Consider the following 72,089-nt stretch of genomic DNA (forward strand, 5'->3'; position numbering starts at 1 on the left):
ATTCCTTCACAAGTTTATGCCGGTGGGGGCATACTTTTAATGGGCAAACTTTTATGCCGGCCCCGACATAAACTTGTGAAGGAATTATTAAAGTTATGCTGGATCCGACATACTTATGCCAAGTCTGCTCATAAGGCATAAGTATGCCGGGTCCAGCATAACTTTGGTAATTCCTTCACAAGTGTATGTCGGTGGGGGCATAGCGAAATTTAAATTCTGCCTTGCGATTTTTTTTAAAAAATTTTAACTGTGTGTGTGTTCGAACCTGGAACCCATGAGTTTTAGTCGAAGGGCAAAATTTAAAGATTTCAAATATGAGGGGCAAAATTTAAAAACCACCCCAAAAGAAGGGCAATTCTGCGAATTGCCCTACTATGTATAAGCACCGATTGGGCCCATATTTGTGTATGAAAACCTTTTTTACACTATTATTTATACAAGGTTAGTACATTATGTATAATGTTTTTCCCTAGATATAATGTTGTGTAATGTTGTATATTGGCTTACGTAACGTAAATATTTTCAAAATTTGTGTATTTCCTAGTTAGAAATAAAGAAAGACCACGATATAAAAGAGAGAATTCTTAATATAAAAATCAAGGATAAAAGACATAAGGTTCCTACTTTCAAAGTGGGGCATGCCTCTTCACAAGAGTCATAGGCAAATATGAAAAAGACGCCAGCACAATTGACAAAAGCAGTGTCACTAAAGCAATAAAAAACAAAACAACAAAGTTAAACTTGTTGTGAACTTGAAGTTCCCACATCGCTCGCACACGGGATTGTGTGCGTGCTTATAAGCTGGGCCTGAAGCCTTTATTTGTATACGCGTTTTAAAGCCGTGAGGTGCGCCAAAGCGGACAATATGTACAAGCAGTTTATAACACGTTATCAGCACGAGACTCTGTCATCTCGAGCAAATACTTTACAAGCCTCGAAGGTATTGATTTCTTTGTTTTCCATTACTAATGGCAAATCTTTCTAGACGTGAATTTGTAGCCTTAGATATATCCGGCAATAGCTATATGTCTTGGATTCTTGATGCCGAGATTCACCTTAATGCGATGGGTCTGGAAGACACCATCAAAGATAAAAACGAGGCATCAAATCAAAACCGTGCTAAGGCAATGATATTCCTCCGCCATCATCTTGATGAGAATTTAAAAATGGAATATCTCACGGTTAAAGATCCTCTTACGCTGTGGAATGATCTGAAAGATAGATATGATCACCTGAAGATGGTCATACTTCCACAAGCACGTTTTGATTGACTCCATTTAAGGTTCCAAGATTTTAAATCTGTTAAGGCATACAATTCTACTATGTTTAAAATTATTTCTCAATTGAAATTATGTGGTGAAAATATTACTGATCTTGATATGTTGGAGAAAACATTCTCCACTTTTCCTGCCTCGAGTATGCTCCTGCAGCAGCAATACCGAGAGATGAAGTTCAAAAAATATTCTGATCTAATCTCACATCTTCTAGTGGCTGAACAACATAATGAATTACTGATGAAAAATCATGAAAGCCGACCCACTGGTACTGCCCCATTCCCTGAAGTGAATGAGGCAAATTTTCGCCATTCTAGGCGTGGAAGAGGTCGTGGCCCCAGTCGTGGTCATGGTCGTGGTCGAGGAAGGAATTTTAATCATGATTCTCGTTTTGCACCATATAATACCCTTCAGCACCAGCAGTGTAAAAGGAAGGATGAAAAGCATGAAGTTGTGCAAAAGAAAAATTCAGAAAATAATTGCTTCCGATGTGGAGGAAGAGGGCACTGGTCACGTACCTGTCGTACGCCAAAGCACCTTGTTGAGCTATATCAAGCCTCCCTCAAAAGGGCAGAAAAGGATGCCGAAGCAAATTTTATTTCTGAAGATAATGTTGAGCCCATGCATCTAGATGTGACAGATTTCTTTGAACTCCCTGAAGGGAAAATAAATCATCTGATCGGTGATGGATCTGTATTAACTTAGATATTTCATACATGTCATTTGTATTATCTAATGTGGTTATGTTTCCATATATATATATATAATAAAGTGTGTGAAATACTTTGTCTAATCAAAATATCTACTTCGATGTTTACTTTGCCTATTCTTTCGTTTTGAAGAATATATGAAAAATCCTCAAATGTTATTTGGATCAATGACAAATCATGAAGATATTTGTGTGATTGATAGTGGAACAACGCATGCTATATTCAAAGATGAGAAATACTTTTCTCAATTGCGTAGAAAAAGGGGAAATATTAATACAATTTCTGGCAATTCGAAATTAATTGAAGGCTCCGGAAGAGCTACTATATTTCTACCTAAGGGGACGAAACTTGTTATAGAAGATGCACTATTCTCTTCTAGATCCCCAAGAAACTTGTTGAGTTTCAAAGATATCCGCCGTAATGGGTATCGCGTTGAGACATTAAATGAAACAAATGATGAATATCTTATCATTACAAAGAATGTCTCCGGCCAGAAATGTGTTTTGGAGAAATTACCAACTTTGTCTTCTGGCCTGTACTATGCAGAAATTAGTACAATGGAAGCACACTCAATCGTAAACCAGAAGTTTAACGATTCAGGAACTTTTGTGCTTTGGCATGACCGAATGGGTCATCCTGGATCAATAATGATGAGACGAATTATTGAAAATTCAAAAGGGCATCCACTTAAGAACCTGAAGATTCTTGAAAGTAGTGAGTTTTCATGTGTCGCTTGTCATCAGGGCAAATTGATAACCAGGCCATCACCAATGAAAGTTGACATTGAATCCCCTGCTTTTCTAGATCGTATACATGGGGATATATGTGGACCTATTCACCCATCTTGTGGGTCATTCAGATATTTTATGGTTCTAATAGATGCGTCTTCGAGATGGTCTCATGTGTGCCTCATATCGTCTCGCAACCTGGCGTTTGCGAAATTATTGGCACAAATAATACGCTTAAGGGCACACTTCCCAGATTATCCTATAAAGGCTATACGTCTTGATAATGCTGGAGAATTTACATCCCAAGCTTTTGATGATTATTGTTTATCAGTTGGGATAAAGGTTGAACATCCTGTAGCACATGTTCATACCCAAAATGGCCTTGCTGAGTCATTTATTAAGCGTGTGCAATTGATAGCAAGACCATTACTTATGAAAACACGGTTGCCTACAACCGTCTGGGGTCATGCTATTTTACATGCAGCATCTCTTGTTCGTCTTAGACCGACTCATTATAATAAATACTCCCCGTCACAATTAGTGTTTGGTCATGAACCAAATATTGCTCATCTCCGAATCTTTGGCTGTGCTGTATATGTGCCTGTAGCACCACCACAACGCACTAAGATGGGCCCCCAAAGAAGGTTAGGAATATATGTTGGGTTTGAATCACCCTCCATTATTCGCTATTTTGAGCCATTGACGGGAGATTTATTCACTGCCCGATTTGCAGATTGTCGATTTGATGAAACAAATTTTCCACAATTAGGGGGAGAGAGAAAAGAAATCAAAAGAGAAATTGCGTGGAGAGTTCCATCACTATCTCATTTTGATCCACGTACCCCTATATGTGAGCAGGAGATCCAGAAGATCATCCACTTACAGAAAATAGCAAATCAAATGCCAGACGGATTTACTGATTTGAAAAGAATAACTAAGTCGCATATCCCTGCAGAGAATGTGCCTATTCGAATTGATGTTCCAAAGGGACAATCTACTAGTGTCATAGCCTCTGAATCTCATCCACGCCTGAAGCGTGGTAGGCCATTGGGCTCCAAGGATAAAAATCCAAGAAAAAGAAATACAAACAATGATCAGAATGACACTATGAAAGGATCTCATGAAGAGATTCAAGATCTGATTAATTCTGATATTCCTGAAGAAATCAGCAAACCCGAGACTTTAGTGAGTGAAGAACTATATCGTTCGAAAATTGTGGTGAATAGTGTTTTTGCATATAATGTTGCACTAAATATTATAAAGGGCAGTGAGGATCAGGAACCTCAATCTGTCGGAGAATGTCGACGAAGATATGATTGGCCAAAATGGCAAGAAGCAATTCAATCAGAATTGAATTCACTTGCTAAACGTGAGGTTTTTGGACCTGTAGTCCAAACGCCTAATGGTGTAAAACCAGTTGGTCACAAATGGGTCTTTATACGGAAAAGAAATGAGAGAAATGAAATTGTGCGATACAAAGCACGCCTTGTTGCACAAGGATTCTCTCAAAGACCCGGCGTCGACTATGAAGAAACATATTCACCAGTTATGGATGCTATAACATTTCGATACCTCATGGGTTTAGCTGTCTATGAAACCCTTGAAATACATCTTATGGATGTGGTTACAGCTTATCTTTATGGTTCACTTGATAATGAAATTTATATGAAAATTCCTGAAGGATATAAAATGCCTGAAGCATTTGGTTTAAAGTCTCGGGAAATGTATTCAATCAGATTACAAAGATCATTATATGGTTTAAAACAATCAGGGCGTATGTGGTATAATCGCCTAAGTGAGTACTTGATAAATGAAGGATATATAAATGATGCCATTTGTCCATGTGTTTTTATTAAGAAAACAAAATCAGGGTTCATTATACTTGCTGTTTATGTTGATGACATAAACCTCATTGGAACTCCAGAAGAGCTCCAAAAGGCGATTGAATATTTGAAGAAAGAATTTGAGATGAAAGATCTCGGAAAGACAAAACTCTGTCTTGGTCTGCAAATTGAACATTTCGCAAAAGGGATCTTTATCCATCAATCTGCCTATACTGAGAAAGTTTTAAATCGGTTTTACATGGACAATTCGCATCCTTTAAGTACTCCTATGGTTGTTCGCTCACTTGAAGTGAGCAAAGATCCGTTCCGACCTCAGGAAGAAAACGAAGAGCTACTTGGTCCTGAAGTACCATATCTTAGTGCAATAGGTGCACTTATGTATCTTGCTAATGCTACAAGACCTGACATAGCATTTTCTGTTAATTTGCTAGCAAGATATAGCTCTTCTCCTACACGGAGGCATTGGAACGGGATTAAGCATATATTGCGATATCTGAAGGGAACTAGCGATATGGGTCTGTTTTATACTAACAAAGGTAGTACAGATCTTGTTGGTTATGCAGATGCAGGTTATTTATCTGATCCACATAAAGCTCGATCTCAAACGGGCTATCTGTTTACATGCGGAGGTACTGCTATATCATGGCGATCGACCAAGCAGTCCATTGTTGCTACTTCTTCAAATCATGCTGAGATAATCGCTATTCATGAAGCAAGTAGAGAATGTGTGTGGTTGAGATCAGTGATACATTTCATCAGAGAAAGATGTGGCTTGAAGTGTGATACAAAAATACCCACAGTATTATATGAAGATAATGCTGCATGCATAGCTCAATTAAAAGGAGGTTTCATAAAAGGAGATAGAACAAAGCACATTTCACCAAAGTTATTTTTCACACATGATCTCCAGAAGAATGGTGATATTGATGTGCAACAAATCCGTTCAAGTGACAATCCTGCAGATTTGTTCACTAAATCTTTGCCAACTTCAACTCTTGAGAAGATGATATTCAAGATTGGAATGCGAAGACTCCGACATCTGAATCTTGGTCTTCGTCAGGGGGAGTGAAATACGTGTTGTACTCTTTTTCCCTTAACCAAGTTTTGTCCCATTGGGTTTTCTTGGTAAGGTTTTTAATGAGGCAACTCTCAAAGCGTATTATTAGATATGCGCACTCTTTTTCCTTCATTAGGACTTTTTCCCACAGGGTTTTTTCTAATAAGGTTTTAACGAGACACATCATCTATTAATGGATATCCAAGGGGGAGTGTCAAAAATATCCCAAATAGTGGATATCCAAAATATCCCAAAATATCCCAAAATATCTCAAAATATCTCATGTCCTGTTTCTCTATAAATAGGATGCACAGATGCAATGTTGAAAGAGCAGAAGTAATATAAACTGATATCTCTCTACATATTCTCTCTACATATTTCTTCCGTATATTTACTTTATAGTTATTATTTTATAACACGTTATCAGCACGATGCTCGCGATGAGGGGGTGTGTTGTGAACTTGAAGTTCCCACATCGCTCGCACACGGGATTGTGTGCGTGCTTATAAGCTGGGCCTGAAGCCTTTACTTGTATACGCGTTTTAAAGCCGTGAGGTGCGCCAAAGCGGACAATATGTACAAGCAGTTTATAACAAAACTCAAGTTATTATGTATTAAGCCAAAAATCAAATCTTTTTGGACCATGCGTCTATGTATTTTTCCAGTACAAACTTTCTAGTTAGAAATAAAGAAAGACCACGATAGAAAAGACAGAGTTCTTAATATGAAAATCAAGGATAAAAGACATAAGGTTATTCCAGGAAACACAATTATAGAAACTACACTTTCCTACTTTCAAAGTAGGGAATGCCTCTTCACAAGAGTCATAGGCAAATATGAAAAAGACGGCCAACACAATGGACAAAAGCAATAAAAAACAAAACAACAAAGTTAAACTCAATAATGGAAGACATAGACATTGTACTCCACAACAGCATCACCGGTCTTGAAATCAAAAGTATGAGTCTTTGCCTGAGCATAGCCACGAGAAAACCTGAAAAGCCCACTTCCGCCAACGATTGGCATCTCGCGGACAGCCGACATCACCGAGTTCCTGCCCAAAACACTTAGGCTACTCCCATTATACTTGCCTTCAACAAAAGCAAAGTTGAGAACCATCAATAAACCAACATCATTGAGTGAGGCTTGTGCATAGATCCCTTGTGCTCTTCCAACAAGTTTGGAGTTTGGCTCTGGTCCAACGGTTAAAGGGTCATCGATCATGGCCATAAGGCCGAATCCAGTGGCCGACTGGTTGGTCATGGCAGCTTCCACTATTTTCACGGCGGTGGGGTTTTTCCCACTTACTATGTCATGGAAGAAAAAGTGAAGGTGGCTAAGTTTCTCTTTCTTTAGACCCATTGATTTCTTCGATAGTTTTCTGGAGAATTCATGAGAGTTCCCATGCGTAATGATTGAAAGGACAAGGAGGAGGAGTATAATGGAAGAAAGTTTCTGAAAGTTGCAAAGTTTAGTCATGGTTGCTAAGCCAGTTCAAGAATGGAGCTAGGTACTACATATATATATATATATATATATATATATATATATAGTGGAGGAGTAACAAGTTTATATATATATAGTGGAGGAGTAACAAGTTTAGTCTATGCGCGTGCATTAAATGAGTCTAAGGCCCGTTTGTCCGTACATACTAAAAAAAAATCATTTTTTTTTTAAATTTTGGAGTTAGAGTTGGAGTTGTGTTTGGTCATAATTTTTGAAATTGTAATTTTTGGTGAAATGTAATTGTAAAAAAGTGAAAAAAGTGATTTTTTTTTTAAAAATAAGTTTTTTGAGGTTTTAGTATTTCGAAATACAACTTCAAGTTTATTCAGAATTCTCATGGCCAAACGCCGATTCCCGAAAAAAGTGAAAAACGAATTCAGAATAAAGTGAATAATTCTTATGGCCAAACGGGAGCTAAATATATATATTACGGAAACAAAAAAAAAACTCTTAAAATTTGTGGTTTGTTATATATATATATATATTTCGTTAAATTAACAACTCATAAAGTTCCCAATATTATTATGTCTTAAATATACCACTAAACAACTTAACGGTCCAAATATGCCCCTCGTATTAATTGTGAAAGCCCCGTAAAGGTATATTTAAGAGGTATATTTGAAAATTTTCAATTGCTTAAAAGGGCATACTACAAATCATCACAGTTTTTAAATAAAGATAGTATAAAGTTTTCCTGATTTTCTCTTTCTAACCATAGGAGGCAATTTTCCAGAAAATTGGTCAAAATTTAAAAGATTTTTTTATCCTTTCTTGAAGAATCTCATGAATAATAAGCTTTGGTCTTTTTTCTTTTTCATCATCTGAAGATGATTCTGTAGCATATGGGTCTGAGATTTTAACTTTTATTTTTCTTTGGATTTTGATTTCTTGATTTTCATCAATAAAGTCTTGTTTGGTTGGAGATTTCATGGTCTCAGAGTGAAAAAATGGGTGTGTGAGATGAGATGAGAAGACGAATAGATTATATTAGGGTGTTTTGAGGCATATAAAAGTTCTAGATTATATTTGTAAGGGGAAAGAAAAAGTCAAATTATGTCTAATTTTGAGAAATTAGTGATTCAGGGTGTGGAAAGTTTGCCTCAAAAGATTATTACTCCAAATTTATGTGGATCCTGTCATTATAAAATTTCACTTTTACGATCTTAATGAAATTATTTATAGTCACATAAATATCTAAGATTTAATTTATATGACAAATTTTAAAAATATTTTTTTGTTCTTAAACTTTGTAACAAGTCAAACAGTTCCATATAAATTAAGACGGGAGTATAATTTTATAATTTATATGTATTTTTTTAGTTTGAACATGCATTTTATGATTTTTATCTCTATTTTTTTATAATCTTTGAAATACTTTTTCTATAACACAATTTTTCATTATTTTTTTATTTTATTTTCTTCAATGGTCCTTTTATAAAAGTCCTTTAAAATTTTATTTTTTTATGAAAAACTTAAGAATATTTCAGTCATTTTAACTGAAAGGGTATTTATTAGTTCTTTTTACCAATTACACTAATTTCATATTATCTAATTCAATAATTTTAATAAAAAAAACGCAATTGCTTAGTTATAAAATCACTTTAAAGTCTAAAAGTTCAACTACTTTTAATAAGTTAAACCCGAATATAGCTTTTGATTTATTTTGACTTATAAGCACTTGAATTGTAAATTATTTGATACTTAGAAAATGCATAAATAAATCAAAATGTATTTATTTGTTAGTTTGATCAACTTATAATTTTAGCCAATCACCCTTTAAAGTGTATCATATATGCCTTTTACTTTTGGGAAAACCATACAAATACTCCTAAAATGTAAATATTTTATCCGAGTACCCCCTCGCCCAAAACCCTTCCTTCATAATACCATCGCAGTATATTTATATATCTTGATTGTATCACTGGGGACTAATAAAAGGACTGAAGCAGACCTACATAATACCATCTCAGTATATTTATCTACCACTATGGTATTACGGATGACTTATGAGTGTCTCATTGAAGGACTGAAGCAGTCCTCCATGATACCATCAAATATATGTATATAAGATGTTGGTATCATAATTTTAGGGGCATTTCGGGTAAAAATTTAATGGCATGAAAGTAAAGGGGTAAGAGCGGGTAATTATTTTATTTTTCAGGGGAGCGACGTTCTTTCCCCTTTACTTTTTACAAGCTCTTGCTCTCAAATTTTATCATGCAAGTTAATGATGGCAAGGAAAGTCAGTCTATAAAGACAAACTAATTCTCTCCTAGCCCATGAAAATATAATCCATCCAACTTGTTCATATTTGGCCGGGTCATTAACCGCTCGTTTTGACTCTCTTAATATAGCTCATCTAAAAGTTGACTTGATATTTAGCCCAAATTGATCTTGAAGAAATTTTGTAAAAATATATATTCTTTTTGTTTGATATATTATATATATAGATACTTAACCAAATAATAAGAAGAAAAAGTAAAAAGATATAAATTCATATGAATTGGTAGATTGAGTTATGACTCGTTTATTAGCTCATTTTAATCCCAATTCCAAGTAGCTTTTTGGTGGCTCAAATAATCCACATATTTATTAATATAACACCGCCCAAATCCTGTGCAACTCTCTCATTTAACAACTTCAATAATTACCATATTATAAGTGAAAGACACGGGTTAAAAGGAGACTTTGACTATGCGAAATATTTCTTCCATCTTTATAATCAATCAAGGAGACTTTTAAGTCCACGGAAAAAGAAAAAAGGAAATTTACAAGACCAGGCAGGAAGTTTCGCAGTACTATATTGTTCTCATTAGATGATTTATAAGTCCAAGTAAAACCAAAAAGAAGAAACTTCTAAGTCCTTAAAGATTTGAATCTTAAGTTTCTTTTAAAATCTTTTTTAAAGAAAATACTGTTTTAATTCTTCTATTATGTAATTTTGCGTCTCTTAATCGGACATTAAATTTTCTATTGTAAATATGTTTGTAATGATAATAAGATTTTTCATAAAACAAGTTTGGTGTTTGATTACGAAAAAATATCTTTCAAGGAAAATATTTTTACCAAATAGAAAAAAAAATGATTTCCCTAATTTCTTGGCCAAAAGTCATTTTTAAATATGTTTTCTTTTATTTCTTTTTCTCTTTTAATAGTAACGTTTATGTCATAATTAGTTTGCTTGACATAAACGCATAAAATACTTATAAAAAGGAAAAAAAGAAAGGCTAGCTACTTTTTCACAGTAACGATACTTTAGAACTTAAAAGAAACTACTCAAATTTTCATATTAGTAAATTGTTAGGTTGCATGACCTACTTCCTATCCTATGCGTACCTTATTTTTGCTTATAGAATGGAACACGTTACTCTACATGTTCTATGCTAATCGTCTTGCTGAATTTAATCAACAGGTAAGTAAAAGACACATGATATTACGTGGAAACCACCCGGCTCAAAAGGTGATAAAAATCACGACCTAAATAGAATTTCCCCAACAACTTCACTACAACAATGAGCCAACTGCGAGTTACAAATTACAACCTCTGTAGTTTAACCTTAAACCTCCGCCTTGCTACCCAGCCCCTGACTAACAAGCTATGTCCAAGTAGTAAAACTTCCTACTTGGAGTTACAATGGTTTGTATTTACTTTTATGCTTCTATGAAAGTGGATAAAGATACAACTCTATAAATCAAATCTAATACACAAATCTAGACTTCAGAACTGGAAAACATTATTCAGTAAAACAACTCCATTGATCCTTCTCTGTGTAATAGGGACGCAACCTTGGATTCTTGAATATGCTAGATATATATCTTGATAGCACAGTATTCTGAACTCTCTCTTTGTGGGTGCGCAAACTTCTTCTTGGAAAGACCTAGTATTTATAACAATGAAGCTCTGCAGTTCGGTTAACACAAAATCCTTTCCTAGTCAGTCAATTACATGTAATAGGATTTGTGTAATGTTTGGGTTCTTGCCTTGTTGAGTCCGCTCCTTGTACGTGTAGGAGGCTTATTAATCCCTACAAATATGGCAAGGAATCTTTCATACTTGACCGCCAAATTCTTTCCATAAATTTGCAAATCCTAGTTATTGTAGGACTTACCCTGGAACAAGTGCAGAACCAAAATGACTAAAAAAAAAAAAAGACTTAACCAAAATACCCCAGAAAAAAAAAAGGTACAAAAGTACCTTTAACACATTAAAACACTGCGTTAAAGGAGCTCCCTTTTTTCTTTTTTCTTTTTTTTTTTTGTTAAACTCTCTTTGGTTTACATTTCACACTTTTTTACGTACTTTAGCCATAGATTAATCATGCTTCAGGACTCCGGAACTTCAATATTTTATATAGATCCGGACTTATTTTTGTGCGATTATTAAGGTAGGCTCAACACATCAAGGATACGTAAAACTTTGGATTGTTGTTTTAGTGGTTGAAAAGTGCTCGAAGTCCATATTTGTTTGAAGGTAGTCAAAATTGCATCATTCATACCAATCTCAAAATAATTAAATCTCATCATTCATAACAATATGAAAATACTTAAACTTGTTCATTAATAACAAACTCAAACTTGTTAAAATACAATCATCAAAGAAAGAAAAAACTTAAAATACATTCACCAATTCTTGCCCTTGAGTCAACGCAAAACTAAACATACTAATATTCTTCAAATTAACAACATCATCATAAATTAAACATATAACTAAAATCACAATATTCTTAATCATCATCAGAATCGAAGTCTTCAATATCGTCCTCAGATAAATATCTTGGGTTTCTTAAGACAGATCTTCTTTCTGTAGATGTTAGTACCCTACCGGTTGATGATGCTTGTTCTTCAGCCAACTTGCCCATGTCGAATCTACAACATTGTGCTAGCATTCAGTTGTTCTCTTTCCTAATCGTTTGTACCGTAACCTCGCAAGAATCTTGATCAGTTCGAGGCATGCTCGATGAAAATTTTGTTGGGATTGTTAGCACATTTCTCATTTTTTATATGGAAAGGGGTCAATACAGTGTAAAGTAGCTATCAATGAATCTAGTGAATTGATTACAGTCGAATTAAATATAGTCACAGCTGAATTGAATACAACGAAATACACTTTATTGCAAACACTTTGTAGCTATGAACGCTAATTAGTGAAACTATAGCTACGCCTTGAAAACAACGTCCAAACTATAGTCATTTATGAAATTTTTTATAATATAGCAAAACTTACAAGGTGTAAATAACATATAAGAGGTATTTACCTACCATAAACCATTATTTAAATTAATTACTATTAATAGCTATACTTGTATTTGAATGTACAATCGAATTGAATATAACGAAATACACCTTATGAAAAACACTTTTGTAGCTACAAACATTATTAATTAAAGAAACAATAGCTACCCTTTCCAAACAACGTCCAAACAATATTTATTTGTAAAATTTTCTCAATATTATAATATATTAACCATAAATTTCAAAGTTTATTTTATTTTATTAAATTTATATTATGTCTGTCAAATTATGGAAAACAGAGTGAAAAGGTGAGAGTACTCTAGTACGTAATACTATATTTAAAGCTGAGGGCATGTGAGCTGTTGGGTTGGTGAGACCTGAGAGTGGTCATGATGTTAAGATGCTTTAGAAACTTCCTTCTCTTTTTCTTTGACAACTCCTTAATGTTTGGAATCAATTTTTTTCTTGCGTTTCACATACTGAATACAAGAATTTCCGGAATAGTTAGGTCAAATGAAACTCGTTGTAAGAGAAACAAAAAGTAGTTGACCCTTCCCATTTTTAGAGTTGACTAGGTCCGTTATGGGCCAAATTTTCCAACGGAAACATCCAGACTATTTCTTAACAAGGACCAATTTATTGACGGCAAAAAAATTCAATTTCAAACCATTTAAATTCTTTGATAATTTCCCAAAAAAAAATTAAATTTTACAACCCAATATGACTAGCTACTTAAACTATGATTTGAATAGAAATACGTGGTTATAAAAAAAAAGATATAACATTTGTGTGGTTAAAATTCTTATAAAGGATAAATGCAAAGTGTAAAGTTAATTCATTCAAATGTAAAAGTATCATATAAATTGCAACGGAGGAAGTATGGAAAGCACGATACATTCAAGCAGGCAGATCTTGAATTTTTAGAATATGGGTTCATCACTAAAAGAAAAAGAAAAAAAATGTGTGAAGTGGGAGTTGATTCCCTAATACTCTAGGTAAATAACTCAATCTTCAACCAAGTGCACCATATATCCTTTTTGTACTATAGGTACCAATAGATAATATTATACCAATTTTAAAAAATGTATAATACCTAATTTTACGGAGAAATCATGAGTTCACATATCCCAAATTTTCATCCTAAATTCGCCCCTGCATTCAGGGGTGTCATCTAGTAAGTACGTAGTAATCAATGAAGCAGGAGTAGCATCATGAGGTGTCAAATTCATATCTTAACAAAAGTTAAAAAAAAAAACAAAAAATCTAGGTAATTCTTCTCATCTGCCTAAGAGCCAATTTTGGCGAAGCTCGTAAAGACTGCTTATTTTCTTTTAATGGTATAGACAAGCTTTATCTAAGCAACACCGGAAAAAAAAAAAGTAGTTCCCCAACTAGTGATATGACAAGTACTAGAATTTAATGTGCGTTGTCAATTATCTTGAACGGTTTCTATTGAACTAGTGGGAGGTTACCTCATGGGCGGAGCCACCTTAGGCAAAGGGTGGTCAGGTGCACACCCTTCTCCGGAGAATTATGTTGTGTACATAGGTTAAATGTTAACTATTGTAGGTATATATTTAATTTTGCACACCCTTAACACAAGTGAGAAGCAAATTTGCACACCCTTCGCTAAATTCCTGGTTCCGCCACTGGGTTACCTGCGCTATGCACAGGCCCAATGTCTGTCTTTGTACATCGTATTATGCTACATAATTTTCTTAAGTGAGATACTTGTTTCCAACATTAAAAATGCTCACTGCTTGAGAAACGCAGTATTCACAGTTATTTCCCTCTGTTTGGATGGTTGTTTCCCGTGATTCATTATGGGCGATCAGTCGAAGTTTCTATCAAGCACGGAAGCTTCTATCGATCAATGCTATTATTAACAGTGTGGTCTATAAAAAAAAAATGGAATGGCTTTTCTTTTTATTTATCTTGAATGGGGAATCATTACACATAGTATGCGGATCTATTCACTTTATCAATAACCGAGCCGGATATGGTGTATCATAAGGATTTGCCTTTTCTAAATGCAGCTGTTCATGCTACAACACCGGGTGAGCTTCGCTGCGCTCAATTTTTGTTCTCTATTCCCTGCGTAAATAAAATAGTCAGTATTAGAGTACAACATAGAGTGTACTAAATTTTCAATACTTCAGCAATTACTGGAGAAAGAAGACATTACCAACTAATGATTGATCTTTAGCTCCAATTACTGAAAATGTTTGTATTCCATTTTGTGATCGAACCTGCAAGAAAGTGAAGCCAAATCACCAAAAGCTTTAGATTTTGGTGACAGTTAAAAATGTTTTCCCTATAAAAATAAAATATCAAGAAAGCAAGAAGTGTGTCATATTTGAAGCACAACTTTTGGATAAGAAATTTCAAAATTTTAGTTTTTGATCAATTTTAGTTACCAACTTGAGCAGCAACAAGATATGATACGAACAATTAAGCTCTTGTCATGCATCCAAGCATTGTCAAGTGATGGCTCAACGGTGACTGTTTCCAACAATGCCAATCCTTTTTAGATACGAGGTTGTGGTTACAAATGGCGCTACTACATCATGAAGAAAAGTGGAAGCTATAACCTGTTTCTCCAGAATTATTCACATACAGAGGAAGCTACAAAGGCATATAAGGTTTCACATTAGTTGGGGATAAAAGTTGCGAGCACATTTAATGCACAAATTAGAGTAAAGCTCATGTGTGTACCTGCAGATTAGTAAGAAGTTAGAAAAATGCAGATGTTGTCAGAAGAGAATCTTATATTGATAATTTCTATTCACAGAAATAACACGTGCGGCATAGTGGATGAATATTCCGCAATGAAAACAAAACATAAACAGATTTTGTCAAGCAGTAAGTGTAAACCGATATTGCAGAGTTGCTGAACAAAAAGAAAAAGAAATTTATGCAGACAAACCATGATATATGAATCAATGGGAGTATGGGGGTAAAAATGGACTTCAGTAGACGTGCAAGTTTACCTGTCGATGACAAATTTTCACTTCTCTATTTGCAAAGCATCCATAGCAGCATAGAAATGTGTCTGAATAATGGTTGAAGTGAGTACATTAAAGAAGCATCCAATCTGTATAGTCATTGTAGTTTTAAACTTATTGGTAGCATGTCATACCTGCTGGTGACTCATGAATTCATGTTAGGGTCTGAATAGTTGCAATCAAACAGTCATTGTTATTACAAGCGGCGGAATGATTGAATGTTCTTACAAAAAGCTGAGATTTAGTTGTGCGCATAAGTTGGAACATCTTATTTTAGCAAGCATGTAAGGTAGGTAAGCCATGGGAGTTGTACCGCGAAGACGGTGATTGTAAATATAGGCTGAAAGCGATCTAAAATTATTGAATGCTGGCAGGAGCTTATATTGCTAACAGTTCTGAAATTAGTTAGACGATCCGGTGTTGTGATCTTCAGTACGCAATAGCAATATCGTCCATGAAATAAAAGTTAACCTGCAAGATCTTAATGAGGTTAGTTTGTGTCTAACATTATTACTACCGATCTGGAAAAAAGAATTAACAAGAAGGGATTGGTAATTGGGAGAAGAAAAAGAAAAAAGAAAAAAAAGGCTATCTGCTTACTACGCTTACTACGAAGTTAGATGCAAGATAAAGTGATAGTATTTACGATGTAGCTAACAGAATAATATCATCGTATGATGGTAAGATGTCTCACACAGCTGAGTATATGAATTGTAAAACATAGAACATTATGTCGAGGGAGAGTTTTTTTTTTTTTGAAGCTCAGCTGCACATTCAAAAGCTCCTGGAAGAGCAGCAGCCTCAAATCATACCACTCCTATTTACTCTTGCCTTTTTGTTCGCTACTGTAGTAATAGCGTTGCCTTTTTTTTTTTTTTCTGCGGATACCAATCTATACATTTCAAGTCTCAAGTTTCGTCTCAGTATCTCGTTAGGCTGAGTAGGGATGATAGTTTTAAAATAAACAGAAAGACTACTCAGAGTTCCACCTCAGTCAAGAAGCAACAAAAACAAATTGCTTTGAAGAAGTTACAGTGGGGATATTCTAGCTGGTAACTGTAACAGCTCATGTTAATCTGAACATTTAAAGATAAAGAAGCTAAAAAATATATATATATAATAATTAGCCATTCCTTTGTATCACATTTCCTTGCGCTAGTAAAGCTTCATATTTTCACACACAAAACATTCTACATGACACCAACACAAATTACACCAAGCAACACCCACTATAATACATGAAAGCCTATCTATCGAAATTTCAGGAATATATATCTCACCAATCGTAGACAAAAATAATATGCCTAAACGAGAAAAAAATTATGTATAGGACTAGCCGGGAAATATATAAAATGAAAACCTAACACTATCCATCCCATGAGAACATAGCAACACTTGTCGATCCTTCTATCTGTGTCTGTGGCTCAATGTACAAGGGAAAACTTCGAAGACCCTGAACTGCTTCCACGTAAATGAATAGACAATGTGCCTGCTCCCTTTTGAGATTTGAATCTGTCCGAAGGCCTGTTGTCCATTCTGCAGGAAGATCCTGAGTGCCTCAAAGCCTTAAATCTTCAAGAGGATATATTTGTCCGCGACACTCTCCAAATGCCGTCATGCTATGTACATATCACTGGAAATTCCAGATGTTAGAGCATGAGCCTCGAATTATATGAAAACAATCTTCACTATAAATCTAAATCCAAGCAAGAGAACCTCGATCATTGGCACCTTGAGGACGACCTCTAGTTGGCGTAGGTGGTCTGTTAGCATTTAACTCCTATAACAGACATACGTTAACGAGACCAGCATAGATCAAAACACAAAAGATAAAGGGGGAAAAAAAGATGAAGAAAATAACGGAACCTGCATCCAAGTGTCTTCTATATGCCGCTCAGGTGAATTTTCAGGCGATGAAGCTGGCGGAATTGGATGGATAAGTTTTGGAACCACAACAAGATCTCTACCCAATACCAAAATGGCACCAGCATTGTTTGCAGTACCTGCAGCAGTAGATTTTACTTCAAAAGGGGTCCATATATAGATAAAAATGCTATCTAAAAAGTTGAAAACCTTCCGAGCATCCAAAATCAGTAAGAACATACCACAGTAATTGGTGGCTGAAAAAAGCGTAATCAAATGCCCCTGAGCAAATCTTTCAAAGCCGTCCATCACACATTCATGGGCTCGGACTATCAGTTGAAGATCATTGTTATTGCAAAATTCCATCACACGATCGGGCTGCATGTAAAGAATGGTTTTACATAAGTGCAATGTAGGAATGCTATAGAAAGTACATGCAACCGACAGCCGGGCAACAAAAAAGAGGAATGACCTGTGATTTTCATGGACCAAAGAAACATCCAACACCAATAGCTAGAAAAATGATATCCCAAATATCAGAACTTTTTGAGATATAATAACCCCAAAAAACTCGATCAGATAAATCATTTCAAGGATTATGAATATAGTTCTTATTATCGAATAGAGCGAGGACAGAGAAAAAAGGGCAGCCTGGTGCACAGAGCATCCCGCACCCCAAGGGGTGTGATGTAGACAGCCTAACCCTAATGCAAGCATTAGTGGCGGCTTCCACGGCTCGACAAATTAAGATTGTACAACAAATTACAATAGCAGTAAACAAAGACAAGGATTGTTGCAGATGAGAAGCTACACTTGCCCAAAGGTACTAATAAGAAAAGCAATTAAGAAATCACAGCCTGCATAGTTATTTAATACAAGAGATAGAGAGGGGTGAGGCAGCTGACTTGTTTGGTTCAGGGTCTTTAGAACCAACTAAAGTCACCCAAATGAACAAGAATATAGCAGCTTTTAAGATGAAGAAAATCTAAGAGCTGTGGAATGCAGAATTAATTCAATCACTATCCTCAAAGAAGGCGTAAAGAAAATTACTCACCCCAAAAGTTACCAAGCCAGGGCCTCTTGCATTTGGTCTTAAACCTTCAACACTATCATTTTCTGTTGGGTCAGACCTAGAAGGCATAAATTGATGTTAGAAAATAGGACAATGTTAAAATGGAAGAAGGAAAAAGAGAAGACAGAGACTAACCACAACAAATCCATCAGAATGATTGAGCCAGCGTCCATAGTGATAGGACGCTGGATATTCTCTATTTGTTCAACGTGATTAATGGACCTTCCAATCCCACCATGCATACAGATGATTTTTTTCTCAATTAGGGCAGCCAGAGGAAGCCAGTTGAACAATCTATTAATCCGATGCCATGCCCAGATTCCATCTCTCTCACCCTGCTCCATAAAGAAGATTAGCAACCAACTAGAAGGGGAAAGGGCTTTCATTTGGTAGATGATAGTAGCATACCAGGCGTTCGATGCACTCAATTCGAAAGCCAAAAAGCGCATTTATATCTGCAGCTTCATGGTTCCCACGTATTAAATGTATATTGTGAGGATACTCAACCTAATGCAAAAAGTTATGTGCATTAAATCGATAAGAGTAATTCAGAAAGTGGAAGCAGAGCATAAGTATATACCAAGCAGGTACCTTTAGAGCAAGGAGAAGAGTAATGGTCTCCAAGCTGTGTTGGCCCCTATCAACATAATCTCCCAAGAAGAGGTAATCAATATACCTGAAATAGTCAATTTAACATAGTGAGCATCACCAAAAGAAATTTTTTAAACTAAGAAAAGCACTTAACACTGCACATCGACATTGGAAAAAGATCAATTTGACTATCAATTATGAAAATCGGAAGAAGCCAGAGAGAGAAACAGAAGAAGACATACATTGCAACATCCCCACTAAGAATTGTTTTATAATGGACAGTCTGAACGGATATATTCACTAGTCATGGTAAAATGTAAATCTCAACTTGATTTACAACATTCAGCAAACCTTTTTTTTTGGGGGGGGGGGGGGGGGGGGGGGTGGTTGGGAATCTGTCAGAAAAATGCTAGGCTACATAATCACCTATATATAGTAGTATATTATACCAACAATACAAATAAAACAGAAAAGTCATTTTTCCCTCTCTTTTTTTCGGGTAAGTAACAGCAAAGTGGAGCAATGCAAGTAGCAAAAATGATGGAAGAGAAGGCTCGAGGAAAATATATAGAGAAGAACACACTGAATGGTATAGAAATAAATGAATTCACATCATCACATGCCTACATGATAGGATCCGCATGTGATTTGATATATTAGATGGATGGATCTGTGGTTTCCCAATGATTCTGTAACAAGAATACAACCAATAACATAAGGGGCCTGGCAAATTTTTATCCACCAAACAATATCATCTTACGTTATTGTACTGTTCCCTGCCCCCAACCCAAAAAATGGTGAAAACACCAAAAAGAAGGATTGAGAATATTCATCTTAGTAGGATACCTCAAGTAAAAGAATTATGAAAGAGAACTTTTAGTTGAAGCAACATTAAATTTAAAAGAAACAAGAGAGAGATGTAGAAAACAAACATAAGGAAGAACATGTTGAACAGTGCAGAAGAGACAGAAGCAGAAATCGAAATTGTCCGAGATGATGGGGACTAAACAGGAAATCTGAGTAGATGGAAGGACAATAAAAGGATATATTCCATTCTCCCTCACACACAGGTTCTAATCGTGAACTAAAAAAAGTAAAATGTGAATAGGAAAATGCACATGCATATGCAGGGTTTCTCATACTAATGAAGCCATGAAATTAAAACTGACCTTTAAGATGGTATAAAAAGGAATAAAATTGTCAAGCTTCGATAAAAGACATGCATGTACACACAACGAGGACAAGGTCTAATACTGTAGGAGTTGGGACTTCACGAAAATCTAAAAAGCAACTCTTCTTTATATCCAGTTGGACAGCTTGGAAAAACTGGTACATGTAAGCAAATCCTAGCTATTTCCTTGCCATCTAATGTCCTTGTTAGATTAGTACATTCTGGAACACAATGCTTGGCAATGACTGGCCTCCCTCATCTTAGACTTCATGGGAAAAACTCGAAATTGGGATTCTCTCTCCCCCTACAGTCTTCCTTTCTTTTTCTATACCTCTTTGGGAATAACTGGTAAGTAATAATAACCTCAACAAGTGCTTATTTAAGATTATGAGAATGACAAACAAAGTTTCTTTAGTTTTCGATATAAGTACCCAGTACCAAAGAAAAAATTACATCAGCATTCCAATAGCGCCAACAAGACAACAAAATAGAAAAAGAATCACCGAAACCGCTACAATTTCAGCAATTTCAATCACGACAAGGACTAGACGACATAGTGTCGAAAGGACACTCTTTAATAAAAACTAAAATACAGAAATGCAAGATTGTCAAGGCACTTACGCAATATCCCCAGCAGTCGAGGGGGAACCATATTCGTCAAAAAGACGCATGAGATCCCCAAATTGCCCATGTAAGTCACCAAATATCTTAATAGGAGCCCTAAGTTGTAAAACAGTAGGTTCACTAGCAAATATTCTTTCGGCACAATCACAAAGATCGGCGATCTCATTGCAGTCCAAAAAGAATTGTCGTCGCACAGGCGGCTTCCAACCCCGAGGCTTCAAAAGATGCGTGATCAGCTGAGACAGAAAGAAAGAGGAAAATTTATAACAGAAAAAGTTTTCTGTTCTAATATGAACAAGACCCCCAAAAATTATAGCAGTTATTCTGCTAAGTGGATACATATTTTTCTGTTGAGTACTGTGAATAGCAATGGGCCGACTGCCCAGAGTATTTATTGCAGTCCAAAAGTCTCCCGTTCGGAACTCTTCTTGTCTTTCTCCCCTCCCTCTCCCAACCCACCTTCCTCTGACCCTCCAAAGTCGCAAGATACACATCAGGAAAAATATAAAATTCAATTTCTTATATTCACTTGTGTTTCCACTTGTTCTTCATGTGCCCCATTCAACGTCTTAAGAGTCCTACAGATTTCCTAGACAGAGGAATTTAGATGGGACCGCTACACCCAAAGGTGTGGCCTAGTAGTCAATGAAGTGAGTGCAAACCTTGAAACCTGGCTTCAAATCCTGGCAGAGAAAAAAAAAAACTAGGTGATTTTTTTCCTCTCTGCCTAAACTTTGGTAGGTAGAGTTATCCGGTACCTATACTGATGGGAGATAGCAAGTATCCACTGGAATAGTCTAGGTGTGTGCCAGCTGAACCGGACATCATCGTTACTTTTTTTTTTTTTTTTTAAATCTGATTGGGACCAATTCATTAAAATACACCCCTATTCACTATTTCCTGGCATGGGAAATCACAAGTACTTAAATTCCAATCTGTGATTCGCATTGCTAATCCTAACTAGTTGAAGCACAAAGAGGTAATCGCACCTTTTTTGGAACACTGTTGATGGACATTTGTCGATCCAAAAGTTTTCGTGCTGCCGTGGCATTTTCTGGGGTTCCATAACTGACTCGCCGGCCTTCATTTTCAAATTGATCGATGGAAAGCTGTCTTACCATACCACCTAGCGCACCACCAGTCTCTGCAGCTACAACTATCTATAAATGTATATTAAAGGCACGTCATCAGTCTATTACTTTTCAAACTTAAACTGATAGCACAACATAACATTAAGGATCTGAATACTAACGGCACGATGATGAAGACGGACTCCAGTTGGGGCAGAATTATTTGATCCGGAAGAATCTAGATTGATCAAAGTAGATGCTCCTTTTCCACTTGGTGTAGCCTCTGCTCCACCATCCCTATCAGGAAGTTCGACTTCTCCATTACCTTGCTGTCGAGCCTTGGCAGCTGCTAGTGTAGCAGTAATAGCCTCAGCTTCAGCTGCAGAGGCCTCCACTAGATATTCAACACCTTTGCTGAGTCTCCTACAAAGCAAACCGAAGATGGTGGAATTGAGAAACTAAAGGCAGCAACAGAATTTTACAAAATATGACAACAGGCACTGCCATTATTATGCAACTGCAGACTCACCGAGATCCTTGAAGCATGGCATTCTCAGTACTTATATCAGTATACATATCACCATTTACAGGGGGAGCGACAGGATTTCCCAGTACAACAGAGCCATCATTAACGGCATCAGGAACTGTTTGCCTCGCTGTTTCATCACCAAACCCATACCTCCCAGCAAGCCTGCCTGCTTGTAGATTGGCTGCAGCAGCTGCAGCATGTGAAGCTGCACTTGTTGTTTCTGCGGCAGCCAAGTCTTCAGCAACAAGCAAGTCATCCAGCAGTACACCTGTGAAATTGGTGACAAGTAAATAATTGCATCGCATAAAAGGAGAGATAGTCAGAAATAAAGATATTCAGGACAAGGTGGGAGTATCCTCCGTGGCAGAAGATGCGGGAGGCGAGGCTGAGATGGTTCGGCCATGTCCAGAGGAGAGACGCTGATGAGCCGGTGAGGAGGTGTGAGAGGCCGGCGATGGGAGGTTGGAGGAGAGGTAGAGGTAGGCCAAAGAAGTATTGGGGAGAGGTGATCCGGCAAGACATGGCAAGCCTTCAGCTTACTGAGGACATGACCATAGATAGGAGGGTGTGGAGATCGAGGATTAGGGTATAAGGCTAGTAGTGGGTAGATACACATTTTTCCTTTCCGTACTAGTAGGATTAGTACTATTTTCGTCATTTTTTGTATTTTAGTATTCTAATATTGCTCATTCTTCGTTTTCTACTACTACTTGCTGTCTCTACTGCTTCAGTTTTCTTACTATCCTATTGTGTTACCGCGAATGATTTTTTTTTTCAACTGGTAATGTTGTATTCCTCAGCATTAAGGATATGTGGGCAACCTTCAAAAAGGGACAGAAGGAAAAAGGAAAGAAAGCTACTTACAGAGAGCCTAACAAACCAACAATTTCTGATTCCTCTATTTCTTTCTCTTTAGACCAAAAATAAAAAGAGACAATACAATTCCATTTAACTATGTGAATGGAATTGGATCTATCTTCAAAGCTTCTGTTGTTTCTCTCCCTCCACACAGTCCTCCAGATGCAACGTGGAATGATTCTCCACCATTTCTTCTGGCTCTTACTTTCTCTTCTAATCCAGCAACTCAATAGATCTGCAGTGTGCTGAGGCATGGTCCATTTTGTGTTTGTGAGGGTAAAAAATAGAGCCCACAACTGTGCAGTGAATTTACAATGCAGAAAAAGATGACTGTTGGTCTCTTCTGTTTCCCCACATAGTTGACATATGGAAACAATTATCTGCCCCTTTCTCTTCAAAACTTCCTGTGTCAAGCAAGCCCTTCTGACTACCAACCATGTAAAGCATTTTACTTTAGTTGGTGCTATGTTTTTCCAAACATTGTTCCACAAAATTTGCTGGTTTCTGTTTTGTTGTACATTGTCAATTTCATAAGCCCTTTTAACAGAAAATTGCCCATCCTTGTTATGCTTCCATCTGATAGAATCTGAATCTGAGGTAATGCCTGAGAAACCTTCTAGCTTGTGAAGTAAACTGGCCACCCTGTCCGCTTGTGAAGTAAATTGGCCACCCTGTCCACTTCCCAATCATTCAAAAGTCTTCTAAATGATAAATCCCACCCCTGATTAGTCCAGCACTCATTGAAAGTTGCCTCAGGATTGTTTCATATGTTGAAAAGGTGAGGAAAATCTTCCTTCAATGGGGCCTGATTGTTCCAAGCATCTCCGCAAAACTTTGTTTTTCTACCATCTCCCACTTTTATAGCCATGTTCCCTGCTAGCTTAGGCCAAAGATCTCTAATTGTTCTCCAACCCCAACTCCATAGGGCGCAGAACTAACATTACTACACCAAGGGTTATATTCACCATATTTGCACTTAATTACCTCCTTCCATAAAGCTTGACCTTCTTCATTATACCTCCATAGCCATTTCATTAATAGGCTATTGTTCCGTCTCCTTAGGTTTTTGATGCCTATTCCCCCCAAGTATCTGCTGTTCAGTGTTTTGTCCCATTCCACCAGGTTGTAACCCTTATTCTCTTTGCAACCATGCCAAAGAAAGTCCCTTCTAAGTTTATCCAACTTCTTCAGAATATCAGAAGGTATAGGAAACAATGACATAACATAGGTAGGTAAAGAGTCTATAGTTTATGAGGGTAAGTCTTCCTCCTAAAGATAAGTATTGTGTCTCCCCCCTTGTCAATCTCTTTTCTGCCTTCTCTATAATGCCATCCCATATCACTGCCTCTTTATGTATGTTACCTAGTTATCGGGTATGTTTTATAATTGTTGTGTTTCTGCTTTACTTGAGCCGAGGGTCTATCGGAAACAGCCTCTCATCTGCCAAGATAGGGGTAAGGTCTGCATAAACTCTACCCTCCCCAGACCACACTTGTGGGATTACACTGGGTATGTTGTTGATAAAAGGATTCCAAAACATCAGCAATTTTTTAACAGCTTAAGTACGATCGCAGCAGAAACCAGGAAGTGATCCAAATAACAGTTCCAGAGGTTCTCATTTGCTGTACTTTACATGGAAAAGACTACAAGAACAGAAGGAAGAGAAGTATCCCTTTGCAGTAGTTGGGTAGTTATCTAACACTTCATTTGCCAACATAACTGGCAACATCCCAACATACAAATTTAATCCGAGATCAGCTATAATCTATTGCCTTGATATCCACGAATATCTCTATACTTGAATATCAATATCTAAGTTTCAAAGGCAGGTCTTGGACAGAAAGACAACTAATTGTTCTCATGCATCTCATCATCACCATGTGTCATATGGACAAAGTAGATATTTCACTGATTTCAACCAGAGAGACCATCATCCACTTGCATAATGAGTAATCAGTTCTCAGAGAATTATGAGGAATTCAAAAAGTATCCTAGTGCTGAATAAAAAGATCCATTTTTTAGCTTCACTTTTCTGTTCTTTATTCAGCCACCTAGCTAGCATACCTTAGTGCCATTTTCATTTGCTTTCATTAGTAAAACCAAGGTTTCTTTTTTGTTGTAAAAAGCACAAATTCCGACTTTTTAAAGACTTCTAATTTATTTTAATTTTTTTTTTTTAAAAGCTTCGTTTCTGAACTGAGATCAAGAATTCAATAGTTAAGCTTCGAACCCCACCATTCCTTTTTTTTTTTTCTCTAATAAGTAATTCAGCCATCACTTATAATTAAAAAAAAAAAGAATTTCTTTTATAAATGAAGGGAATAATTGTTTATTCCTAATCCCCAACATATACATCCATAATGTCTCATATCTTTTTTTATGAACGAATACTTCATCTGGAGCCACTGTAAATCGGGGATGATGGGCCCGCCAATCTACCCTTCTCTACTTAAATACTGGACTTAGTTTGCTTGGCGCAGAATTCGAATTTGTGACCTAAGACACAAGTCCCTCAATATCTGCCAATTGAGCTAACCCCGAGGGATAATAAACATCTAAAATTGCATTACATTTATCGTTAAGTACTACCCTGATCATAGCACCTATAGGCAATGAGGCACATGCCATTGCAAAGCACGTCCTAGCAAGGAGAAGCGCTTAGTCTGAGTTGCACCAAGTTTCAACGCTTAAGAAAGCCTCAAGCAAGTCTTTAATAGCACTGACGCGAACATAGCAGGAAAAAAAAAAGCACAACAAAAAACAAAAGAATCCAAGTAAGAATACCAACTAGTTAGGATTAAGGATTAGATGATGTTGTTACACTTACACTACATCCGGCTTTTATGAAGTCTTTAATCTAGGTAGAGACTTCTATGTCCTAGTGAAGACAAACGTGCGATTTAAAGAACCTCTAGTTTTGAGAACCCCAATTTTTCTCTCAAAGAAAAATTATTAGCATTTGACAGAAATGGGCCTAAAATCACATGGATGGAAGTTGTCTCAAATGACCTACATATGCTTGGTATCAATGTAGACTTAGCTAAAGATAAGTCACAATGGAAGAAAAAATCCATAAAGGTAACAGCTCTAATACAAGATAGGTTCTACACTTGTTAGAGAACTTCTATTATTATTGTTATTATTATTATTAACTAATTTTTCACCTATATTTTATTTAGTTTAATGATGATATAAAATGAGCTTGAATGAAAGTGGGGATTCATATAGCAGACCCCAACTTGTTTGGGACTGAGGCATAATTGTTGTTAGTGATGTTTATCATAGTTTAGCAATTGGTAAATAATTTATCTTATTTGGGTTTAGATCTAAATTCATAGTCTTTGGGCTTTGACACAAATCAGATGTTGGGGTCTATTTTTTAATTTTAGTCAGGCTATATTATCGAAGTTAGTTTGTTGGGCTTTACATGCAAAGGATAGCCTCTTTTCGAAGCTTTATCCTACATTGGATTGAACTTAAAGGGGCTTACTACAAGTACAAGTAGAGGGGAAATGATTATTTGAAGGAAAAGTAGAAGGTATGCTGCTACCTTCCACATCAACTTTTTCCAATCTTTGCAACAATGAGAAGCAGTTATTGAACATGCATATCTTAGAGCCTTACCGCCACGTAGACCACCATAGATAAATATCAAGTCCCCAACAGCAGCAGCTGCATGCCTACAGCGTCTGGTCAATTCAACAGCAGCATCTCCACCAGCTGCATCTGCACTGTATCTGCCAGTCCTAGGACTAGTCACAACAGATTTTGTGTCACACCACACTCCTGCAGCTGTATCAAGAACTGCCAAAAGAAGAGAAGGAAGAAAGAAGAAACATGGGTGTGAGAGAACGACGAACACCCAACCAAAGTGAAATTAAAAGATAAAAACAAATCTTGAAACTGCTTATCTAAACAAGCAATCAACACAAACAGCATAAAGGAAATACCCGCTACACTGGATGAGTCCTCCACCATTCGTCCACCACCAAGTGCCCCTCCAGATACATGCAGCCGAGCATTAACAAAAACCTAGGTTACCAGAAACAACTGATAATTCCCTTACAATCTCTTCCAGAAAGAAGCAATTTAACGAAGATGAAAACACACACTTACTGCAGCATGTTGATATCTGGGGGAAGGTGACACGCCAGGGGCAATGGCCCATTCCCAACGCCCATCTCTATGTTTGGCAAGTCCATAAGCACTTGCCAGAGGCTGCGAATAACCAAGGCAACGAAAAAAAATGAGAATGATTGACCAGTTATTAAAGCATAGCACCACCATTTTCCTTCGTTTCTCTATGAAAAACACGCATACCCCATGATGACATAGTGTTCTAACTGCAAGGCAATCAGCAATATGATGGAACAATTATACCAACATAAAAATTATATGCTTGACTCACCACGCTACTGGCATCCCTCCCTCCACAGAGGAGAAGAAGACCATCTGAACGTGCACTCGCAGTTGCATACCTAAACAAGAAAGAGAGGCATTTAGGATTGCGCTTAATTTCTTAATTGGTTGGGTCAGATTAGTATCACATCCACAATAATCTAATTTCAGAAGGAGAAGGTCAGAGGAAACTCATGATGATCAAAAAGAAAAAGAAAAAATAGATGACGATGAAGAAACATAAAATGTTATTTTACCAAACACACAAGCTTTCATTAGCAAACAGAAAGACATTTCCACTGCTTGCTCCAGAGGTATTCAGCACTAGTGCATGAAATGCTTCAGTAAACAGAAGAAATAACATCTTCTATGAGAAAATTAGTATGACACTTATGCATTATTGGTTCCAACCTTTTATTTTTGATGATATTATGCATTATGCACTAGTGAATGAACGCTTCAGAAGAACACAAGAAAATAGCAGTTTCTTGCTAACTGCTTCTATGAGATGTTAACAGAGATATTAAATACATATTTGTTTTATTCTCTCTTTTTTTTTCTTTTTTCTTTTTTTCTTGGATGGTGTAACTGTGGTTGAATTTGGTAATTGTCTTGACAACCAATTCAAACTGCAGGAAAAATAAAACGCAATTCGATTCTAGGTTTTTTAATGAGCAGTTCCACTCTAGGTTGTCATTAGTAAATTTATGTCTTTTTTAAAAGGTAATTGAAAAGCTTGTAAAAACTTCACCAGAAACAAGTGGAGCTTCTATTCTAGGTTTCTCCTTTTTCCTTTTTTTATGAGTAATTCCGTTCTAGGTTATCGCTACAAAATTTCTTTTCTTTTTTCTTTCAAGGTAATTGAACAACATATAAGAAACTTCACCAGAAAGACGTATAACTTGCTTCTTCAAATATCAAGTTGCAATCCTTCACCTCACTCTTGAAAGCCCCCTTGCACGGTCACATGCCTCCTCCCAGGGTAACAAGGGAAGAGAAAAAGGAAAAAAAAGCTCTACTCAAGTGGGTTCCGAAAAATATAAAGTTCTAGAGGCAATAACAAATTCCACCAGAAAAAGGTGAAATGGACTAGAGACCAAGAAGTAATAGACGAGCTCAATAGAAGAAGCCCATTGGTCAATCCAGCACGTGAATCTAGTTAAATTTCATGTTTAGTTTTCTAATATTAGTTCATTTATCAGTAAGGAAATAATATTATATAGATGGCACCAACAAGGGGCAAAATCAAGCTATATTTTGATGTATAAAACCAGTCATAATTGCAGAAAAGAGAGAGGAAAAAATAAAACAGAAAGAACCGCAAAAACAGCTAAGGTCAAAAGGACCAGTAATCCGTACAAGGTTTTCCATCCCTTCTATGCAATTTTCTTTTTTTGATAAGGTAAATAATTACATTAAGAGTATCCCATATACAAGAAGTATACCAAAAGGTAGAGCACCTACATCAAAATATGATTCTCCATAAAAGAAATCCAATCTTCTATCCCTTCTATACAAACTTGACTGTACCAGAAAAGGAATTGTCTAAGGCAATGACTTTTAAGTTTAGAACTGGCCCTGGCATATCTTCAAAACACCTTGAAGTTAGTTTCTAACAACATATCTTGCCAACGTATTAAAAATATCTACCTCTTAAAAAATAAGGACCAAATCATTCTAGGAAAAGCTGATGTGAGAATTCCAAGTGTTCTCTCTTTTCCAGCAAAGTTGTATGTCTTTCTCTAAAATAGTCTAAACAGCAGGTTTCCTCAGCAAAACTACAAACAGAAAACCGACATTGAGCTCTACTGGAAACCATCAAATTTTTGAGTTGCTGGGCAATTGCACTTCAGAAATGCCATGTTTCCCGAGACGTGCGAGGAAACAGCTAATGAATGTGTTAATTAACTATTTATTGAGTAACCCAACATATTTTTCATATTAAAATTTACTGCCGCCTCTTGGTTAACATGAGTTCGGCGAAGCAATTCCAAGCAGAGATGTAATACTTTGTCAATGCTACCGCAGTGAAAGTAAAAGAAGAGTACAGGTAATATAGTTGTGAAAACTGTGTCTGGGAAAGGAAGACAGCTTAACATTGCAAACTTATAATTATCTACAACCACCTCCAGGGCATAATTTCTAAACTTTCGGGAACTAAAAATATTTATTGCATTGATCTCCAACTAGCATGAGCCAACACTGTTCTACAGATACAGCTCTAGGATAAACGAGTTTCCATATAACAGATCAGATACACTCTAATCAGATCATATACACATACTTTGCAAGCTAACCAAACAGACAATGCCTCATTGACACTATTTATGGCACGTAATACTTACAGATATGTACAAGTAATTCTTGAGGTTCACTACCTTCAAAAGTATAGAATCTTGAATAAGCAAATAAATACAATCAAGAGAAACGATAACGTATTGGGTAACAAAGAAATTACAGTAAACATCTTCAAGGGAGAGTATATGAACTTTACATGCAAGGAGGTGGACCTTCACCCTCCGGTTCCAACTTCCTCCATTCATATGGCTTGGCAGCTGTGTCCAAAGCCCAAACATCCGCTAGGGGCCGTTTTCCTGAACAGTGGAATGATTTAGACTTTTTTTAAAATCTAAACTATGTCATTGCTGAAAAGAAATAGATCTGACTTAGTCATCAGACTAACCATCATTTCCGCCAATTGCCATGAGATATCTTTGCCCTACCAAAGCCATGACGTGTCCATAACGTGGCCCTGGACCAGGTCCTTGCACCACAACCCTGATAAGATCAAAATCATTTCAGTAGTACTTAACAAAAAATCTTCATGGGTTCATGTATCTTCACACAGGCAACATTCATCTTAACAATTACAGACATCACTTCAAAAGTGCTAACCTGTGCCATCGTGGCCGTTGTTGAGTAAGGTCCAGAACATGAAGATCCTCAGCTGACAAACCAGATGGACCAATTCCACCCTGCGATGGAGTGGTAATAGAGCATCTTAAGTAGCTGAATGAGATTATCATACACGAAGCAAACAACAAAGTTATCAGCCGATACAAACCTGAATAACAACCATAGTTCCCACAGCTGTAGCAACATGTGCAGCCCTTGGTGTGGGTGGCTCTCCAATGGGAGTAATCCTGTGAAGTTCATCACATATTCAACCTTCTAATTAAGCACCAAAAACCAATATGTAGCTTGTAATTGGTACAATTAAAACTTACCTAGACCATTTATTCGTCAAAACATCATAACAGTGCACATCAGCAGTAGCCCCTGCTAAGCCTGCAATTAATTATGAAAGCTCAGATAAATCATTTTAAATTTAAAACCCATAGGTTCAGTTATACTAGCACACCCGAGGGTATGCCCTAACAAGGATGAAGCTAGAATGAAGACAAGGAGACCACGGTTCAAATCCCAGCAAAGACAACAGCCTAGATGCTGAAGGCATAGCTACCCAATACCTATAGGGGTCGTTTGGTAGGGTGTATTAGGTATAACAGTGCTGGTATAAAATTTTAGTATGATGTTTGGTTGCAAATTTAAGCCCAGTACAACTATTACAGGTATTACTTATACACCCTATTCAGTACTATTCTTATACATAGTAAACCATTACATTAACAATACCAATACTATTCTTATACTTATACATCCTATTTAGTACTATCTAGAGATTATGCAATGCATGTTATTTTTAATACAAGTCGATAAGAAATAATGCAAGCATAACTAATCCAAGCATAACTTGTCTTCGAACCAAACGACCCCGTAATGGTAGACAGATGCAGGTACGCGTAGAATAATGGAGGTGCTCACAAGTTGGCCTGACACAACCAGTATACAACGACAACAACAACAACATACCCAGTATATTCCCACAGGTGGCGTCTGGGGAGGGTGGGGTGTACGCAGACCTTATCTCTACCTTTGTGGGTAGGGAAGGCTATTTCCAGTAGACCCTCGGCTTAAGAAAAATATTTTTCAGAATAGGTTTGAAAGAAATGCAAGAGTCTAAGGTTATGATGGAAATAATGAAGAATGAAAAGTACTGACAGTAAAAATAGTAAGGATAATCAAAGTAATAGAAACAACAGTAGCAATAGAATTGTAGAATAAGGTAATGCTAGCCTAATAATACCAATACTGGCAAAAGGAATTGATAGAGAAAACGCTCGACTGCCTACTAACCGTCTCCCTTAATCCTCGATCTCCATGCTCTCCTAATCCACCAGTTTAGAGAACTAACAATTTTTAAAGGATATTTTCAGTTTTGCTAATGAATTAAGTTGAATAACCTACGAATCCCAGCATTTATACACCCTATACATACTAAATCATGGCATTAGCAATACGAGTACTATTCTTATTCTCTCAGACCCTATTACTTACTATATAAAAATTATGATAATGCATGTTATTTTTAATACAACAAACCAAACTGTCGATAAGAAATAATATCAGCATCACTAATCCCAACTCAAGTAAAGCATATCAAAATCAAGTATGTAAAGCAAATACAGTATTGAGAAGCCATATTGAAGTTGTGCAAATGAATTAAGTTGGATAACCTACGAATTCCAGCACTTCCAGCAGACGACGGTGTTCCAGAAGCACCCGAATTTCCCTCAAGAGCAGTAGCACCACCAAATAGAATAAGCCTAGGACCAATATAATTCGTCGAACCTTCTTCACCAACAGCAGGTACAGCTGTCAACGTGTGCCCACACCTCGGCCCTGGACCATCTTCCTTTTTCTCTATTACTTCGTGCACAACAGAATACGTCGGTGCACACCTTGGCCCCGCAACAACAACCGGACTACTACTACTACTACTACTACTAGTACTATTACTACTGTTACTTTGATGTTGAGTTTGTAAATGTTGATGTTGCTGAGGTGATGATGATTCATCATTAAGTTGCTGTTCCGATGTTGAACTATTGTTCTCAACCGTTGGATCGTGATCAGAATCAACATCCATATCTAATATTCTCAATTCTCCAAATCAAAGCTCAAATCCTCAACATTTCCCTCTACTAAAAATTCAAAAACCCTAATAAATAGGAGAAAATTTTCAATTCTAGTCCTCAGATTCTTCTATTCAATTCAAAACACTCCAAATATTTTTGCAAAATCCTTTAATACTCTAATATTCTCCAAATCGAAGCTCAAATTCTCAACAATATGCATTTCCAATCAACATTTCTCTCTATCAAAACTCAATAAACCCTAATTCAGCACAAAATTGATAGGAAAAATTTCAATTCTAGTCCTCAGATTCTTCGATTCAATTCAAAACACTTCCAAATATTTTGCAAAATCCTTTACTACTCTAATATTCTCAAATTCTCAATAATATGCATTTCCAATCAACATTTCTCTCTATCAAAATTCAATAAACCCTAATTCAGCACAAAATTGATAGGAGAAAACTTCAATTTAAGCACTAAGATCCTTCGATTTAAATTCAAAACCTTTATAAATATTTTTTTGCAATAAAATCACAAACCTAAATGAGAAAGAGAGAGAAAATTCAAATTTTTAATCCTTTTTTTCTTTTTTTTTCTTTCTTTTCTCTCTCTTTCTTCTCCACACCGAACGAAAAATGATAATAATAAATACTGTAGCTTCGTTTTTTCTTCTTCTGTAAAAGGCGGCCAATATATATCTCACTTTCTCTCTCTAGGAATGGACAAACTTTCTCTCTCTAGGCCTAATCATCCGCCATTTCTGTTTCTCTCTCTACCTCTATATATATATATATATATATATATATATATATATATATATATGTATAGAGATTTTAGAGAAAAATAAGAAAGATGGTCCCTATAGATAATAGATTCAAAATAGTAACTTAACTATACTTGGGGTTCTTGTCCTTTTAAGTTTGTCAAAAGTGAGGGCTTTTACACTCTGTTTGGATGGTTGTTTCTCGTGGTTCATTAATGTACAATATGGTATGATATTGTATTGTATTAATGAATATAATATTTGGATAGATTGTATCGTTTGTTGTGATTTAATAATATTTGTATTGTTTAGTTTGATTGTATGGTACTGTATAATAGCTTGTAAGTTTACTAAAATACTCTTAACTCTTAATTAGAAATTAGTTTATATATATTAATAAAACTCAGGTAAAGAATAAGATAAGAACTTTAAACAATAAGTAGGTACTAAGGGGAGAGGGTGGTGGTGGAGGGGTGGGTAGTGTGAGGTAGGGGTTGTGAGACGAGGGTGGGGGTGAGTGGTTGTGGGAATGTGGTTGGGTGGTGGTGAGGGGTAGTGGGTGGGGGTGGTGGAGGGGTGGGTGGTTATGGTATAAGGGTGGGGGTAGTGGTGGTAGGGTGGGGGTGAATGGTTGTGGGGTGGGGGTTGGGTTGGGCCATGGTGAGGGGTAGTGGGTGGCAGAGGGGTGGGTGGTAGGGCGGGGGTGGGGTGGATGGTGGAGGGTGGGGTATAATGGAGAAATGAAATATGTAACCACGAAAATATTACCAAATCCATGGTTACAAAAATTGGGACTTTTCACGGTTATATAAGAATGGGATGAACCATATAATTTTAAGAACAATGGAAACAAACATGGTTTCATAGAAAACCATACATTAATGAACCACGGGAAACCACCATCCAAAACAGGGGGTTAGTATCCGTCATGAATATATAGAAAATAATTAATGGGAAATCACATTTGGAAGTACGTATTTTGTACTTTATGTTAATTTTCAGCTATTTCTAGAGTCTGGTCCCAACCTTTTGAGGAGCAATTTCTCTTATTTTTAGTTTAACTTTTGTGTCCGACGTTTTTTTTTTTTTTGCTGCTGTTTATGAAATATTGACTGAATTTTTTGTTGTTTATGGTTATGTTTTTCAAACAAGTTTGGTAAATATTTGATGGAGATTAAAAATGCTCACTTTTGGCAACAACAACATACCTAGGAAAATCTCACAACTTGAGGGCTAGAGAGGGTAGAGTGTAGGCAGACCTTACCCTATTTTGGGAGATAAAGAGGCTGTTTCTGAAAGCCCTTAATTTAAGAGAAAGCATGACAAAAAAGATAAGGACTTGCAATTTAAAGCGGCATGAAAATGAAAATAACAAAAATGAATATTTAGCAAAGTTAAAAATCCGAACTGCTTAATTGATAACAAAACATTACAATACACATGTACATTATGAAATGATGGGTAACAACGATCCAAACAAAGTGCAAGGGACAATTTTGAACCTACAAAATAGATAAGGGCTATTTTTGTCATTTTTTTATATAAGTTTGGTGCACCGACAATATATTAATTATTTACACCATCAGGTAATATTAACCTGCTATAGCAAGTTATCAATTTTCTCCTAATTTGTTTTCCTTTTTCTAAAATTTACACTTTTTTTTTTTTAATCTCTCTCTTCCCTTCCCTTTAAATCCTCCATCTAGTTTTTTCTTTATCTCCCCTTCCTCTCTCTTCCATTCAACTACTTGGAAATTGGCAAACATTCTGCTGTAATAGTTTTTCTATATGTTGATTCGCAATTAAAGTAAAAACACTTTACAAACACTTATTAAAAAGCGATATACTTATTCCAAGCTTTCTATTATTAAATTATTCAACATTCATAATTGATAAAGTTCCATTGCAGCAACCCTTCAGATGCTTGTAAATGGAAAAAATAATTGAAATTTATAAGGACTTACTCTTAAACAAGAAGATGTTCTCCGAATTTCAGAACATATGAGATGTTTAAAGATTAACTACTAATTACAAAGTTCACAACGTTTGAAGGTTAAAGTATCAAGAATTACTTCAACAATGATTTTGAGAGAAAGAAAAAAAAAACGCCAAAATTGTAAACAACTTTGAGAAGAAAATATTTTGGTTACCATTAAAACTAGGAATTAATTTTGTTATAGTATATAAGTAGGATTCTACTTTCCTTAATGTTAATTAGTCTTCCGATTTCATTAAATATATATATATATGTATATATATATGTATACATATATATATATATATATATATATATATATATACATATATATATATATATATATATTTACTTAAAAAAGTTATTGTATTTACCTTTAAAATTATCTGATAGTGTATAAAAACTTTGTACACTGACAGTGCACAAAACTTAAACTCATATTTTATATATTGCATGTATATGTACGGCAGAGAGAAAATCCGACGACTATTTGAAAAAAAAAAAAGTGACGGCGCTGAAGACTTGAATTTTACCTTATAAAGTACAAGTCAGGAAACGTGACGTACAATTACCTGAGGCTGTTTAAGAACAGGGTACTGTAAATTCTTTTGTGTTTTTTTACCAGATAAACCGGGAGAAGTAGTTTTGGTTAACGGCAATAACCGATTGCGATGTCCGCCGTGTGGAGGATGTGGGAAAATGATCCGGCCTGACAAATACATATGGGGTGAGCTGGCTTTAGCTAAGATTATTGTGTTTTTATTTCTATCTAACTAATGAGTATATCATATACTATATACTAGAGAAAAGGTCATAAATAGTCTCTTATCTATGGGAGTAGGTCTAAAATGGTCTCTTAACTATACACTTGCCGGTTTTAGTCCTTTAACTATCCAAAAACTTATCAAATTTGGTCTCTGTTTATTTATTTATACAAACAGCGTACAAACTCATAAACCTTCGTGAGATTAATCATTAAACCATTCCTCATACCTATATTTCTCTCCATGCTTCTTTTTCCTCAAGTTCCTCTTGTTATTTTTTTTTTTTTTAAAAAGAGCATTGTGGCACTGGTGTCGTTCTCGAGTCTCTAAAATTCGAAAAGACAAACTCAGGCACAAAATTTCTGTAACCATTCTTCTCAAACACTACTAAAAACTGGTAAAAACCGACGGAAAGACCGACAGATTCTGTCGGTTTTTTCAATAATTTTTTTAAATCTTTTTTTTTTAGAAAACCGACGGACTGCGTCGATTATTTTTTGCACAAATGCGCAAAAAAATATAATTATTTGTTATATTATTTTCTAAAATAAACCGATGGAGTCCGTCGATTTTTTTTTTTTTTTTTTTTTTTTTTATAAAAAAACTGACGGAGACGGAGTCCATCGATTTTTAGAGCGAAAAAACAGTATAAATTAAATCAATGTAAGTATATGAACAAAAAATATCAGTGGTCTAGTGGTAAAGCCCTTTAATGCCAAGGAACATACCCGGGTTTGACTCCAAGTTCCTACATTTTATTCTTTAATTTTCAAAAAAAAAAAAAAAAAAACCGACGTGAGACCGATTTTTTTTTTTTTTTTTAACAAAACCGAAGGACTGGGTCAGTTTTAACCAACACAGTCCGTCGGTTACGAAATGCGAGAGAGAACTGAGGAAAAAAGTTGAGGTTAAAGAATGAACTTGAGGAAAAAGAATCAGGGAGAGAGAGATATAGGTCTGTGGAATGGTTTAACGATTAATCTCACGAAGGTTTATGAGTTTGTACGCTGTTTGTATAAAAAAGTAAATGGAGACCAAATTTGATAAGTTTTTGGATAGTTAAAGGACTAAAACCGGTAAGTATATAGGTAAGGGACTATTTTAGACCTACTCCCATAGATAAGGGACTATTTATGGCCTTTTCTCCTATATACTACTCTTTCCATCAAAAATTATGTGACACCATTTAACTAGACAGGAAATTTAAAAAAGAAAAAAGATGATTTTAAAAATTTGTGATCCAAAACAAGTCTAAGGGATTTGTGTGACTGTAAATTATCTCATTAAAGATAAAAGAGAAATTTTAAATTAAATTATTTATAAAGATATAAATGTGAAATTATTTTTGGAACAAACCAAAAACGAAAATGAGCCACATAAACTGGGACGAAGGGAGTAATAGTTTTGTTTTGTAATTTCCTTATCTCTCATAAATATACTTTTTTTCTTTCATGTATGGTAAGGTCTACGTACACTTTACCCTACCAGACCCCATATTGTTGGATTTTACTGGTATGCTATTGTTGTTCACTCTCTGGCGTCTATATTGGGCCTTGATTAATTTGAATTCATATCACGTAAGTTTCATTAAGGGGAATGCTCTTCCAGCCAGAATTTTTTTCAACTTAGAGCTCGAACCCGAGGTATTTGATTAAGAATGAAGGGATTTATTCATCCTACCGCAATCCCTGATGATTCATAAATAGTACTCATTCAAATATAACTTTTATATCATGTTATTTATTGTAGCAGATAACATATCTTATTTTAAAGCAGCAGTCTGATGCACGAAGCAATTCTCGCATTAGTAGGGTTCAGGGAAGGGCCGCACTGCAAAGGGTGTGAAGTAAACAGTCTACTCTAATGCAAGCATTAGTGGCTGCTTCACGGTTTGAACCCGTGACTTATAGATTACATAGAGACAACTTTACTGTTGCTTCAAGGCTTCCCTACTATGAATTCATCTTTTATGTGGAGTTACTTATACATATTCTTTAAATGATTTAATAATGTAGATTTTTTTTTATATTATTGGTGTATCTAATTTAAACTCATTAGTCGGAGCAATTTTTCTACTAGAAGACATAGAACTACGATAATTCGCCAAAACATTGTACGCGTTTGGACACTAATTGGTTGAATTAAAAAATAAAATAAAATAAGATTTGAAGTTGAAATTATAAAAGGATGTTTGGAAGTTGAGAGTTGTGATGGGGTATGAAAACATGTTTGAAGTTTATGAGTAAGAACTTAGAAAAAACTTGGACCCGTTTGAACATAGATTTTGGCTCAAAGACTTGAAATTATTTAGAGTTTATTTCAAATAAGATGTTTATCAAGTTGACTCATTATTTCAATTTCAAAGTTGAAATATGAAATTTGAAATTTAAAAAAGAAGTTTTTCGGAGATTTTTAAATTTTCATTCACAAAACGTCAACTATGTTTTCATATTTAAACACTACTTTAACTTCTAAATACTTTTTAGGTTTATTAACTTTCATTTCAATATTACAGTTTCCATTGTTCATATGCAATGAGCGATTTATTGAATGTTTAAGAGACACTAATTAAATATATATGAACTTAAAATAGAAATATGGTAACCAGTTAAACAGAAAAAAAGATCAACATCATAACTTAAATAATGTTTTGTTCAAATTGATTCCACAAGATAGACACGAGTAGTTTATATATGGTTATCAATTTGCTTTTTGACTAAAAATTTATAATTATTGATTTTATCATGACTCACTAACTCACTATTGTTTAAGTTAAGTGTCAACTTGCTTATGGGAAAAACTTTTAATATTAAAGATTGACAATAACATTAGCAAATTGAATTGTATTTTGGTGACATTATCCAGTGCTTTAAAGATCTCCATTAATACTTTGGTTGAACCAGTGATATAAATTTATCTTTTAGTACAACTTAGGTCCTTGAAAAATGATTTTTGATAATCAAAAATTTATTTTTTAGAAAAGAAAATATTTTTATCATATTTTATTTAGACAGTAGAAGAGAAAGTGAGAGTTCATTCAATTAAGCCCCCGTTGTTATCAATAAAGATTGTATTGAGATGATATTTACTTTTCAATCTTTAATTAGAGTTGAATGGAGTTGCCTTTGATAAAGGGGCGTTTGATCCGAGGAGGAGTAGAGATTTCAACTTTATGGGTTCTGAATTTTAGAATAAGATTTCAAGTGATAATATCTGAGTTATAAATTTAATATTTGGATATATTTAATGAATGTTTTAATACAAATACACTGTTTGAGCAAAAGCTATTTGGTTCGGTCAAACCCGCATCAAGACTTCTAGCTCCCCTTGTTTTACTCCTAAATTAGTGAATTTTTTCTAACGCAAATTCATATTAGTCGAACTTCAAAACAAGTATCTAACACCAAATTGAAAAAAGAGAAACCTCCCTAAAGTGGGTTCTGTTAACTTGAGAAAGGGACCGTTAGAAGTGTCAGCGTCAAAGTTGCATGGAATTCAACTTTGGAAAGTGAAAGCAAAACTTGAAAATGCAGACAAACAATTTATAGTAACGTAGACAAGTGCCACACATCAAAATTAATTCTTGTCATTTTCTTTCTTTTCATACTTTTTTCATCTCTTTTTTGTTTTTGGTTTTTGACATGTTAGTGCTACAAATATTTTATTTTTGCAGGGCTATAATTTTTAACAAAGTTAATTATTAAGCATTTGGACAACATATATTTGAGTGGATATAAGCGACGTTATATATTGATTGTCTCCTACTCACCCTATAACATTCGGTCGAACTGCCACACACCACACCCTCCACTTCCCCTGCACTGACACCCCCCCCCCTCCCCCCCAAAACAAAAAAAAATAAAAATTCAAACTCTCTTTACACCCCATCCTCGTCATGTTTTTCTAGATTATATATAAATGCTTTTGGACAAAGGCGGATTCAGTATTTGAAGTTTATGGGCTCTTAGAGTAATCTTAAATTAATTTGCAATATTAACTGAATTTACAATCAAATATTTATATATGTTTAGTGAATTTTTTAATCGATATATAGGGTTTGAACAAATCTATTGGTTATTGTGAATGTGTAAGTAAAGCTTTGGAACTGCCCCTGCTTTTGAAACAATAATGTTTGTTTATTTACCAGACATAAAAAATAAGTATGAAATTCACTTATTTTTCGGCAAAATATTTCCGTGATTTTTTTCTTTTATACTAAACACACCCTGAGTGCATGCAAATCCTTTAAATTAAAAAAATAAAGATGGACCAATTAGCTATTACGAAAGAGAAAAGGAGAAATTGAAGATCTATGACAAAGTTAAAATCTAGGTGAACAACTCAAAATACTCTGTTAGAATGAAAAAAGAATTCCATTGCCATCCTCCCTGTATAACTCCAGAGTAAAGTACGAAAATTCCATGCGTATAAAGTGAGAACATCAACGTGACTAAAAGTATATAAAAAAGGCATTTTTAAATTTAAAGTCATCCATAAAAGGGAACATTCCGATTAAATGAGATTCTTAATTATGTTTTTAACTTTGAAGAAACTTGCCATATATTTTTTTTTTCTTATTTTCCATCACATGTCCCTTCCCCGGACAATGCTACCACGTTTTGTGTATCAGACTGCTCTTTATTTTTCATTTTGTGTCTGCTATCCGTATTGGGGTCCAATCAAATCCGAATTCATGCCGAGAATATCCGCATTGAGCATAATCGCTCCTTAGCAATGTAACTTAATATTCAAGTTCGAATTCAAGACCTCTGATTAAGAAGAAGGAATACTTACCATTTTTTCGTCGATGTTTAAAAGTTGTCAAGTAAAGTATAGACAGTCAAGTGGAATATTCTAACCAATACTTCCTTAAAAAGCCGACAAATTAATTTACTCACTTATTCTATGGAAGAATCATGTATAGCTGTGTTGATTATTTATATGCCATTATTTATATCAACATTTAAGTATCCACATTTTCTATGATGATTAAGTACTAAAAGCTAAGACCTCTAATGAAAGCACCAACCTAACTGATCAAGTAGCCAAGGGTCAACCCTGGATCCACCAACAAACAAACAAAACCAAAAAAAAAAAAAAAATGTAATAAAAGCAACTATGACTATCTTCTCTCTTTTTTTTTTTTTTTGGTTTGTTAATATTGGGAATCTAATCAACTTAGCGACTTATTTTTTCCTTTTCTTTTCTATGCAAGGCTCATTTTTTTGTCTAGCATTTGGTAGGTAAATAACACTAATCCAAGACCATCTATATATCGATTTAGGTAAACACTATGTGGTTGGGTGCGTGTGGGGTGGGGTGGGGGAGGGGGAGGGGCAATCAACATGAAATCCCACTTATAAAACTTATTTGTCCTACTTTCAGTGAAGTTATTTTACTGATTTTTTAACGAGTTTGTCTTCCTAGAGAAAATATTTTTCAAAATAGCTTAACCAACCAAACATGAAAAAAAAAAAGAGAAAAATATTTTCCAATCATGTGGAGATATTTGATTCAGCACGGAATAGGAAAAACTTCTTAGTTTGTATGGTAAATTGAGAAACTTGGAACTTATAGTTAAATTGTTTTCAATAAAAATATCATTTTCTTTTAGTGAATTAGTAAAAAAGATGTCACTTAAAATGGAACATAATTGAGTATTTACCTTTTTAGGTAGTGAGTGCATGCTGTCCTGTTGTGGTGGAAGGAAAGGGAACACTAGATGTGTCAATATACAACTTTGACACTACATAAATATATCCAAATTGCAAAAAGTGATTCAATAGTACAATGAACTATAGTTGTCAACCAGACCATATGTCTTATATTAATCAAATATTTCCATATTTCATGGTTTTCTCAAAAGAAAGAAAGAACCAAAAACACAAGTATGCGTATGATCCTTCCAAAGAAATGTTCATAAAGGAAAAAGCTTGTTTCAGCTAGAGAAGGCTTTTAAGTTGAATTATTTTAAGCAGATAAAAAAGGACTAGTCTACTAGCAAGAATAGTATAACCTGACCTTGACTGTTGAACCAGCCTCTTAACTATTTTTTGGATATTTGGATTAGTGTAATTGGTTAATCAACAAAGCTTTATATTGTTTGTACCATATCGAGAAATGATATATACAATGAACTAGTAACAAGAATTGTTGTTGTAATGGGGCTAATAGGAGATTAGCAATTATACAATAATGCAACTTTTTATTGCTATAAGTGGGACAGTGGGCTACTCATTATTCAATTTTTTTCTGTCACAATCACCAAGTGTTATTTTCACGTCCTTTAGTCATAGGCAAGGCTATTTACACCTTAAGTGGGATACATTACACAATTTGGGAATACCCAAGAGCAGTAGTTCTTTTTATTTTGGGATAAGGCACTATTACCCCTGAACTATACACGAAATTGCTACGACACATCTTACCTTTCCTTGGGTCCTATTACCCCCTAAACTTATTTAAAACGGAATAATTATCCCCCTAAACGCTGATGCCCACTCTCATATGGGAGAGTCACGTACACTCTCCTTGCCACATGTGCATTTATTTATTTTCTTTTTTTTTTAAAAAAAATTCAGCTTACGTGTCAATTTTTAAGAATAAAAAAATAAAAAACTGATTTTTCTTTTAAAAAATTTATTTTTAAAACCCATTTTAAAAAAAAAAACTGAAAACGCGAATTAAAAAACTGAATTTTCTTTAAAAAAATAAAATTTAAAACCCTTTTTTTAGAAAAAAAAATTGAAATTTTGATTTTTTTTAAAACCCATATGTTTTAAAAAAAAAAAAAAACTGAAAACATGAATTTTTTTTTAAAATATGGAAAAATGGATTTGTTAAAAATATGGAAAACTTGATTATTTTTTTTAAAATGTCTTAAAAGATCTTGATTTCATTTTCTTAGGACACTTTTATTTTTCAAATAAAATCCGGAAAAAAAGTTTTTCTTGTCAAAATTTGAAAAAAAAACTGATTTTTTATAAAATTTTGAAAAAATTAATTATTTTTTTAAAATGTGGAAAACTAGATTTATATTCATATTTTAAGAAAATACAGATTTTTAAGAAAAAAAATAAAATTTTCCATTTTTTATGTTTCTCACTCTCTCAAAGAGAGTGAAACACACTCTCCTTGCCACGTCAACCTTAAGGGGGTAAAATATTACGGTTTTAAATAGTTTAGGGGGGTGATAGGACCAAAAATTAGTTAAGATGTGTCGTAGCAAAAACGCTACTAGATGAGGGGGTAATGATATCTTATCCCTTTTATTTTCTTTAAAATATTAGCTTAGCCAATTAAAACTTAAATCTCTCAGTGCATCATTTCAATTGACTGTGCATAGGAAAGAAAGGAGGAAAAAAATGGAACAATACAGTTTAATGTACTTCCTTAGTTTGTTTAATGAAGTAATATATCAAGCATATCAGTGCCAGTTGCAGAACTTTCACCACGACATTCAAAATATAAAGAAGAAAACACGCGACAAAGTCAATGAAACACAATTCTACTAGTGAAAGCACAACTCAAATAAACTATTATAATTGTACTTGACGAGATTTCAGCTCTTGAATTTTTTTTATAATAGCATCATTAGAAATCGCATCAAATACCTCTCTTTCTACGTAAGGTACTAAGCAGCCTCTCAAAAATTCATGATCCATTCTCTCCAACATATCATTCTTGATAAACTTCACGGCTGCAAAAGCTCTTTCAACGGATGCAGTTGCAATTGGTAGAAGCAAGGCAAGTTTCACTAAGCGGAATACAAGATGATAAGTGAGATGCTTCTTTGTCTGAACTAATTTTCTTGAAAGGTCACAAAGTCCATTTACATTGGAGAACCTTCCATCAATATCACGAACATCAATAATGTAAGTCGCAAGTTGATTCTCAAGAGCACCCATACTAAACTCATCAAAGTCATCAGGATATAATTCGGCCATTCTCATTACCTTCATAATATCAAAACTAGAAAATGAGTCAATTGGATTCAAACAAGCAACTCCATGAAGCAAATCAATTGTCACCTTGTCAAAAAGATCATTGAGTTCTTGAAGTTGCCAATCAATAATTTTACAAAACACATCAACATGATAATGATGTAAGACATTATAATCGGTAGGTTTACGTCGTCTTCCAAAGGTAACATATGGCTCATCAAAATTAGGTATCAAAATGTTATGTTTGATACAAAATGTTGATACCTTATCAATAAGGGGATCCCATCCATTGTCCTTTAACTTTGGCAACATTCCCTTTGCTATTTCAACAAGTAGCATAGCATTTGCAATGTCCAGCTCCTTCTTTTGTAAGGATTCATTAAGCTCATATGTGATTGCTAAAACATCTTTCATCAAGTGCAATACAAAAGCAATCTCAAATGTTTGACTAGTTCTGAGATATCCCGATGCCCTAGCTCTTTCATCTAAAGAATGTGCATCTGTAACAATAGCATCAAGTATATCTATAATGGAGCCAAACAAAAGGATAAAATTGCTAAAAGATTTGTAGTGAGATCCCCAACTAATATCACCAGCTTTAATAAGATCAAGTTCTTGTAGCAAGTTCCTACCAGTTGTAAGCTCACCCATATCTAATGCCTCTCGAATTTTTTCTCGTTGAGATACTTGGAATTCATCCATACCTTTAAAAGAAGCTCCCAACACATTCATAATATTTGAAACCAATAATACAAGTTGCCCCACTTGAACACATTGTGCAGAAACCATAACAAGAGTATGTTGAAGTTGATGAGCGAAACAGTGAAGAGAATGAGCCGATCTATTTTCTTGTCTAATCAACATCTTAAGACCTTTGATATTATCATGCGTATCACTCTCTACATCATAACATTGTCCACGCACATAAGATAGACTCAAGGAATGATGAGCAAGTAAATCAACGATTGCCATCTTTAAAGATAAAACACTAGTATCTTGAACATGGACAATGTCAATGATGCGCTCCACCACAAATCCCCTTCTATCAATATATCGTAGAACAATAGTCATATGCTCCTTGTGTAACACATCAAAAGATTTATCAACTAATAAGGCAAAGTAGTCGCCGTTTAATTCATCTATGATAGCCTTAATTGTTTCTATCTTACATGCAGTCACGATATCTTTTTGAATCATCCGAGAAGTCATCTGATCATTTTGTGGAGCATGTTCCAATACAAAATCATGAACGTCCTCAGACCTTTTCGCATACCATGAAAGAATCTCAAGAAAATTACCCCTGTCATGCGATGATTCAGATTCATCATAACCCCAAAATGACATTCCTTGTTTTATAAGAAGTCTTACCACATCAACCGAAGCAGCTAAGCGAACCCGATCCTCATGCTTAACTTGATAAGAAGTCACCTGGAAAGAATCCAATGGTTCTTCTAATTGGTTGACATTTGCTTCCTGGTTAGGTTGATTATGAGGCGTCAAACTCGGGTTTGGTACTTGGGATAAATACTTCTTCATTGAATTTTGAAACTGAATCATAAAGTAAATATTTAGTGATAAGATCAATCTAACAGTCGTATGCACACAAAAGAAATACAAGTGAAACACTGTTAAGAATCTGATGCATTAACTATGAACCACATGTTCCTGGTTGTTTACTTTTAGGTGCTTTAAAGATTGTTTTCTTTTCTAGTTGAGTTCGTTGGAGTTTTTCTTCACTATTTGACCAAGAAGATGTTGCATTAATCTGTTTCAAGCCTAATAGAAAATATCAGCACCAAGTATTTTAGTTCCACTAGTTGTAGACTTGTAGTTTAACTCAATAGATACTCCCTAAGTTTAATCCCAGAAGCTTTTACATTCATTAGTTACTAGTACAGAGGCCAGATAGAAAGATCATTAACACTTTCTCTGCACCACTCTACTGGAGAATATTTAAAGGGATCAAGATTCATGAGGAAAAGGGGTTTGAAAAACTGCAAAATAAACTACTACTATTACACATGACAGACATGAGAAATGGGAGCCTTGAAGCAACATTAAAATTGTCACCATGTGACCTATAAGTAGAACAAAATTTAAACTCCACAGGTTTAACCTTTAACAATTTTAGCATCGAACCTAATATTTTAATTATGGGTTCAGACCTAGTATAGTATTTGTTACAATTTTAGTGAATTCTTACGCATAAATTTATACTCCGCGTGGAAAGTACTGAGTTCAGACAAACCGGTGCTACAAGGCTGCATTCGCCTTTGCTAAGTCACAGGTTCGAACAATGGAATCAACACGTTTTCGTCGGGGTAAACTGCCTACATCCCACCCCGTTAGGATACGCCCTTTCCAAACCCTACGTGAATGCAAAATGCATTATGCACCGGGCTGCCCTTTACACATGAGAATCTAAGGAAAAGCATAGGTTGTGTTTCGTGTGGGGGGAAATATTTTCCAGAAAACGTTTTTCAATTTTTTCATGTTTGGTTGGTCAAATTGTTCTGGAAAACGAGTTCCTTAAAAATGAGAAAAATGACTTCCCTAATGGAGACAGGAAAACAAGTTCTATAAGTGACATTTCAAGTTCATTGTCTCCTCCCTGTCCACCCAACCCTCACCCCTTCACCATCCCATCCACCCAACCCCCACTCCCCACCCCATCCCACCCCCGTAGTGTTATGCTTGATTACATATAAATGCTCTTGGGATATTTTTCTTTTACTTGCTTACCAAACATCTGCCTTGATATGCTTTTCCTTGAGCCGAGGGTCTATCGGAAACAACCTTTCAAGGTAGGGTACACTCTATCCTCCTCAGACCCCACTCGTGGGATTACACTGGGTATATTGTTGTTTTTGTTGCAAAACATTAGAAAATAAGTATGAAACCCACTTGTTTTCCATGGAAAGCATAGACACCCATAATGTGATATTTGTATATAGTAAAAATATTCGTTTATGTCATTATCTACGAGCTAAGTGACTGTTATTTCCTTGACAAGTATGGAGCAGAAAAAACACAATCACATTCACTTATTCAATGAATATCTAATGCACAGTATTTCATTCTCAAAAACAAAACCAATAAAATATCAACAAAATACTTTTACTTTCTAAAAGAAAATAGAGGGAAAAGGAACTTACAGTTGCTGCTATGACAACACTGAGAGGCAGCAAAACAGCAATTATCTCTTGCACCTAATGAAATTAGGTATTTGTTTAACCCCAATTGGCCCTTGACTCATTTTTAATTGATTTTTTTGTTAGATAGAGCACAAAACGACAGTGTTTTTACCTGTTCCAAAATAGTAATAAGGTAATAGAGTAGCACTTTTGTTCCATCAATTATTGATAAACTCCGGTTGTAGTTCCTATTATTATATAGTCCCTCCGTCCACTTCTACTTGTCCGTATTCCAAAAATAAATTTTCACTTTTTATATGCATCAATTAATATGGGTACATTAGTAAGTTATGCACTTCATTTATTATTTCTTAAACAGCATGAAAAGTTCAAAGTGGACAACTAAAAGTGAATGGAGGCAGTATTTGACAAAGCACACTAAACTTTCAATTAATTGAATCGTCCATTTTGTAGGTGAATATCGACAAATTTACTACTCCCTCCGTTTATTTTTATTTGTTTTGTATACTAAAAATAGTTGTCCTTTTCTAATTGTCCAGTTTGGAAAATAAAGAAATAATTTACCATTTCATACCTATTTTACCCTTATTATTAATTATTGGGTTGACAAGTTCAAGGAATTCTTAGTGGTTGCATAACTTTTAAAATATGTTTTATTTATTTCTTACTTAGCAATAATTAGGGGTGATATAATAAAATTCTTATTCTATTTTTGGTTGAGTACCAAATAGAGGCGGATCTAGGATTTGAAGCTTGTGGATTCTCAGCTAGAAGTGTCTGTTGTTACTGGGTTCTCAGCTCAAATTTCTTATATATTTGACGGGTTTCACATTATAAATACAAGATTCAGATAAAAGTTGTGGGTTCCTGCGAACCCACACCCAATGGTGTGGATCTGCCCCTGGTACCAAATCAATACATGACAAGTAAAAATGAACGGAAGAAGTACAAATTAATAACAGTCTCACCACTTAACTTCTCGTGCATTTAGTAAATTTATGTTGTTACTTTATGTTTGATGGTAATATAGTTCTACAAACAGGGGCGGAGCCAGCCCTTCGGGTGTGGGTTCGGCCGAACCCAGTAACTTTTGTCCGAACCATATATTTGTATTAAAAATTTTGTCAAATATGTACAAATTATTAATTAAGAATCCAGTAACTTTAAAGAATTAGAACCTCGAATCCACAAATTTCGAATCATGGCTCCGCCTGTGAGTACAAAGAGTCAAATACAACATATATCCATATGAAGATGTTAAAAAATAAAGGGCTGTTTGGTCCAAGGACCAATGAATTATTAATAGATATTTTTAATGGATTCCTTAAAAGTTCTTCTTTTGATTAGAGCGTTTGAAGTCCTTTCAGTATCTCCTAAAATAACCCTATTAAATTCTTGCATCTTGTAATTTAAGGTAATCTTAGTTGCTAAACCACTTGTCGAGGAGTTTATATACTGTATGTGCAACGAATTGAACCTTTGAGAGGACGTGAACATGGAATAAACCCATTTCCTAACTATTGCTACAAACTTTTGGAATGATTATGAAAAATAGTTTTCAAGGTTACAAAACGTAAAGCCATAATTTTTTAATGTGGAATGATGTTCAACTATTTAAAGGTAAACTATAACATTGATAATTTAAGAAGTCCGCCTTTGATTACTCCTTGTATCCACATGGCATCATCTTCTAATAAAAACTGCACAAACACTAATTACAACAACTACAAGAATGTTTTCTCATACAATAAACATACGTATCCCTACATTATTGCAAATCTAGGAATATTATTTACAGTAGAAATATAAGAATATAATCTTCAAGTAGATTTAATAGGTCATTGAGAAATGTAAACAAATTCTACAACTAAACCTGTTCAGCCATGTCTAATTGTTTGGTTTAAGGCATGCCTGCTACTTTGTGAAAACTATATCCAATGATGGAAAACTAGGAAGAAGACACCTAACTAGTAGTAGCTCAGGCCAGATTAAATCCCATACAAAGGTAAGCCAGGGCGACAGCAATAAAATCACAACCCACATCATAACTTTGAAATCAACAACCAAAGTCTCGTTTCATAGTTCTTTCAACAACAGTTAAGTAATGTAGAAAGGTTACCTCGTAAAAACAGTTATTACAAAACAGACTAGCCAAAACATCAATAATCAAGATTCACTTATCTATAGTATGTGACAAGTGAGGCTTGCTCTGGTGGTTCAACACGTCCACCATCAACCGGTATAGTACTGAATCAGTACTTGTTTCTCTCTATTCACTTCAACTTTCAAAAGATTTCAGCTTAAGATGATCATGGTGATCTGACTAAAGAGTCCAGAAGATCAAACAGGATTGTTATATGGAACCTTATTAAGGTCAAAGACAACTTCTGCTTCAGGTGATGCACGCCAACAATTTGCAAGCTCATCAAGTCTTTTGTCTATTCTCCGTATATCTTCAATCCAGGACTCGATTAGCATTCTCTTCAGCACCTGAGACTTGGATAAAAGAAGCTTGATAAACTGCATCTCTGGGATTGAGCCTATTACGAATAGCTTAACTTCTATGAGGTGAGGAAAAGTCAAGTCCGAGCAACCTTCCACTTCCAGACATTCTAGAGCGGGAACATCAACACAACAATATTTCATCTAAGAAAGATTAACAGAAAGACATCTTTTTTAACATAGGGAGCATCAATAAGAAAGTCACTAAATAACAAAAGAGAAAGAACCAGAGTCAAATAATTATAAGAACCTCAATTTCTAGATATTGTAAATATGGGAAGCTTCTTATCAAGCAAAGTCCACACAAGACCACATCTACTTCATCAAAACCAATACATAGGCATAGCCGTTTCACACAGGTAAGATCAAAGGGAAGCCTCTTTGGTACGCCACCTTCAGCCAAGACCTAAGAATAAAATGCTAAAAATCTTAATCATGCCACAAAATGGATACATCTATGAAAATTGTCAAATTGAAGTCATGAAGCAGCAATTACATTTACCTTGATATTATCGTAACTCAAGTGGAGATGCTCGAGAGAATTGCAAGATTCGAAAAATGTGGCAATATCGCATATTCTTGAGTTCTCTGATGGTTCGTCACTTGTCAAACAAAGTTCCTCAAGAAGAGGGACATTTACTAAAGAAATAGATCTTATACTGCTTGTATAGTCTAAGAATCTCAGCTTGGGAGTATTAATTTGAATGTGATCTGAAATATCTAAGACGGGAGCATTAACCAGCGCCAAATGCTCGAGAAACTTGGCATGACCGATTAAACTTTCAAGTGATTTGGAAGAAATTGTGACGTCGTATAGTTCCAGCCTAATTAACCTATCAAATCCTGTGAAGTCTGGTGGAGGAAGTATTAAACAATATTGGAGAGTCAGATGCTTCATCTGCAAACATGTGAAAAATGAAACCGGCAATTTGTACAGGTTCGTCGATGCGAGGTTAAGAACAAGATGGTTAATACCATTTTTAGAAAGGAAATGTAACAAGTTGTCCATCTTGGGACAACTTTCCAAATAAGGAGGATCAAGGGAAAACTTAGTAATCGGTCTGGTGACAAAGGTCAAAATGTGGTACATAACATTTACCAATTTAGTTGTAGGATATTCTTTATCCTTTTCTGTTTTCCAAAGACTACGATCAAGAGTCAATGCCTGGAGTCTGCACCAGTAGTACCTCCATTTCTTTGATAAAATGCTTGTCTGGACCGCATCTTGTAACGGTAAAAACATCAGAATGGCATCGATTACATCCTCAGGAAGGTTGCTGAGAACATCGGGACAATGAATTTTTTTGCCCGTAGGAGGCATCAGTCAACAACAATCACCAAAAGGAATCTGGAGAAAGTAGGAAAAAAATACAAAAGATAACTAATCACATCGTCAAATCAATACACCACAATTGCAACAAGAAAACGAAGGGTGTATGACTTGCACTTTTTACGCCAAGGGCACCTTCCATCAGTACTTCTTGAATAAAATGAAGAAACAGCAACGAGAATTAAATTACCTTTTGCTTCGAATAAACATATGAAATGAGACTGATCATTGCTACAGAATAAAAAGACCTTCCCAGTAACAGGTCATTATAACTGATGCAATTAGCTTAATTACTAGCTGTTTCGAGATTTTGACTAGATATATGACATCAAATTTGCATAGCCTATGTAATCATAGTGGCTTTAAGCCCACAATTTGAAAACTCTCAAATTGCGTGTAATTGAAAACAATGGGAACTGAAAATAATGTCACATTTAACATTACTAAGTGATAATTCAAATAATTATAGAACCTAGCGAAGATGCTTTGTGCATCGGGCTACATCCCACCCCTTCAGGGTGTGGCTCTTCCCTGCACTGACGTGAAAGTGTGATGCTTTGTGCATCAAGCTGTCCTTTATACATGACAGACATGAGAATCTAAGGAAAAACACACACCCGAACTATGGTTTTTTCACGAGTTTAACTCGGTTGTTCCCTTTTCCTATCTGAACTATCACCATCTATGTATGAAAAGTTGAAAACACATTTCAACTATTAGTTGTTTTCTTTTCCTACCTGAAAACCCTAAACCCTATCAGGTAGGAAACTGATCAACCCTAAACCCTATCAGGTAGGAAAATGGATCAGCTGATAGTTGAGATGTGCTTTAATATACAGATTGTTTTTTTAATTTTTAACTTTTTCTTATTACATTGGGGGTGGGGAAGGGGAAATGGGGGAGGAGATTACAAGATGAGAATCGAACCCTCATCAACAAGGTAAAAATTCAGATAGCCAAACAACTGAGCTATTAAGATCCCCTCTATTTTAATATATCGATGGTGATAATTTAGGTAGGAAAAGAAAACATCGAATAGTTGAAGTGTGAAACTCTCGAAAAAAAATGATAGTTTAAGTGTTTTTTTTACCATTAACTCATTTGGATACATTAAAGACAATATTTTATACCATTATTTTAAGGCTCAGTGACCCTTATTTATTTCCTTTACAAGTGTGGAGCAGAAAACCAGTTCAATCACAATCACATAATCAATGAATATATAAATGCACAGTATTCACTCAATTTTTCATTCTCAAAAACAAAACCAATAAAATATCAACACTAATTTTACTTTCTAAAATAAAATAGAGGGAAAAGGAACTTATAATTGCTGAGAATGTATGGTTTAGCAGAAGCAGTAAAACAGCATTTCTCAGTCTTGGCACATTTTTGAATTAGGGATTTGTTTAACCCCCAATTGCTCCATCACGTTTTTATTTTAGGGAGAGCACAAAACGATGGGTGTTTTTTCCTGCTTAAGAATAACTAGTATTCATTCCCACGCGATGCGCGGATAAAATTAAAGAATATTAATCATATTAAAATATAATTTATGAGATACTTTTCACTTTTTGAGAGATAATTTAATTAAACTTTGAAGCTAAATTGAAATAGATTAACTCAATATTTATAAATTAATATTTTATTTAGAAACTACATGAAAAATAAGTTATAACTTTTATCATATCAATTTGGTAAAAAAATATATCTCAAGATGATGATCAAAATTCATGCAGTTTGAATGTTGAGAAGCGAAAAGTATACATAAATCGGGACAGAGGAAGTATAAACTTTTGTATCCAAATCAAGCATTCACCAACCTTACCAACTATCAACACTATGAATAATTCAAATAATTCGCGACAGATAATTTTCTTGTTCCAAACATACATTGTGAATTCAGCGTTCAACCTCCATTAGCTCTTATTTTGAATTAGTGATGTCCTTGAAAAAACTTCTCATCAACATGCTTGATCGAAAACTTCTCACCAACAGGCTTGATCTCTTACTCTATCAAAACCTGGTGTTGAAAGGATAAAAAAGAAAAAGATTAAGAAAGTCAATCACCTTTATATCATAATTATGCAAAACAACATAAAATCAAGAAACTACACATGTAATACAAATTATAAACACTGAAAATTTTAGGTAATGAAAAGCAAAAGCAATAAGGCTGTTTGGAGAGTTGGTTGATGGCATAAATAGAACGACTCCAGAAATTTATCACCCTTTTTTTTCTTAATAATTTGCACAAAAATAAATGCACCATAAATATGTATCATTATTGATTGATATTCTATTATTTCATACCTTATTTATGTGTCCGCTTCATCAGTTTTGTAACTTCCACTCAAATCTTTCTTAATGAAGTTCTCCTTAAATCTCTCTTAATTTTATAATTTGATAATATGTAACTGATTACTTAATTATCTTCACAAGTTTCGGGAAGATTTTCTGGACTCATATAAGGCATTGATTGTTTTTTCTAATTAGTGATTGTTTTTTTAATTATTTATTTAAATAAGATATAGCAGATTAATAAGAGAAAATGCAAAATAAAAAAAAATACAAATAGAGAAAAGTCGAAAAAGGAGATAACTTTGTAACCATTTTTCCACAGAAATATATGGCTAACTACTTCAAATTCAGAATTTGAATTAAACATTTTAGAATTTATAATCAGTTACCTAATTTTAGGGGTATAATCAATTTTAAATTTTTATTGCATTATAAATTCATTACAAAGATAACCCAATCTACAGGGATTTTTTTTTAATATTCCTATATGATGATATTTGAATTGCACATGTTTTACCTTTTAATTCAAATTAAATTTTTTTATTTCAGTTCAAATATTTGTAATAGAATATTTTCTCTACATAGAAAGAGAAATATAGAAAAGGAAATCGATATTTATTTATACAATTTAGTTCATTAGAGCCATAAAACTTGTCGATTTTGATTTTGTTAGCACCCTAGCTTGAAAGAAAATCTTCTTCTTAAAAGGAAGTACCAAAAAAACTTTGATGTGTTCCATATTTTTAACTTTTAGTAAGGATAGTCATTTGATTAGTTTAAAAAAAGGTAATTGTCTTTCAATTTAATTCAAATTCTATTTTTTATTTATTTATTTTAAGTTTAAATTGTTTTACATCTATATATAATATGAACTTGGTTTAAAACTCAAAGTAGCTTTATATTATTTGTTCCTGCTAATTACACTAATATTGATTCGTTCTATTATTAATAAGAAAGGTGATAAAATCTAATTGTTGATATCTCAATTTCGTTTAGACTTATCATTTTCTATATTCTTAATAGATTACTTACACAGTAACATTTTAAAGTGAAAATATTAAACAAATGACGTTTAATCATGATTTTTTGATACATTTTAATTTTGATATTGCATTCAATTTAATTGTACGGGTGCTCTTCATATGGGCTTGAATTTATCTTAATTGCAGAAAGTAATAAAGGACAATTATATCTTACCATTTAAAGGAGCATTGTTGACTATAAATTAGAATCTAAGAATATCAATTAATAATTTTCTCCAATCAAATACACCAAAATAGGTGAGTTCATTTAATAATGTCAATTAATAACTTCTTTAATAATTAATGCAAATAGAATTTGTTGCCAAGTATCTTGTTCATATTACGCCACTTGACTTAATATTAAGCTAGACTGCCCTCCTTTTATTATAATATAGATATAGATATATATAGATATAGATTATTATTATTGTTTTTATTATTATTAGTAGTAGTAGTAGTAATAGTAGTAGAAGATTATTAAATTAGGTAATATTTGAACTACAATTAATAACGTTTTCTATAATTAATGCAAATAGAATTTGTTATCAAGTGACTTATTCATATTACGCCACTTGGCTTAATATTAAGTTAGACTACTCTCCTTTTATATATATATAGATGCTCTCTCCGTCTCAAAATATTTGTCGCATTTTTTATTTACACGCCCATTAAAAACTATTTATAAGGGCCCAAGACTTTTCTAACCCAAAAATAATTTTTTGGAACCAAAATAATCCATTAAAAAAACAACCTCAATAGCCTTTACGCACAGATTATGTGCGTAAAAGGACCAAAGTGTAATTTTACACTAAAGTCCTTTTACGCACAGAATCTGTGAGTAAAAGGGGTAAATAAATCAGGCCCTTCTTCTTCCCCACTGGTCCCCCTAATTCAAAAAAACAAAAAAATCAGCCATAAAAGGTCCCTTTCCGAGGTCCCACGCGATCAAAAACATCGTTTTCTTGTTGATTTCCAACCCAAAAGTCAATATTTTTGGTATATTGATCGAGCCTCTATAGGAGAGAGGCTTGAGGTCGCTGCATTTATCCCTCTTCTTCAGGTAATATATTTAAGTATGTGTAGATAAAACACTAAATATATTTTTTCGAAAGGACGACTGATAAATAATTTTTTTGATGACTATGACAGATATGGGTGTGGACTAGGTTGAGACCTTTTCAGCTCATAGCTGCTCACCCTCCCGATGACTATGTTACTGAGGATATGTCATACGCGCGGAGATGGTCGCGAGGCCGTACCAGAGGTGTGGAGACGCACCATGTCATTCTCCCGTTTAGGGATCAGTTAGACCGCATGACGGCGCCCGAGGTAAGTTTTTTTGATTTAACATTAGTTTGTTATTTTTGTTAGTCTTTTATTGTTAACTAGTTGAATTCCTTTTATAGGCTTTCATATGGATGTCGTATGATCAAATTTTGGGTCAGCTGCCGGCGCTTTGTAGAGCTGGTGAGCACATGTGGACTGCACGATCTCCATTGATCCATATGGACATCGTTGAGCATCACGCACCCGACCGCGTATTACGGCAGTTTGGGCATGTACATAACATACTCGTGGCTACACGTTGGGAGCACACCCACTATACGAGGGACGAGCGTTCGATCGACAGTGCGGCATGGCGGGCGCGTATGCACTAGGAAGTCGATGTATGGAACGCGAGGATGACGACTCTAGCGGCGGTCGGACATGACACTCCGGTCCATGAGTATATGACGTGGTACATGCGTATCACTCGCTCCTTGATTGCCAACCCCTCGACGCAGCATCCTGATGGCCGAGGATATGCATCACTCTCAGGAGTGTATCAGGCGCTGGTAAGTTTATTCAATCGTCGTCTTATTATGTATTACTTTACGAATTTATTAAATTCTTAAAATTTGCAAATATATGCAGCTACGGATGACTCTGATGATACGCCATGAGAGCATTCCCCTTACGGAGTCCACCGAGCCCGAGATAGCGGCATATGCAGCACAGATAGTTCATCTTACCGACATTGGTATGGCACGGGCACAGGAGTGGCATCGTGTCGATGAGGGTGTTCCAGAGCCTGCACCAGGGGGTGTTCCAGAGGGTGTTCCTGAGAGTGGTAGGGCTGATAGAGGTGGTCGGGCTGGCAGAGGTCTAGTAGATGAGCCTGACGATATAGCCCGTCAGGCTACAGATATCCCATCGACTTCTTCTTCCAGGTCGTCGACTTCACAGAGACCTGGATATAAGCCAGAGGTGGTCCCACATTATGATCCTTGGTCATCATTTCCACAGGTGCCAGTTAGTGATCTACATATGGGAGACGGAGATGAGGACATAGACTTGAATATTATTTTCGATGACTACTTTCTTCGTCCTACAGCCAGGCCTACGGGGCCATCTGCATCTCCGGCTCCGTGGGCCGCTCAGGGGCCTTCTTACATGCCATCTCAGGAGCCCATCGACACACAGGTTTGTTTTTTTTACAATAAAATAATGTATTAATTAATTATTTTATTAGTCTAAACTAAATTATTTACATGTGTTATAGGTTCATTCTTCTGCGCCTGTGGACCCATCTCCTCATGTTCAGATTGACCCGTCTCCACCTCCAGCTACAGCTTCGAGTAGCGCTCAGGAGACCGTTGAGGAGCCAGCTAAGGAGCCCGCTGACCAGCCATCTCAGGAGGCCGTCGACACACAGGTTTATTTTTTTACAAAGAAATAATTTAGTAAATAAATAATTGTTTATATGTTATTTCATGTTTAGTTTATGAAACATTAAATTGTTTATATGTTATTTCAGGTTCATTCTTCTGCTCCTATGGTCCAGTCTCCTTTGATTGAGTCATCTCCTGAGGCATCTACTGAGGCTACTCAGGTGGAGACCGCCGCCGTCTCCCACAGGAAGCATATTTTCACCCAGGGCCTAAAGAAGGGAAGAAAGGATGATCATGCCATAAATCATCCTGTCATTAAGAGGAGGAGAGAGGATCCTGATGATAGTGAGGGTGGTGGGGTTAGGAGGATCCTTAGGCCTTAGGAGATTGTATATTTGTAAAATAAAATATACATTTTATGTTAATATTATATATATTTTTGGGTATTATTTTTTTAATGATAATTAGTTATTTTAGTATTTATTGTCGATAAATAATAACTCGTGTGACGTCCTATATTAATTAGAACCCTATAACGACGATCTAAATGTATATGTATAACAAGTTTTCAATGTATATGTATAACATGTTTTCGAACTTACTTCGAAGCACTTTACAACCTCTAAAACGACGATCTAAATGTATATGTATACTTGATGTAATGAGCCGATATTATTGTACACGAAAAAAAATATTAAGTTCTATATAAAATATTTATATTCCGATGTTTTGAAACGTGACTAATTTTCGGTCAAAGTATGGAAAAAAGCTTAATTTTGAGTTTGATTTCCAAAGAATAAAGGTTGGGGCGAGAGGGGGGGGGGGGGGGGGGGGGGGGGGACCGCACTTCACGCACAAAAGCTGTGCGTTAAAGGACTTCAGTGTAAAACTACACTTTGGTCCTTTTACGCACATAATCTGTGCGTGAAGGTTATTTAGGTTCTTTTTTTTAATGGATTATTTTGGTTCGAAAAATTTATTTTTGAGTTAAAAAAGTCTTAGGGTCTATTTATAAGGGTAACATTTTGACTATTTTACCCTCTTTAACATTTTCATGATGTTCTCTCTCCTCAATAAATATTTACTCCATTAATAATAAACCTCTTAAATGTTGGTGCGTGAACTCACAAAATCAGTCCATTGATATAATTAATACTAGAGTGAAATAAAAAACTACTTAATTTTATCTCGAGTAAATAGAAGGGATAAAGCACTAGTGGCTCAACTTTGATTAAAGTTGTTATGACACAACTTACCTTTTTCGGAATCCTATTACCTCCTAAACTATATTTTTCCTTTATTTCTTTGCAACTTAAATGCTGATGTGGCATACATAACCAGATGAGCGTATGACACGAGCTTCACATACTTTTTTAGCACTAAATCTTTTTTTTTCTTTGTTTTTCCCCCATTAAACTCCAATTTTTCTTTTTCCTATTATCTCAATGCTTATTCATCGGCAAGAAAAATCAATGTTCAGGTCCTCCCTTGTGAGTGTGAGTAGGGTGTTCACGGTTTGGTTAAAAATCGATTCAAATCAAAAATTAAAACCAAACCGATATTTATTTGGGTTAGGTTTGATTTGGTTTTGAATTTTAAAAATCGATAATATTTGGTTTGGTTTCAGTTTTACTAAAAGCAAACTGAAGAAAAACCAAACCGAACCGAACTGACAAATTTTATACATAATTTTTATAATTGTATATATACAATATATTAATTTTTATAAATAGTTTTAAATAATTTATATACCTTTTAAGCAAAATTTTATTTATCTCTAATAGGTTAATGAACTTTATACCTTAAGCCGATTTTAAAAAAGAAATCTATGAATGCAAACTCATTTATTCAAAGGAACAACTATATGAGATTTGCCTAGATTTATTTTTTGTATTTCTTATAAACTTTATTCACTTCATTAAAATCATAAATTTTAAGACATTTTCTCCATAATGCAATAAACTATAGCCACCACAACAAAAGGGTAATGACGGATTATAAATTCGAAAATGATAGAAAACTCTCTCCTAATTATAGGAAAAAAAATCTGAAAGACAGAAATACCGTTAATTTTCTTAAAACCGACCCAAACCGATGGATATTTATTAGATTTGGTTTGGTTTGATTTTAATATTTTTAAAAATCGACTAGATTGGTTTGGTTTTGGTTTTAACTCAAAACCGACCCAAACAGACCCATGAACACCCTACGTGTGAGAAGAGGCGTAGAAGATGGAGGAGACTAATTGATTAGATGTATTTAATTGTGTAATGTCCAATCAAAAAATGACACTTGTACCTATTAATTAATTTTGAAATTGTTTTTGTAAACTTCCACTGTGCCACTCTCTATGTCACGTCAGTACTCAGGGTATTGTTTATTATACTTTAAAATAGTTTAGGGGGTAATAGGATCCCGGAAAAGGTAAGGTGTGTCGTAGCAACTTTGGTCAAAGTTGAGCAGGGTGATTGTACAAATATTTTGAGACGGAGGGAGTACGATTTAATACTCCGTTTGTCCAATTTATGTAATACACATTTTTGTTTAGTCTGTCTCTAAAAGAATAATATATTTCTATATTTAGAAATAATTTAACTTAAAACTTCCATTTTTACCATAATGAAATAATTTATAGGCCCACAAATATATATATATATATATCTTGTTTTAGACTATAAGTTTTAATTTTTTTTTCTTCTTAAACTCCATGTCTGAGTCAAACTATGTTACATAAATTGAGATGGAGAGAGTAGCACTTTGGCCCATTAGTTATTGATAAATTCTAATTTTAGTTCCAAGTATATTTGACTAAGCACATTAAAATCTTCAGTTAAATAAGTTGTGCACTTTTGATCTCTTGTGAATATTCAAAACTTTACCACAAGTATGTGTAAGATCGATGTTTTAATCTGGAAAGATTTGTCTCGTTGCGTTCTAGATGCCCATTTTCACTTTATGTATACACTTTGCCCTGATTCTTTCTCCGTCATTCTTGCGCCACTTGATATACTTTCCCTTTTCTTATCTCATGTGTTGCTATAGGATTCTTGAATTCCCCTTAGCTTCCAAAAGTCAACTCTAGTGCTAATATTGGATTATCCCCATCATTCTTTGGATTGAATTGAACGACAGTTTTAGCGTAACTGGTAAAATTGCTACCATGTGATCAGGAGGTCACGAGTTTGAGCCATCAAAACAGCCTCTTGCCGAAATACAGGGTAAGGCTGCATACAATAGATCCTTGTGGTCCCGCCCTTCCCGAACGCCGTGCATAACGGGAGCTCAATGTAATACTGCCTTTTTTAGTGCTTAGATTGAATTGAAGATACTTATATAACTCTTAGTTTTAGAATCACTATGCAAACTCCTTATACCAATAGAATCACGACAATCAGAATCCCTTCTATAGCTGTCCTCTTTCTCTTTACATCAACACTAAGAAGCTCTCTTTCATCCATGATCCACTGTTTTGTCTTTCCATGGTTATTGACTAACTCATCATCAAATAAGTCAGCCTCCATGTCACTAAAATCGTCACCACATGAATTTTCATGTACAAATTATTCTCTCATTGTCTTCGATGATTGTGTGACTTGGGGGTATCCCTATTGTCCATTTTAAAATAAGAGTCCAGGTGCTCGAAGTAAAATCTCATTCACATCGTCTCTATTCAAATTGAAATGGATAGAGTATACATTTTATTTCAAATAACAGTAAAGTTTTTAAGTCATATATTATATCAAAAATTAAGTAGTTCAACACTCATACTCCGCCAATTAAATGAAACTAAAGAGGTAATATATTCAACAAATTCTTTCTTTGCTTCTTTATGTTAAGCCCTTTTCTTAAGGTTCCTCTGCCGTTCCACCTGTCCATCATACCTCATATATCTAGTGAATTGCACAGATTTGCAATTCAAAAGGAAAAACAAAAAGAACATATACCAGAATAAAAGGATCTTATGCTTTTTTGTTTTTGGTTTGATCAATGATATCTTGAAAACAAAGTGTCTGAAGAAGAAATGTGTCTGCACTAAAATGCTTAGTTCAACATAAGGCAAAATATAGACAACTTGGACATAACTGTATCATAAATCAAATTGAGCAACAACCCATGCCTTAGCAGGCAAGCGAATACAGTATGTCCGCGTGATTCCTTTTGGGTTGTTAGTCCTTGCATGTTGCAGATTTTAATCAGAGTTGTGAAGGTTTTTCTCACTCTCACCAAACTGTTACTGTAGAACGGCTCTACTTCACTATACTACAACAATCAACAACAACATACCCAGTGTAAGCAAACCTTACCCCTACCTCATGGAGATAGAAAGGTTGTTCCCCAAAGACCCTCGGCTCAAGTAACGCGTAACAAAGCAGTTTGAAACAGAAAAAACATAAGCAAATAGGCACAACAATTAATACAAAGAGTGTAACATTAACATTCATAGCAAAATAATGTGCTAACCGAAGCACAAGAAACCACGGGTAGAAACAGTAATCGAAGGACAAGAAACTACAAGAATAGCGCTCAAACTAACTACACACCAAGCCTATCCTGCAGGAGAGCAAGACAACACTCAAACTACCTTCTAACCTTCTACCCTAATCCGCGACCTCCATATCTTCCTATCTACTTCACGATAATGATACATATAAAGATCAGCTCCTTTTATCAACAATTGCCTGGTCCACTTCAATGTGCGGTAGCAAGTCTCTGATTGAGTTTGAGTGGCGATAAAACTCTGCTACGACTTCTTCACACTGACGGCCCAATTCTTGGCATTTAGATGCTCCAGATTCCTTTACTGAGTTAATTTTTTCAGTTATTGCATCTGCCTCTACAAGCACACCTTCCAAGTCATTTTGCCTTGCTTCAAGACCATGCCTCTTTGATTCCACTTCCGTCTTTACATTTTTCAATTCTTTGGCAGCCTCCTCATAACTAAGATCTCTTTCTTTCTCTAATTGCTTCTTTAATTCTTCCAATTGGTCCACTTTTCCTTGCCTTTCAACTAGTTTAGCGTCAAGGGTTTTTTCCAGTACTTCCTCGTCACTCAGCTTTAGTTTGAGAACCTTAACATCTTTCTCAATAGATTTAGTTGAATTAACCTGTTCCTGTATAGCCTGCATCTGATTGAAGTTCTTGGACATTTTCTTGTGAGCCTTCGTATAAACCTCAAGAATTGCAGTTTTATTTTGAAAAGACTGCATTGCTGCTCTTTCAGCATTCCTTGTCTCAGCTTGAAATGATTTCTTTTCCTCCAGTGCTCTCTGAAGCTTATCCGGTGATTGGACAATCTTAGAACGTAAATTGGCATTGTCCTGAACAGCTTGTACCAATGCAAAGTCTGCATTAGAAATCTTCTCATCCATCTCTTTAGCCCTCTCCTTAAGTTTTTTTATTGAGGCCTTCAAGGACATTTGGTGATTGTTAAGACCAGAAATTGTTTGCCTCAGTTCCTTAACACTAGAATCTATTTCTTGAACCAGAGGCATCTCCCTTTCTTTTGATTCATTTTGTTCTTCAATCTCTTCATTTAACTGAGATATTCTATCCTCCAAAGCTAGCCGTTGATCATCAATGAGAGTCAAATCATCCACAATCGGTCTTATAGCATTTAATTTAGTGTCCCTGTGAAGACAAAAATTGAGGATGGCTCCGACAAAAAACCTGGTGCGATCAGGCTCAGGCTTGATCAAATCCCTGAGAGTAAATATCTCAGGACAATCCAAAGCAGACAACATCTCCCTTATCTTATGAAACAAATTCATGACCCGAAAAGAGTCAACATGAAGATCCGGGTTCTCAAGATGCTCCAGAGCCGAAAAATCCACCTGGTCATGATCATCCTGGAGAGTGTTGATATGGAGAAGAATGCTGGAGTAGAGGTTGGTGACAAAGTCAGCAGTGGGTTTGAGGAGATCTTCGTCGTTGACAGAGGCTATTTGAAATTCGGCTAATACAGCGATGATGTCTTGTCGGGGGAGTGTTGGGTAATCAAATCTCGACATGTTTCCCAATGGAAATTGTGGAGAGCGGTCAGAGGGAGAGTGCCTTGTTTACTTGTTTTGCAAATGCAAGGAAGCAGAGGAATATCGGCAGGGTTCCATTAGAGTATCACACTGCACAGAAATAAACTTCTCAACTCACATTGATAGCCTTAATGAAACAAAGATTTGTCAAATATTTGGTGATTCTTACTCAACCAGACAGCTTAGTACTGCTTCAGCTAGATTCGACATCAAACAAGCAAACTTACTACTCCCTCCGTCCCAATTTATGTGACACTCTTTCCTTTTTAGTCCGTCTAAAAAATTGACACTTTTTAATGTTTAGTAACAATTTAAGTTTAAAATAAGTATTTTGCCCCTGAATTAGATGATTTATAGCCACACAAATATCTATGGATTGTTTTGGACCACAAGCTTCAAACGTCTTCCTTCATTTCTTAAACTCCGTGCCCAATCAAACACCATCACATAAAGTGGGACGGAGGGAGTACTTATTTCTATAAAGCCTAATTAAGCTTATAATATTTACTCCCACATTTGCATGACTGAGTTTGCCTGGCAAGTCTAAACGCAACAAAAATGAAATCGTTGCAAACCGGAAAAAAATATATGTTAGCTGATTAGCTGCAAGCCAGCATTCCCGTTAGTTCATGAATTGATAACAAAGACTTTATGGCAAATATTGTTGAAAGTTAAGGTAAGGTTTGCGTACATCCGACCCTCCCCAAACCCCACTCGTGAATTTACAATGGGTAAGTTGTTGTTCTTGTTGTTGTTGTTGTATTGTTGAAAGTTGAAACATACAAAACAAAAGAAAACATAACACAATGGGTGTGTTCGGTATGGAGGAAAACATTTTCCAACTTACTCATGTTCGGCTAAAATTTTTGGAAAACATTTTCTTAAAGAAAACAAGTTCCTTAAATATGAGAAAAATGATTTCCCTAATGAAAGTAGGTAAAACAAGTCCCACAAATGTCAATCCACATTGATTGTCACCTCCTCACCCTCGAACTCACCTCATCTTCACCGCCACCCCAACCCCACCTCCAGCCCACCAACCTCACCCCACCACCTTCACCCCAACCCCTACCCCCACCGCCCATAGTATTTGTCTAGATTATATACAAATGCTTTTGGGATAATATTTTTTGCTAGCGTACCGAACATTAAAAAAAATAAGTAAGAAACCACTTATTTTCCTGGAAAACATTTTCCTTCATACCGAACACACCCAATGACACAGTTATAGCTGCAAGCCAGCATTTCATTCAGTTCATGAATTGATAACAAAGACATGATGGGCATATATTCTTGAAAGTTGAAACATACAAACAAAAGAAAACATTATAACACAATGAAATAGTAGTTATTATCAAATAAGACAAGTCAAAACATCGATCCACCCTCATATTTTCAATCAGAGTATACAAAAGAAAAAAATATCAAAACTACTTTTTTTTACTTTCTAAAAAGGAAAAATAGAGGAAGAAAAGGGAACTTACAGTCTTTCTCAGTCTTGGGCATATTTTGAAATGAGGGATTTTGTTTAAACTCCAATTACTACTTTTTTTTAAGAAAGATCACCAAACGACGGCGTTCCCTTGTTTAAAAACAATAGCATTTTTGGTGCATTAGTTATTGATAAATGCTTATTTTAGTTCCTAGTATTATACTCCTTCCGGATCAAAAAAAGTATCCACTTAGCCTTTTTTTCTTGGGTCAAAAAAAGTGTCTACTTATTAATTCAAGAAATAATTAACCTTATCTTTTCAGATTTGCTTCTATTAACTATTAAGTGTTATGTAATCAAATTCAATGCCTATTTAATTAGGAGTAGTTTAGTCAATTTACATATTTTTTTTTCTTGGAGTGAGTAGTTTCTTGAGGGGTATTCAAATGGCTGAGTGGACTCTTTTTTTTTTTTTTTTTATCTAGAGGGAGTATCTGCCTAAGCACATTAAATCATGATTTGTGCACTTTTGATCCATTTGTTAGTAAATATTTATGAAGTTATCACAAATTATTTATTTTTTCATTATTTAATTACTCATGTGTTATATCAAAACTAGTTGTACGAGGCCCGTGGTAAGCCCGGGCCCAACTCATGATATAAAAGAAGAGTAACTTACATAAAAAGCTATTGTTTGCAGGCGCCTAACATCATGTAGATATAGTTTAGGTATTTACATTTCGTAGCTACTAATTATTAGCTATAATATGTTATCCGTTGTATTCAAATACGTAACTCGGTTGTATCCAAATATATAGTGAGCGAAAATAGGTTGTATTTAATTCGACTTTATTCAATTTACTATATTCAATTCGACGTTATTCAATTTGACTATATTCAATTCGGTTGTACTCATTCATAGCTAAAATTAGTTGTATATAAGATAAATGCTTTAAAAACGCCTAAACTAAAAATCTCGCATGATAATCAAATTTTTAAATAAGTGCATTTTCAATATAAAAAGGCAAAACTTCAATTTATTCCTTTAATATTTCAGCTTTTATTGTGCTGGAATTATTTACTTCAAACTCATTTTATGTCTATCTTGAATTATTTAGAATTTTAATAATATATTTTATTTTCAATTGTATTAGAAAAGACCCATATTTTCATCTTCTAAATTCATCTAACACAACAAAATTTTCAATGATTTCAAGTTTATACTATAATATGTATAAATAATTTTAGAGCCTTTACACAAATTAATCTTCAAGTACATTAATAGAGTAAAAGAAAATTAATACTATATCTGCAAATAGTTCTAGGGCAAATCAGTATAAGCGCATATGAGCTCACTAAAGAAGTAAAATTTTGGATGTTTAAAACAGAGAAAATAAATATGGAGTTCTGTTAGTAAGACCTATTAATGCTCCGATAGTAACAAAACTGTAGCTCTAAAGTTGCAAAATTTTTACTAAAATATATAATGACAAATAATGTAAAAATATATTCCCTCCGTTCTTTTTATTGTTTTTTGTTGACTTGACACTTTCCTTAAAAAACTATTTATTCGGGGTTCGTTTTACTATTTATTCGGGGTTCGTTGTTACTTATGCTCGACAATAGTAAGTTCTATCAGTACAGAAAATATAACATACTTTCTACGTGAAGGAACCATAACCAAATAATTTAACTGATTTTAAAATTATTTTAACAATGTTTTCTACGTTGTTAGACCAAATTAGCCCTACTATTAAATAGGTTGAATTGTGTCGGTCAAGATGAACTAAATTAATAGGGGAAAGGACACAAATGGCCGGTCGGCTCAAATCCACCCAATGGCCTAACTTTGTACAAATCCAAATTATAGTCACCAAAATAATTCCAGCCGTTAGCCACTTTCCCTTCTTTTTCTGCGTTCTCCATTTTTCTTCTTCCTCTTCCACCTTCTTCTCCATCTTCTCCTCCTCTTTCCTCTTCCACCTTCTTCTTCAATTTTTTTTGATGCCTTGAAAGGACGCCTTTCAATTTTATTTGATACATATTACTTTTACAGGAAAATGTTTACCTCATAAAAGATCAAAACTGGCAAATGACAAACCAAAAGTAATATCTAGAGCGATTTTGCTCTAAATTTTAAATAAGCAGATTGAAGAATGCAAATAAAATAGTATAAAATAAACAAAAGGAAGAATGAATAAAATATACGAACAAGTGCAAAAGATAAAAAAGCAACAGGTCATAAGGGAACACGTACGAAAGGACACATATAATTGTCGTTTTTTGTGAGTTGCAGGTTACGAAAATGGCAGAGGATTCATATAAAGACGCCATTGCAGGACTGAAAAAGCTTTGATGTATAGAAACTGTATCATATGTGTATATAATATGTATCCCTGCTGTATATGTATATAAAATATATCGTATGTATAGAAACTGTATCATATGTGTATATAAGATGTATCCTGTTGTATATGTATATAAAATGTATCATATGTATATAAACTGTATCATTCTTGTATAGAAAGTGTATATATAATTCCAACATGTGTATATAAACTGTATCAGTCTTGTATAGAAAGTGTATCATACGTATAAAAAATGTATTATAGAAACCGTATCATTGTGGTATATAATATGTATCACTATTGTATATGTTAAAAATAAATATCATATCATTATTGTATGATATGTGTATAATAAATGTATAATTACGTATAATTTATGTATAATAAATGTATGATTAATTCCAGCATATGTATATAAACTGTATAATTCTTATATATAAAGTGTATATATAATTCCAACATATGTATATATGTTGTAGCAGCCCTTTAGTGGCGACGTTTTTGTGGCGACTTAGTTGCCACTATTTTTTATTTTTTATTTTAAAGCGCCTGGGTTGTTGGGCCGGCCAGTCTTGGCATTATTTTGAGCTGACCGGCCATTTTTTGGCATTAATTTGGGCCGACCGGATACCTAGTGGGATTAAGCCCAAACAGTGGTTAAATGTGAGATTAGTTTGGCTGAGTGAACACACAATGTCCTTTTCCCAATTAATAAGGGGCAATTTGCAGGATTGCCCTTCGCTGGTGGTGGTCTTTAATTTTTGGCCCTCAAAATGGTAGTCTTTAACCTTTGCCCTTCAGGCAGAATTTCACTGCAAATTCTTTAAAGGCAGAATTTGCACATGGATAGAATTTGCAAAATTCTGCCTTGCGATTTTTTTTTTTAAACTGAACTGGGGTTCGAACCCACAACCTCGAGGTATTAGGCGAAGGGCAAAACTTAAAGACCACCAATTTGAAGGACAAAAATTTTAAGACCACCCCAAATGAAGGACAATCCGCGCAAAAAAAAAAAAGATTAATAAATAAGTCGCCAAATTTTGAACTAATTGAGCTGATCATGTTTTAATGGATTAAATTCGCCACCCTAATCTCAAGTTATCCCAAGTTTTTGGGTTATATTTTTGTTTTCATTTGGTTGGGTAAGACCTTGGTTTTCACGGAACAAAGGACAAGCCTAAAAAAAAAAAAATGACTAGTGCACAAAGCATCCACGCTAATAGGGTTCAAGTAGCAGCTGCACTCCAAGATGTGTGTTGTAGACAGTCTATCATAGCTGCTTTCACGACTCGAACCCGTGACTATAGCCTTCAAATTGCAAACAAAGGTCCCTCTTGAGCCTTGCCATTTTCATTGCTGTCCTAGTCCCCCCCCCCCCCCCCCCCCCCCCAATGTTATGATGTGTAGGCAAATTCACCGATTGAGGATGATAACTAAGGCTATTTATGAGCTAGCCATCAACTTATGAGTTCATCCAAAATATTGAAAAAGAAAAAATACTTCAGAGAGAACCTGTTCCCCAGTAGCCAAGAATTCTCGATAGAACCCATTATATTAAGTGTATTCCGGAAAAATCCCGAACTCAAACCCATAAAGACAAATCCTCAAACCCAAAAAAGACAAATTCTTGATCCGCCTTTGGCCAGTCTAGGCTAGTCCTAGCACGAGTTGAAGATAAACAAATCAAATAGCTGACATCCACCGTAAAGTATACCACTGCCTCACAAGTCATCGATTAAAAAAAAAACTCTTTTTAACTTTTAGCGACAGTCTTAATGGAACTCATACGACTTTCGTTCTTCTATTTTTGGATTGACCTGTTAGTTGGCTCGAGCTAGAACTGGACTCCAACTGAAATTACACCACCAATACCAGCCCTAGCCGGAGGACCATCGATCGAACACCAGTCACCCAAAGCGCTTAGTTTGGTAAACAAAATAACATAAACAAGGCAATACATCAACCACTATGAGTCTATGACCGATTTATACTAGCAAGTTACAAACCCCAGAGCAAGGAAAAAGCTAGACATTGACAATTTGACATGCTTTTCTACAACAGCTTCTTGTTCAGCGAAGAACCATTACGCACAGAAGATCAGATGAACAACATTAATCCAGATGGTTTTAAACAAAGCAAGATAGTCTTACCCTTTAACTCACTTAGTGGCTACTTGAAAATATAAGCATATACACCGCACCATCCTCATACAGATATGTGTGTAATATATAACGCTTGCAGTAATGTATAGGCGAAGAAACAACAGTTCACAAGGCAGCAGAGCAGGAGCCAAGAAAGCCAGCAACTTCCATTGACACCTACCGCACGTTTACAGGTCCAGTGTTTGCTGCTTTCCTGAAGACTCTTACTACTGGCATACCATCACCTTCACCGTTCTGGACCCTCCATGACCGGTCTTTCTTTCTCTGTGTTTTCTTATGTTGTTTATGAGGCGCAGTTGTGGGCTTCTTTTTGCGAGCTGCCTTGTCAGAAGCAAGTCCATTGGCCATATCAAATGTACTCAAATCACTCAGCACATGATCTAGACGTGCATTTTCGTCTTCATCATCCTCCTCATCACCAATATCATCGGAGTAATCAGAACCAGACATTCTAGGTCCATCAGCATCCTCTGTAACATCTTCGTCGTCCTCTTCACTAGCTTCATCGTCTAATTCTCCTGGAGGCAATTCAAAGTGTGGAAGCTTCCCATCAACATAATCCTTCAACATCTGACGTGTTGCTCTTGTTTCATCAGGCAATCCGCTTGAAGCAACATAACCACGAGAGGCACAGTATGATCTTAAAAGTTCTGCAGCAGTAGGGGGGCGAGACTGTGGCTCATATGGCTTTGGTTTCGGCAGAGATATGTTGTAGACTTCCTCGATAATTTCTCTAGGGACTCGATTTGCCACCACCTGTACTGCCTCTCGATGCTCAGTGATCCGGTCAATTGGCAAAACACCACATGCAATCATCTCATATCTCGAACTTGTAAATGATGGAAACACTAAACCAGGGCAATCACATAGAGTAAGTTTAGGAGAAATCACGAGTGTTTGAAAATGCTTTGTCTTCCCAGGAGTAGATGTCACACCAGCTCGTTTTTCACCTACCAAAGCATTAATGGTTGAACTTTTCCCAACATTAGGATATCCCACAAACCCCACCATCACACTTCTAGATTGAACATCTGCTGCCAAGTTCTCATCAGCATGAGAAGCTGACCTATTCCTAGTCAAAACTATTTCCTCTGCTGCAGACTGTAAACGGGCCAATAGCTCCTCCCTGCCTAAAATTTTCGTATCAGCATCACCTGCCTCTTGAGAGCTCGTTGGTACTTGTGAAGAACTGAGAGCAGCAGAGGCAGCTTTAGCTGACCAGAACAGAAAAAGGATCCCTTGCTTGTGGAAGTATTCAGCCCATTTCTTTCTGCAGAAGATAAAGCAAGAACCATAAATTGCACATCCAAAAATAAGAAATCTGATAGGAAACGGCAACTGTATTTTCAGCATGCTGACCTAATAGAAATGGGTAAAAGATCTGCTTTGTTAACAAGCAGCATTGTTTTTTTGTGTTGGTCTACTTCGAGTGCATAAGCCTGCAATTTGCCCCCGTCAATGCATAATCATTATCACAGCTTGTACGATACAGGTAAAACAAGAGACACATCACTAGTGCAAGGGTTTTTGGTATACGTACGAAACCATTAGCTACTTCTTTAAATTTCATTAAGAAAAGTAGTAAAAGAAAAGAAAAACAGAATTCAACAGTAGTGCATTAAAAAAATGCACAGCCACATGCGATAATATGAAAAAGATATCAACACATTTCAACATTCTTTCAGTGGCAGTCACAAGAAAATGTGACTATCCAAGTAAACAAATAGAAAATATATCATAGTTGTGGTAACACTCAAAAGGTACTTCAATCTATGGTGAAGCCTTGAATATTTACCTCAAGATCAGGGCAACGGTAAAAAAGTGGGTCTCGTGCATCAACAACCATTACAAGCTGAGGACAAAGAAACATTAACATAATCAGAAATACTTTTTCGATACAGTAATAAATTTTATTAATGGAGGGCAAAACGCGCCTAAATACAAAGAAAAATAATCAGCAGTACTCCGGAGAGAGATTAAAAAGCACGTCCATAGAAAGAGGGAAATCATCCAATCAGAAAGAATAAGCAACAATCAAGTAGCAGATAGAAATACATTACTCTTTTCCCGATTGAACTAGAAGATCATTGCAAAATCATATTGCATAATCTAAATGGGGGAATATCACTAGCAGGAAAGATGCAAAAGAAGTAAATCCTAAGGATCTAATCACGGTCAACTATTATCTGAAGAGCCCAGAATAGACAGGCCTAAGTGAAGTGGTCGGATTCTGCAGTCACGTGTTTAAGCTCTTTGCCTACACAAACTTCTTTTGCGGAGTCAAAATTGTTCAGTAAATTAAACAGGCAATACTTGATGCTGGAAATTTTCAATAGTTAGCATTGCTAATATTATCCGATAGTTATAGGAAATAGTGGATGCTTCCGAAATTCGCAGTATCATTATTGCCTATCTAATCCAAAAGATACAATCAAACAATGACTAATATACTGTGGGAATCTAGAAATTGGTGGGAGGGAAATATAAATGAGGAAACTATACAAGAAGTATGAAAGCAACTTATGGCTAAGAATAATTGACTATTGGAATTGAAGCACCTACAGTAGTAAACACTGACGAGTTATAAGGTCCTTACAAGTTTTCATGGCTCAAACATTTGCAGCCAACTACTCAGCCCAATTGAAACAACGTTGACAGAGACAATTTGTTATGGGAAAGTATCTTCAGCACAAGGCTAGAAATGCTACTACATACCAGATTAACAACCCATCTTCAAACTATCTTACCAAGCACTTTCAGGCTTCTTTACAGGAAATCTCACTTTAGTTTAAAATGTTCAACAGAAGGGAACCTTGAGTTCGAAGAAACAGTTTTTCTCAGCGTTTTAATCTTACATAATTCGATCAAATAAACTACACGAGAATTAGGTTCTAACTGTTAAACTGCCACAAAAAATATTTATCCTCTTAAGGAATAACATCATAAAGGTACAAACGACCAGAATCTCACCAGATCACTACGCTCAACAACTCTCCAAAGCTGTCTCCAGATATCCAGGTTCTTTTCAAAAGGGGTGAGAACCAGTTTCTCGTTCTCTTCAAGCCTATATAAATTAAAATCTGTTAGAGCAAAAAATGTACATAAACAAAATTCACATGCTAAGCAATAGCCCAATATAAGACGAGAGCCTATTTGAAAGGCTCTCAATGTACTACTGATACATTTTCTGGTCATAACTAC

General features: G+C 35.2%; 6 protein-coding genes across 12 annotated transcripts in view; all 6 read right to left on the reverse strand.

Annotated features, from left to right (window-relative positions):
* Positions 1-6,315: 6,315 nt before the first annotated feature.
* On the reverse strand, positions 6,316-7,150 carry LOC132600649 (dirigent protein 22-like). Its single transcript, XM_060313955.1, has one exon. The coding sequence runs from the start codon at positions 7,090-7,092 to the stop codon at positions 6,511-6,513; it is 582 nt and encodes a 193-aa protein (XP_060169938.1). The 5' UTR covers positions 7,093-7,150; the 3' UTR covers positions 6,316-6,510.
* A 9,297-nt stretch (positions 7,151-16,447) lies between these two features.
* LOC132600650 (serine/threonine-protein phosphatase BSL3-like) lies at positions 16,448-33,286 on the reverse strand. 3 transcript variants are annotated; one of them, XM_060313958.1, is made up of 22 exons: positions 32,114-33,286; positions 30,760-30,820; positions 30,597-30,675; positions 30,428-30,507; positions 30,216-30,310; positions 30,027-30,126; positions 27,543-27,612; positions 27,251-27,352; positions 27,085-27,166; positions 26,759-26,938; positions 22,277-22,544; positions 21,930-22,170; positions 21,667-21,837; positions 20,675-20,913; positions 18,883-18,967; positions 18,700-18,798; positions 18,427-18,626; positions 18,274-18,349; positions 17,462-17,597; positions 17,223-17,359; positions 17,088-17,136; positions 16,448-16,989 (listed from the first exon to the last, which is right to left on the reverse strand). In XM_060313958.1, the coding sequence occupies exons 1-22, from the start codon at positions 32,520-32,522 to the stop codon at positions 16,976-16,978; spliced, it is 2,973 nt and encodes a 990-aa protein (XP_060169941.1). In that variant the 5' UTR covers positions 32,523-33,286; the 3' UTR covers positions 16,448-16,975. The 3 variants fall into 3 exon arrangements, with proteins under 3 accessions (XP_060169941.1, XP_060169940.1, XP_060169939.1); XM_060313957.1 differs by having other exon boundaries at positions 17,073-17,136; XM_060313956.1 differs by having other exon boundaries at positions 16,448-17,136.
* Positions 33,287-43,391: 10,105 nt separating this feature from the next.
* On the reverse strand, positions 43,392-47,324 carry LOC132600652 (uncharacterized). 3 transcript variants are annotated; one of them, XM_060313960.1, is made up of 3 exons: positions 47,112-47,324; positions 44,550-45,504; positions 43,392-44,456 (listed from the first exon to the last, which is right to left on the reverse strand). In XM_060313960.1, exons 2-3 carry the CDS (start codon positions 45,490-45,492, stop codon positions 43,552-43,554), a joined length of 1,848 nt encoding a protein of 615 aa, XP_060169943.1. In that variant the 5' UTR covers positions 45,493-45,504; positions 47,112-47,324; the 3' UTR covers positions 43,392-43,551. The 3 variants fall into 3 exon arrangements, with proteins under 3 accessions (XP_060169943.1, XP_060169945.1, XP_060169942.1); XM_060313962.1 differs by having other exon boundaries at positions 43,392-43,968; positions 44,221-45,504; positions 47,112-47,323; XM_060313959.1 differs by having other exon boundaries at positions 43,392-45,504; positions 47,112-47,322.
* A 1,804-nt stretch (positions 47,325-49,128) lies between these two features.
* Positions 49,129-53,100, reverse strand: LOC132600653 (F-box/FBD/LRR-repeat protein At1g13570-like). Of its 3 annotated transcripts, none has more exons than XM_060313964.1 (4): positions 52,837-53,100; positions 50,116-50,961; positions 49,864-50,019; positions 49,129-49,757 (listed from the first exon to the last, which is right to left on the reverse strand). In XM_060313964.1, the coding sequence occupies exons 2-4, from the start codon at positions 50,932-50,934 to the stop codon at positions 49,452-49,454; spliced, it is 1,281 nt and encodes a 426-aa protein (XP_060169947.1). In that variant the 5' UTR covers positions 50,935-50,961; positions 52,837-53,100; the 3' UTR covers positions 49,129-49,451. The 3 variants fall into 3 exon arrangements, with proteins under 3 accessions (XP_060169947.1, XP_060169948.1, XP_060169946.1); XM_060313965.1 differs by lacking the exon at positions 52,837-53,100 and having other exon boundaries at positions 50,116-50,511; positions 50,713-52,401; XM_060313963.1 differs by lacking the exon at positions 52,837-53,100 and having other exon boundaries at positions 50,116-52,401.
* Positions 53,101-61,308: 8,208 nt separating this feature from the next.
* LOC132600654 (kinetochore protein NUF2 homolog) lies at positions 61,309-64,520 on the reverse strand. Its single transcript, XM_060313966.1, has 2 exons — positions 64,431-64,520; positions 61,309-63,036 (listed from the first exon to the last, which is right to left on the reverse strand). The coding sequence occupies exon 2, from the start codon at positions 62,923-62,925 to the stop codon at positions 61,573-61,575; it is 1,353 nt and encodes a 450-aa protein (XP_060169949.1). The 5' UTR covers positions 62,926-63,036; positions 64,431-64,520; the 3' UTR covers positions 61,309-61,572.
* A 4,303-nt stretch (positions 64,521-68,823) lies between these two features.
* Positions 68,824-72,089, reverse strand: part of LOC132600655 (GTPase LSG1-2) — a 5,518-nt gene continuing 2,252 nt past the window's right edge. Inside the window, exons 4-7 of the mRNA XM_060313967.1 lie at positions 71,859-71,952; positions 70,684-70,740; positions 70,248-70,327; positions 68,824-70,158 (exon numbers count right to left, since the gene is read on the reverse strand). Of these exons, the coding sequence (XP_060169950.1) occupies positions 69,045-70,158; positions 70,248-70,327; positions 70,684-70,740; positions 71,859-71,952 (1,345 nt within the window). The 3' untranslated portion in view covers positions 68,824-69,044. The remainder of the gene's footprint in view (positions 70,159-70,247; positions 70,328-70,683; positions 70,741-71,858; positions 71,953-72,089) is intronic.

The sequence above is a fragment of the Lycium barbarum genome, chromosome 6 (assembly GCF_019175385.1).
Source record: "Lycium barbarum isolate Lr01 chromosome 6, ASM1917538v2, whole genome shotgun sequence".
Lineage (NCBI taxonomy): Eukaryota > Viridiplantae > Streptophyta > Magnoliopsida > Solanales > Solanaceae > Lycium > Lycium barbarum.

Excerpts from the sequence above, each read along its gene's own strand:
- LOC132600650 (XM_060313956.1), bottom strand. The coding sequence starts at position 32,522 with ATGGATGTTGATTCTGATCACGATCCAACGGTTGAGAACAATAGTTCA. Across the intron at positions 18,968-20,674 it reads TCGACTGCTGGGGATATTGC|GTATATTGATTACCTCTTCT; the intron begins GTAAGTGCCTTG and ends TGACTATTTCAG. Across the intron at positions 17,137-17,222 it reads TAGAAGACACTTGGATGCAG|GAGTTAAATGCTAACAGACC; the intron begins GTTCCGTTATTT and ends TGTCTGTTATAG.
- LOC132600654 (XM_060313966.1), bottom strand. The coding sequence starts at position 62,925 with ATGTCGAGATTTGATTACCCAACACTCCCCCGACAAGACATCATCGCT.
- LOC132600653 (XM_060313964.1), bottom strand. The coding sequence starts at position 50,934 with ATGCCTCCTACGGGCAAAAAAATTCATTGTCCCGATGTTCTCAGCAAC. Across the intron at positions 50,020-50,115 it reads TGAGTTACGATAATATCAAG|GTCTTGGCTGAAGGTGGCGT; the intron begins GTAAATGTAATT and ends TTTTATTCTTAG. Across the intron at positions 49,758-49,863 it reads TACAATATCTAGAAATTGAG|ATGAAATATTGTTGTGTTGA; the intron begins GTTCTTATAATT and ends AATCTTTCTTAG.
- LOC132600652 (XM_060313959.1), bottom strand. The coding sequence starts at position 45,492 with ATGAAGAAGTATTTATCCCAAGTACCAAACCCGAGTTTGACGCCTCAT.
- LOC132600649 (XM_060313955.1), bottom strand. The coding sequence starts at position 7,092 with ATGACTAAACTTTGCAACTTTCAGAAACTTTCTTCCATTATACTCCTC.